This window comes from Lactuca virosa, chromosome 8, assembly GCF_052849685.1.
Source record: "Lactuca virosa cultivar CGN04683 chromosome 8, Lactuca_virosa_CGN04683_v6, whole genome shotgun sequence".
Taxonomy (NCBI): Eukaryota; Viridiplantae; Streptophyta; class Magnoliopsida; order Asterales; family Asteraceae; genus Lactuca; species Lactuca virosa.
This window is the reverse complement of record NC_136433.1, coordinates 82,094,809-82,166,897: the sequence shown is the minus strand read 5'-3', so window position 1 is coordinate 82,166,897 and position 72,089 is coordinate 82,094,809. Positions and strand designations below refer to the sequence as shown.

The 72,089-nt window shown below is 35.7% G+C and overlaps 2 protein-coding genes, 1 non-coding gene and 1 pseudogene across 3 annotated transcripts; 2 read left to right on the top strand and 2 right to left on the bottom strand.

Annotated features, from left to right (window-relative positions):
* Window positions 1–39,408: 39,408 nt before the first annotated feature.
* Window positions 39,409–40,353, bottom strand: LOC145130551 (uncharacterized). The gene has a single exon (XM_079065330.1). The coding sequence runs from the start codon at window positions 40,351–40,353 to the stop codon at window positions 39,409–39,411; it is 945 nt and encodes a 314-aa protein (XP_078921456.1).
* Window positions 40,354–51,538: 11,185 nt separating this feature from the next.
* Window positions 51,539–53,317, top strand: LOC145134051 (uncharacterized). The gene has a single exon (XM_079068974.1). It carries the CDS (start codon window positions 51,920–51,922, stop codon window positions 52,994–52,996), a length of 1,077 nt encoding a protein of 358 aa, XP_078925100.1. The 5' UTR covers window positions 51,539–51,919; the 3' UTR covers window positions 52,997–53,317.
* An 810-nt stretch (window positions 53,318–54,127) lies between these two features.
* On the bottom strand, window positions 54,128–54,199 carry TRNAD-GUC (transfer RNA aspartic acid (anticodon GUC)). Its single transcript has one exon. It is a non-coding gene; the product is annotated as a tRNA-Asp (tRNA).
* Window positions 54,200–58,082: 3,883 nt separating this feature from the next.
* LOC145135159 (18S ribosomal RNA) lies at window positions 58,083–58,419 on the top strand (annotated as a pseudogene).
* The last annotated feature ends 13,670 nt before the right edge of the window (window positions 58,420–72,089 follow it).

The following is a 72,089-nucleotide window of genomic DNA, read 5'->3' as shown; positions in this document are numbered from 1 at the left end:
TCTCTCTCTTTAGCCCTCACTATCATATCCTTCAACGTCTTGCAGCTGGATAGGCTCACAAACTGCCGAATGTCACTCCTCAACGTCTCATGATATCGAGCCTTCTTCATCTCCTCATCCACCACATACTGCGGAACCAAAAGTGCCCTCTCCTGAAACATAATGGTGATCTCAGCCACCGTCTCAGTACTATGGCGGAGATCCTAAAACTCTCGTGCCAACTGCTGTACCTCAATCACCGGTGTGAACTCAGCCCTGAACCTGGTCACAAAATCATCCCAAGTCATCAAATCAACAACATCATCACCCATTGCACGCCCAACCTCCTCCCACCAATCTCGTGCTCTGTTTTCAAAAAGACAGGAGGCAAGCCTTGTTGGATTAGATGTCTAAGCCCATAACTATTATTGGTATGTACTTGACCTGAGAGTAGCATGGTCCATTTGGGTTTCATATCATCAGGACAATTTGTTAGGATGGATTCTTGAGAGAAGGTTATATATGATTTGTTAATATATTATAAGTTATAATATATTAATATGAAATCATATGTTTTAATTAATATTGATAAAGAATTAATTTGGAATTAATTTTGTGATCAAAAGAGACTAATTAAATCTATGAGGACTAATTATGGTAATTAGTTATATTTATATGTGTTGGGATTATGATCCATGTTGGACCAAGTTTATGTATGGATACATAAAGAGTTGGGCCACGTGAACCATGGATCATAAACCCATGGTTATGGATTTGGGTTATGCCCATGACCCTTGGAATCCACCATATAAATAGGTTGCTTCATGACAAAAAAATGTGGACTTCTAGTTCTTAGAGAAACATGGTGGTTTTTGGGTGCATGGATTTCTCTCTCAAGTTCCACCTTTGTTCATGATGTTTTGTGACTTCATTTGAGGCTTACACACTATTGGGGCTAAGCTCTTAAGGCCAAATATATCAAGACTTCAATCTACATAAAAGGTATGTTTCCCTAACTTGTATCTTGTATGGTATATGTCAATTGCATGCTAGTTATAGGCTTAATACCTTGGAAACATCATTGCATGTATAATTAGTGAAAACATAGATCCAAGGTATTTAGGGTTGTATGTGCACCATAGGATGTTGTAGTATACAAAACCCAACAATGGTATGAAAAAATTGAATTTTTTGCTGTCTGGACAGGGGACTCGACGAGTCCATGTGTAAACTCATCCAACTCGTCGAGTTGGTTCTTGCACTCGGTGAGTTGGAGACCCTGACAGCATATATTCGAGTTTTTTTGGCCTGTTTTGGATTAGAATCATTACCACAAAGTGTTTTTGTTCATAAAATTTGATTTTGATGTTATGGTAATGTTTATTCTCATCCAAATAAAGGATAATTGTCAAAGTTTCAAGACTTGTTTTAGTTTATGTGATTAGCTAAGTTCTTGAAAATTGTTGATGTGAATTATCTTTGCTTATGAGTTTGATCTTGTTCATAGAAAAAATTACATGATTATTGTGTTAATTGGTAATTTGATCTTAATGGTTTTTATGAACTCCATAACATGTCCTCAAGTTATGGAAAATGAAGAGTTTTTCATTTAAAAGCACATTAAGTTTCATAGGTTATGAAATTGGAAGAGTCTCTTAATTTTAATGTTTTCATAAAATGACTTTATGTCTTCCATAACTTGTCCTCAAGTTATGGAACTTGAAAATTCTTTCATAAAAACCATAGTAAACTAATAAGTTACGGAAAACAAAAGTTTTTGAATTGTTCAAAAATTTCCCTCAAGTTTTGGAATTTGTAAAGTTACCCCCCATGTATACTTTAATTCCAACCCTTAGAATTAAAACTTTAAAATTTAACCCTTATATTATTATAATATTATAGGTTTAATATATATATATATATATATATATATATATATATATGTGTGTGTGTGTGTATAAGAGTAAGTCAGTCTTACCATTAGTAGGCCTCATTCACGAAACCGGTCTATAAGGATGGGTATAAGGTTACTGCCTATAAAATGACAGTTTAATGGGTATTCATTCTCAGCCACCGCTTCCTTGACTGGTGGAGGGTCGTTAGTCGAACGGGTAAGACAGGACATTTATTCTCTCTTCATTGAAAGTATAATGATAAATATAAAGTAACTAAACTTTATTAAATTCCCAATCTTAGTTACTTTAGGAAAATGTGAATTTGGTGATAACCCATGAAATTGCACTTTGCACCTTGTTAAGTCGTTAGTGGAGCATGTGTGGTTAACCGGAACACTAATCTAGGACTGACAATGTGTGGCAAAGGGTAGCTTGATGTTAATCAAAGATCAATGGAGCATGTGTGGTTATCCGACACATTGATTAGGTGGTTGTAACATTAAGTGTACCAAGTTAATTTGCATGGTTATTCACTCCTTGTTTGTGATCCTCGACATCTCAGTCACAAACTTGAAGGGTACAATCGAGATTTAAACATGCCATTGAATATTTCAATGAATCTCAAAAGATCTAGGAGTTTCAATTCATTTAAAACCTAATGTTAAATTTCGTTTTTCATGGTGGAAATTGGTAAATCGTCATTTACCTACCTTCAAATATTTTGTAGCTTGGATTACGGCATCCCTCTTCCAAGTTATAAAATATTGTGTTGGGTCCTAGCCTTAATATTTCATATTGGGTGTTATATTAAGGACTTAAATCAACTAAACTTGAATTTATCCCTCATAGATGTCTAGTTATGACAACTATGGTCTTCCTTATCCTTTTGGATAAATCTTTCCTAATGAAGATGATATCCCAAATGGCAATCAAGGTGAAAGATTAATCCCTTTGTTGTGCATTAATGGGACTGGAAATCATACTTCACTTCCTCCACCTCCTCCAATTGTTCTCCCTAAGCCACAAGCTCTTGAATAGTTCAAGGTCACTCAATCCCTATTGGCAAGCAGTGTCTATATGTACTCACATCTTGGAGATGAAGTCACATATTGACAAGCTGGGAGATTTGGGTGTCGAAGTCTCAAGGAAGTTGACTGTTGACTGGGTTCTTCAATCACTTTCCGAGTCATATAGTGAGTTCTTTAAAGGACTACTATGTGACAGACCACGACATGACCCTTATCGATCTTACCTATTTATTTTAAGTATCCTTACAATGGGATTTGTGAAAATTGTTGTTTATATGATTCCATTGATAGCAATATTGGAAAATGGATTTGATTCTTCCGTTTGTGGTAGTGTCATAATTTACCAAATAAGGAAAGATTCTCATCATCCAAGTTTCAGTTGGATAGAAACTTGGAATCATGCAACCTGTATTGTATGATGAATGAGAATTTTCATCTTTGGGAAATTAAGACTAATTCCTTGTTCACATGTATATGTGAGTCAAGTGAAGGACTAGGAGATCGGGTACACTTGGTTGTGCGTTGATCAAGTCCACCACAAAAGAACGATAAGGCTATTCGTCATGATTTACTAAAGTTTAATAAATATGGTTGTGCTTACAAGTTTAAGTATAATTCTGAAACATTGGAAAAGTTTCAATGTATGGCAGGACAAATGAGAAGAATCAAATTAGGCAGAAAGATAAAAGTTTCTCCAATCTGAAAAGATGGAAGAGTACTTCAGTATCATGTTTTATAATCATCTTAATGATTATGAAAAACCATATCACAATTAATCCTCTAAGGACATCTTAGTGCATTTGTTTGACTAAGAAGAGGAATCGTGAATTGTTGAAATGGTTAAATCAAAATATGAATCATACTTCGTTCCAAAATTGAGTCTTAGAGTAACACTCCAAGATCGAGCCTTGAGTGACATAATCTTAAGAAGGTTTAAAACACTTATCAAATCTAGAGTAAAATGTTTTCTACTCTTGTACATTTGAAATTGGTGAGTTGTGATGTTTTGGATAAAACAAAGACCAACTAAGGCCAATTGTGTGAAGTGTTTGTCTTGATAAGAATCCGCACTAACTCTTGAATATTTGCTTTGTCAAGGAATGGTTCTTGACAAGAGAATGTTATATGTCAAGAGGTCAGTGGGAGTCTTAAAGATCTTGAAAAGTTTCAAGAACTAATCAAGGGTATTGTTTATCACTTGCACACGACTTGAGGTTTATAACCTAACGTGTTGATATATTCTTGTTTCTGTTCCCATTCCAGTTAAAAGTTGACTATGCATGTGAGTTCTATAAGTTCTCAATTGTTTGCATGACGACTTGGAAGAAATGGTAGGCCCTTGTGCTGCCAGGTGGCAAGAAGTTAAGATTGAACAAGTTCAGTCCATATGAGTTTGGATTTGTCACTAACCTCTTATTGTGGTTATGTTTTTGAAAAATTCACATGGATAGGAACACATACACCATAAAATCTAAGTGTCATAAGGTTTCTCTTCGATTCATGAAAGTGATGGTGAGGAAACGCTTTCATTAAGTAGATTTTAAGGAGATAGAAATTGTGATATTTGCATTCTCAAATTCAATTATGATTACGGCATACCTTTTCATAATTCGAATTGTGAGCAATGGCAAAGGTCTAAACATTTGAGACTATGATTACAGCATCCCTTTTCATAGTTCTAAAAGTTGTTTAGACACACGTGTGAGCTATATGAGGAAAGGTGTATGATTTTGGATAAATGTCAAAGCTAGTGGGAGCATAAGTGTTATGCTGATAAGAATATAATTATCATGTTAGTGGGAGCATGATTATTATGTTAAGTGTTGCAAGTTAGCAATGTTAATAATAGAAAACAAAAGTTTCAATTTGCAAAGTTGCAGGGGTTGAAAAGTTGTTTTGCTATAATTACGGGAGAGGAATTCATACTTCATTTCAATTCTACAAGCTTAGATTGAGATTTTAATCAAATTTAGTCAAGTATATATATGAATGTTATGTTGGAATGGTTCAACATAAGGAAATTCTATATATGGAAATGTTAATTGCGTTCTCAATATTCGATTATGATTACGACATCCCTTTTCATAGTCCGAATTTTGAGAACATGGCTAATAGAAAAATTATAGCAAAAGATGTTGGAATAGTGTCTAAGCCCGTAACTATATTTGGTATGTACTTGACCCGGTTGTGCATGGTCCTTTTGGGTTGCCTTCTCCAAAGCAACTTGACAAGGTAATTTAAGGAGAAAGAGAGAATATTATGGTTTATTAATATATTATAAGAATAATATATTAAAGGAGAAATCATATTTATTTAATTAGTATTAGTCATAAATTAATTATGAATTAATTTGGTGACTAAAAGAGATTAATTAAATAAAGGGGTATAAACTGTCAGATGTATGATAGTTAAGTTTTGGGTTAAGGAAACCTAATGGACTTAAGGGGGAATGAAATTATGATGGGGATCCATCATATTTTCGTCCAAGGCCTTATTCCAGAAGGTTCCTTGGGCTGCTTGGTGGCTAAGCTGTCCATTAGGGTTTAAACTGAAACCCTAGTAGCCTGCAAGTATAAATAAGACCCCTAGGCTATGGAAATCGGCTAGACTTCATTCTAAGAGAACCCTAGGGCCGATTTCTAGCACCTCTCACCCTCTCTCATATTGCCTTCTTGCTTGTGGGGTTTGTGAACCATTAGAGGAGTTACAATTGTGACTCTAAGCTCAAGATCAAGAAGATTACAAAGGATTCAAGCTACTTGAAAGAGGTAAACCACTTAGATCTGTTTTCTTTATGATAATTTCGAATTATATATATGATAGATCTAGTGTTGTAAGTCTTGGATTCAAAGCATGTACAATAGAGAAAGCTAGATCCAAGCATTAGGGTTTGTATGAGCACATAGGATTGTTTCTTATGCATAAAACCCATCAGTGGTATCAGAGCCTTGATTGGTTTTAATTATATGTGATGCTTAACTGTTTTGCTTGCTGAAAATCGAGTTTTTTTTGCCTCTGCCCGACTCAACTCGGCGAGTCAGTATCTGGACTCGGCGAGTTGGCCCCTACTCGGCGAGTTCAGAGCTGACTCGGCGAGTTCGTGCGTCAGGCAGAGGGTATTTCGTGATTTAGTTGCTGTTTTGACTTGGATTTGATGCCTAAATCGTTTTTTGAAGTTAAAATCCGAATTTTATCTTAATTAAATGATTATCCTTGCCAAAACAATAGATAATTTCAAATCTTTTGAATATTGGTTGTTTACATGATAAATATGGATTATTTAAAATTATTTGGTAATTATCTAATGACTAAAATAAGATTAGGTCAAATATAGATAATTATGATATTAATTGTTTAATTTAAATTATTTGTTATTTGATCCCTTATGTTTTGAAAAGTTCAAAACTTGCCCTCAAGTTTTGAAATTTGAATTTTGTGATTAAAAGATTAATTTTGAATAATTTAAATTTCAAACCCTTAGAATTTTACAAGTTTAAAATTCAACCCTATACTATTATATATTATTACAAGCTTAATTAATATATATATATATATATATATATATATATATATATATATATATATATATATATATATGTGTGTGTATAACTTAAAATGCTAGTCTTACCGTTAGTAGGCCTCATTCACGAAGTCAGTCTATAAGGTGGGTATATGGTTGTTGCCTATAAAATGGCGCTTAATGGGTGTACACTCACACCCACCGCTTGCTTGACTGGTGGAGGGTCGTTAGCCGAACGGGTAGGATAGGGCAACCCTCTCCTCATTAAAAGTATAATGAAAAAAAAATACAAAGTAACTACATGTTTTACAAACTCCCAATCTTAGTTACTTTAGGGTAAAATGTGAAAATGATGCTAATCCATGGAATTACACTTCGTACCCTTGTCAAACGTTGGTGGAGCGCGTGTGGTTAACCGGCACATCAATTTGGGGATGACATTGGTAGCAAAGGGTGACTCGATGTTTGTCATAGATCAATGGAGCGTATGTGGTTTACCGGCACATTGATTAGGTGATAGAGACATTGAGTGCACCATGTTGATTCGCATGGTTATTCACAATTTGTTTGCGATCCTCGGTATCCCAGTCGCAAATTTGAATTACATATCGAGATTTAAACATGCCATTGAAAAGTTCAATGAATCTCAAAGATCTAGGAGTTTTCAATACATTCAAAACCTAAATTTCTTTTTCATTTTTCATGGTGAGAATTAGTGAATCGTCATTCACTTACCTTCAAATTATTTACTTTTAGAGTACGGCATCCCTTTCTAAGTTGTAAATAATGTTGTTGGATCCTAGCCCTAATTTCTCATTTGGGTGTTTAATTAGGGATTCATTTCTAATCAAACTTTGTTCCTTTCTTTTTCACTCTGCAAACAAAAACAACAACAACGCTTCTGGGTCATTCTCGTTGATGAACCTGTGTCAGAAAGTGACATTTGATGGGTCAAACTTCAACGAATGGATAAGGTATATTCGCATGATCACACGCTACGAGGACAAAGAATATGTCCTCGATGAAAAGCTTGAAAAGATCATCCCAGATGTTGCTATTCCTGAAGAGCTGGCCGCCTTTGAGGCCCACGAGCGTGATGCTACGAAAGTTCACTGCATCATGCTGGCCACCATGAACCTCGAACTCCAAAAGTCCTATGAGGACATGTATCCGTATGAAATGCATCAGGATTTGCTGGATAGGTATCACCAGAGCGCGAGGCAAGAGCGCTATGAGATCATTACTAACATGCTCATCGCTAAGATGGGGAGTGGAGAATCCCTAACCTCTCATTTGCAGAAAATGCAGAGGTATGTTGATCGTCTTCTCAAACTTAATGTTAAGTTTGATGAGGATTTGGCTATCGACCTAATCCTCCACTCCTTGCCCTCCTGCTACAACCAGTTTAGGATGATTCGTCTACTAGTCTAGACAAAGCATGCTTGTGGCATTGTCGCCTTGGCCATGTCAACAAGAAACGCATAGCCCAACTCCAAAAGGATGGAGTGTTGGAGTCATTCGACCTTAGGGACGATGACACGTGTGAATCTTGTTTACTTGGGAAGATGACCAAGTCACCCTTTACTGGCACTTGTGAAAGGGGTGAGGGTCTATTGGATCTCATACATACCGATGTGTGTGGGCCCTTTAGATCCACCACAAGGGATGCTTGCCGCTTCTACGTGACTTTTACATATGATTATAGCAGATATGGATATATCTACTTAATCAAGCAAAAATCGGAAACCTTTGAAAAGTTCAAAGAATTTAAGAATGAAGTGGAGAATCAGCTGGGCAGGAAAATCAAGATGCTTCGGTCAGACCGAGGAGGTGAGTACCTAAGTCTTGAGTTTCACGACTATCTAAAGGAATGCGGAATTGTTTCGCAATTGACGCCTCCGAGGACGCCACAATTGAATGGTGTGGCTGAGAGACGTAATCGGACCTTGTTGGACATGGTTCGTTCTATGATGAGTCGGACTTCGTTACCAATAGCTTTCTGGGGGTATGCCTTAGAGACTGTCGCCCATATCCTTAACTTAGTTCCCACCAAGAAGGTTACCAAGACTCCTCACGAAATGTGGACAGGGAAGGCTCCCTCGTTGGCACATATAAAGGTTTGGGGTTGCGAGGCTTTCGTAATACGAGAGACTCACGACAAGCTCGAACCTCGTAGTGAGAAGTGTTATTTCATCGGCTATCCGTAGAAGTCTTTTGGCTACCTTTTCTATAGACCGAGTGACAATGTTGTCTTCGTTGCTAGAAGAGGAGTTTTCCGAGAAAGGGAATTGATAAGCCAAGAAGACAGTGGGAGGCAAATTGAACTTGAAGAGATTCAAGATCAAAGCGATGAAGGAACCTCTGACACTGGCACTCAACCTGAGGAGGAAACTCTTGTTGAACCTGTTGACGAGTCCTTACCTCTTCGACGTTCCACTAGGGCTAGTGTTCCACCCCAGTTGTATGGATTTCATATTACTACTGAAGGGGATACATTTATTAGTGATAGTACACTAGTAAATTTGGACGAACCTAGCAGCTACAAGGAAGCCATGGCAGGCCCGGAGTCTGCAAAATGGATAGAGGCGATGGACAGCGAGATTCAGTCCATGTACGACAACCAAGTTTGGAATTTGGTTGATCATGTACCGGGTCGCAAGACAGTCGGGTGCAAGTAGATCTTCAAGAAGAAGACGGACATGGATGGGAAAGTGCATACTTATAAAGTGCGATTGGTTGCGAAGGGCTTTACTCAAACTCCCGGAGTTGACTATGATGAGACCTTCTGACCAGTTGCGAAGATAAAGTCTATTAGGGTAATGCTTGCAATAGCTGCGTTTCATGATTATGAAATATGGCAGATGGACGTGAAAACCGCTTTCCTTAATGGAAAGTTGGCTGAGGATGTTTACATGAATCAGCCAGAGGGTTTTGTCAATGCGAAGCATCCAAATAGAGTATGCAAGCTTGAGAAATCCATTTATGGATTAAAACAAGCGTCTCGCAGATGTAATCTTTGTTTTGACGAGAAGGTTAAAGAGTTTGGATTTCTGCGAAGCGAAGATGAATCTTGTGTATATGTCAAAGCCAGTGGGAGTATAGTGAGCTTCCTCGTATTGTATGTCGACGACATACTACTCATAGGAAACGATGTCCCAACCTTGCAGGAGGTCAAGTCCTAGCTTGGGAAATGTTTCGCTATGAAGGACCTCGGAGAGGCTGCGTATATTCTGGGAATAAGGATAGTAAGAAACAGGGAAAAGAGACTGATAGGACTCAGTCAGGATACATACTTGGACAAGGTACTAAAGCGTTTTAGTATGGAAAATTCCAAGAAAGGGGAGTTGCCAATCCAAAGCAATACCAAGTTGAGTAAGACTCAAAGCCCCAGTACAGAGGCAGAGATAGCTGATATGAGCCGAGTACCTTACGCTTCCGCAGTAGGCTCTATCATGTACGCTATGACTTGTACTCGACCTGATGTGGCCTTCGCTTTGAGCATGGTCAGCAGATATCAGGGGAACCCTGGTAGAGCCCATTGGATTGCGGTTAAGAATATTCTTAAGTACCTGCGGAGGACCAAGGAATGGTTTCTAGTCCTCGGTGGGAGTGATGACTTAAGGGTACGAGGGTACAGTGACGCTAGTTTTCAGACGGATCGGGATAATTTCCGATCGCAGTCGGGCTGGGTCTTTACCCTAAATGGAGGAGCAGTGACTTGGAAAAGTTCCAAGCAGGAGACCGTAGCTGATTCAACATGCGAATCAGAGTACATTGCAGCGAGCGAAGCGTCAAAGGAGGATATATGGTTGAAGAACTTCATTGGAGACCTTGGAGTTATGCAATCCATAAAGGAGCTGATGGAAATTTTCTGTGATAATGAAGGAGCGGTTGCCTTGACCAAGGAACCGAGAGATCATGGTAGATCTCGACATATCGACAGAAAATACCATTTTATCAAACATCAGGTAGAAGAGGGACTCCTTGTTGTGAAGAGGGTATCATCAGAAGAAAACCCAACAGATCCCCTTACGAAGGGACTGAGTAGGGTCAAACACTTGCAGCACGCTAGGAGCATTGGTCTGAAGGATGATATAAGTTTGGATTAGATAGGAAACGTGTAATAGATAGTTTGTACTTGACATTTGATGAATAAATAAAATTGTGTTATTTATGAGTAAAGATACTATCTTGTGTTGGTTATTTATCTATTGTTTCAATTTTGCATGTTTTGACTTCCTGAATGATAGGATTATTCAAACAGTCCACAGTCGGTCATATTTTGGAAGTAGATATGAATGAAGACTGTCATGAATTGTTTGTAGATTGTCTAAAAGGTTTTGGGCATAGCAAAGGTTTGCTGCAAAGTTCATGAGTGCTTATGAATATGATTTGAGCATTGGAATAAACCCGCGTTTGCTGGTATCACTTCGTGGGTTTTTGCCTTAAGTGATCGCAAAGCGATAATATCATATAGTCTTAAAACTTAGAGATATGGTTGTTGTTTGCTAGTTGGTTATGCATTGATGATGTGTAAACGCATCAGTAAATTGATGTTATAAAACGTATTATTGTGCATGATTCAATTAGTGAATAATAGATGCATATGAGTCGAAGTTGATCTGTTCCTTTTATTCTATGAGAATAAAAGTGATATCTTGGCCACTTGATGATTTGGTTTGACTTATGTGCCGGGCCTAGTCGGAGTGAAGTTGATGTGTTCAACTAAATTCTATGTCAAACAAATCGGAAATCGAGAAACAAGTGTTGGACAATAAGCATTGTCAGCATGATATCTAGAATGGAGGATTATATGATCCCTTATCTAAAGGACAAGTTGATCAGAGTTGACAGCGAAATATAAGAGCTACGATTGCTAATCGGATTCTGAAGTCATATGTGGGATATAGTTACTAGACTTATCCAAGTGGGAGACTGTTGGAATAGTGTCTAAGCCCGTAACTATATTTGGTATGTACTTGACCCGGTTGTGCATGGTCCTTTTGGGTTGCCTTCTCCAAAGCAACTTGACAAGGTAATTTAAGGAGAAAGAGAGAATATTATGGTTTATTAATATATTATAAGAAAAATATATTAAAGGAGAAATCATATTTATTTAATTAGTATTAGTCATAAATTAATTATGAATTAATTTGGTGACTAAAAGAGATTAATTAAATAAAGGGGTATAAACTGTCAGATGTATGATAGTTAAGTTTTGGGTTAAGGAAACCTAATGGACTTAAGGGGGAACGAAATTATGATGGGGATCCATCATATTTTCGTCCAAGGCCTTATTCCATAAGGTTCCTTGGGCTGCTTGGTGGCTAAGCTGTCCATTAGGGTTTAAACTGAAACCCTAGTAGCCTGCAAGTATAAATAAGACCCCTAGGCTATGGAAAATGGCTAGACTTCATTCTAAGAGAACCCTAGGGCCGATTTGTAGCACCTCTCACCCTCTCTCATATTGACTTCTTGCTTGTGGGGTTTGTGAACCATTAGAGGAGTTACAATTGTGACTCTAAGCTCAAGATCAAGAACATTACAAAGGATTCAAGCTACTTGAAAGAGGTAAACCACTTAGAGCTGTTTTCTTTATGATAATTTCGAATTATATGATAGATCTAGTGTTGTAAGTCTTGGATTCAAAGCATGTACAATAGAGAAACCTAGATCCAAGCATTAGGGTTTGTATGAGCACATAGGATTGTTTCTTATGCATAAAACCCATCAAAAGACTGGTCTAGGATCATGTATTTATGTGAGACATTATGAATCGTATCCCATATGCTTCGGGTATAGGATCGATTGCATATGCTATAATATTTCTATGTGTTCTGAATTTTCCAAATGCCTAGGGCATTAAGAGGGAAAAAGGACCAGAACTGTATATGACTAAAATGATTAAGCAATTGTCGAGGACAATCTGAGGCTTACCAAAGATTGGTTGCTCATGGACAGTTGGAAGTATAGTGTTAATTTTTAGAAAGACCATATCGACATATTCTGAAAAGAGGCAACTCTTGTTCAGAAGTGATAGTCAAAAATGGGAATATGGAAATGTTTCCATGGGTGGAAGTTGTTTTTCAAATCTGTGTAAGATTAGAAAACTTAATGCAAGAAGGATGTTCAAAGGAATGTACTTTGAATGTGAGACTTCATTTCCATGGAATTTCTCTCCATTGGAATACTTTGTAATGTCTGTTGCCGAGTCTTTGTGACTTTTGTGCATAGTCATTACAAAAGGATCAATGCATATAAGTTTAGAATCTAACAGATTTCAGTAAATGGCAAAGAATCTTGTATTCTTACATTTGCGATAAGGATTTGGAATTGTGAAATGAGTATCATTTGAAATGTTGTCAATTAATCTATTCCACAAACAAAGGACCATAGGTAAACATAGTGTGCATGTTTGGAGCATGGGACAACTATTGTTTTGATTCAAGTATAAAGTTGATTATTCGAAACATTATACAATGAATAATGAGTAATCAATATGGTGATTAAATAAAATGTGTTTTATTTACTCTCACAAGTATTGGGGCCATATAGGATTAGTATTATTCTTGTGTTTCACTTTGCATGTTTTGACTTCCCGAATAACTAGGTTATTTAAACCGTCCACAGTCGATCATACTTTGGAAGTAGGTATTGAGGCAAGACTGTCATGAATGGGTCTGTAGTTTGTCTAGGTGGACTAGACATAGCTGTAGTATTCATGAGTGCTCCTGAAATAAGATTCGAGTATTGGATTAAACCCACGCTCATTTGAATCACTTCATGGATTTTATCACGAGTGATCATGAGACAATAATATCTTATATTCTTCAAACTGAGAGATATGATTTGCAGTCTACAAGTTGGTTACACATTCATAATGTGAAAACGCACCAGTAACTTGGTGTTATAAAACGCATTGTTGTGTGTGATTTGATGAGTAAATAGAACAAGCATATGAGTCGAAGTTTATCCATTCCTTTTACCCTTGGAGGGATAAAAGCGATATCTGTGGGCCCCTCGATGATTTAGTGATGACAAACGTAAGTGCTCGGCCGAGCCTGGACTGATTTGATTTGTTCAATTAGTCGGTCATCATAAATCGGAAATCGGGAAACAACATTTGGATAGAGAGAATTATTATAATCCATGTCTCAGTCCATATGATATCTAGAATAGAGGAATATATGATCCCTTATCTAATGGACATGTCATTTACTAGGTTAGAGTTCGATAACGGATTTTAAGAGCTACGATTGCTAGTCGGGTTTTGGAGTCGTACTTGCAATAATAGTTTTAGACTTATCTAAGTGGGAGATTGTTGGATTAGATGTCTAAGCCCATAACTATTATTGGTATGTACTTGACCCGAGAGTAGCATGGTCCATTTGGGTTGCATATCATTAGGACAATTTGTTAGGATGGATTCTTGAGAGAAGGTTATATATGATTTGTTAATATATTATAAGTTATAATATATTAATATGAGAACATATATATGAAATCATATGTTCTGATTAATATTGATCAAAAATTAATTTGGAATTAATTTTGTGATCAAAATAGACTAATTAAATCTATGGGGACTAATTATGGTAATTAGTTATATTTATATGTGTTGGGCTTAGGATCCATGTTGGACCAATTTTATGCATGGATACATAAAGAGTTGGGCCACATGAACCATGGATCATAAACCCATGGTTATGGATTTGGGTTATACCCATGACCCTTGGAATCCACCATATAAATAGTTTGCTTCATGACAAAAAAAACGTGGACTTCTAGTTCTTAGAGAAACATGGTGGTTTTTGGGTGCATGGATTTCTCTCTCAAGTTCCACCTTTGTTCATGATGTTTTGTGACTTCATTTGAGGCTTACACACTATTGGGGCTAAGCTCTTAAGGCCAAATATATCAAGACTTCAATCTACATAAAAGGTATGTTTCCCTAACTTGTATCCTGTATGGTATATGTCAATTGCATGCTAGTTATAGGCTTAATACCTTGGAAACATCATTGCATGTATAATTAGTGAAAACATAGATCCAATGTATTTAGGGTTGTATGTGCACCATAGGATGTTGTAGTATACAAAACCCAACAAGCCTAACATTTGCCTCATCAGGGCAACTGATGGTGCGGAAGGCATTAGAAACATCCGCTAACCACTTCCAGCTCGCTATCGGGTCCTTCGCCCCGTGATAGTCTGGAGCTCCACATAACCATAACTCCTTGAAGGACAAGGAGCGCGCGCCCATCAAGGCCATCATCTTAGTACGGAAAGAACCCAAACGCTCATGTAGTAACTCTACAATACCCTCCTTGATCGTAGCGAAGATCACCGAGTTTGCTCGAGAATGCAACGCGTAACCTCAGACGTAATGAACTCTCTTGTCTAATAATCCAACTTTCCGGCTCCAGAACCTGAGCCTGAGCCCTCACCAACACCAGAACTGCCAACAGGTCCGCCTCGCAATGTCACCATACTCAAAATAGACCATATAAACCATCAGAATACGTATCATAATATATACATCAGGGGATCATGTAACGCCCGTAGATCCGGGCTAGTCAATTTAGAGACGATAAGCGTCAAAAATGACTTTTTGATAAAAGATTATTTAGAATGAATAATCTTAACTAAGTTGTAGTGGTTGTGTCAAGGTTTCCGAATATATAAAGAATGTCGAAATCCGAGTTATAACGAAGAAGTTACGACCTGTCGAAATTTCGCGACAGAACCGACACGACACAGCGCGACGTAAATAGTGAATTTATGTTAGACCAATATTTAGCCTTAGTGATCTAAACGAAAGTCGTAGAGTTCGTTAAACCGTGAGCGTGCATAAAAAGAAGGTCCAAATCTGACTTCGTATGAGGAAGTTATGATTTTTCGAAGTTTCAGCTCAACAGTATGCAGCCCGAAACTCGAATTTGAGATCGAGTGATTTTTGGTCGAAGCAATCTAAACAAGAATCGAAGATCTCGTTATTAGTAGTGCAACGGTAAAAAGACAGACGAAAACGGACGTCGGATGAAGAAGTTATGAAATTCTAACAGAGTTTTCCTGTCCCGGCCTACTAAAAATAATATAATAAAAATAAAGTCGAAATCAGCCGACGGAGTCTAAATGAAAGTTGTAGAGCATAGTCTCACCCACGCGTGGATATAAAGAACGTCAAAAACGGAGTTCGTATGAGGAAGATATGAATTTCTGAAGTTTTTAAATAATTAAAATATATTTATTTAATTATAAAATCGGATAATACCAAACCCGTGACTCATCCGGTCCTATCCACCCGGTACGCCCAGCGTACATGTCGACGGAGGATTACGCCCAGCGTAATTTGGGGTTACGCCCAGCGTAACTCGGGGTTTCAGCCCCTATAAATAGAAGTCGAAGACAACCGAGTTCTTTGCTCATTTTCTTTCCTTCTCTCTCGTTTTTTTTGCATCGTTTTACGTGCAAGAAATATCCCGAAGACCCGGTATTAATCCTGAGACCCGAAGCAAGTCCCGATCCCCCGAGGATCCCGAGAAGTAAAGTTTTCGAGCCGAAACTCTGCCCGCGTAAAGCCCGGTTTTGGAGAAAACGTCCCGGTTTTATCGGAAAAGATTATTTTAAGAGACGAGGTGTTGTCCGATCATCGTCTTATCAGGTGAGTGTATAGTTACTTTCTTCTAACACATAAATATGAAGTATTTTCTATGAAATACGTGCTATGTGTTATGTATTGTTTGTTTATTTGAGATGGGTGTGGAATGAATGTTTTATACAGGTTTTTAAATGATTTAAATCGTATATGTATTTTATATCTACAAATATGTTGGGTAGAACATGGGTAGATGAAATACCTGGTGACTATGAGACGTAGTGCCTATTGTGTAAACCCTGGTGACTATGAGACGTAGTGTCTATTGTATAAACCCTGGTGACTATGTGACGTAGTGCCTGTTGTATAAACCGTGGAAGCAAATGGATATTGTGCCAATCACTTAGGTAAATCCTTAGGAATGAATGAATGAAGGATAATTGACTCTTAGGGTAAAACTTTAAGATACAGAAGAAGATAATGGGTATGAGTAATTTGGGTTGATTGTCTGATGATTAAATATAATATTATATCTCATTGTGGGTTGAAAACCCTATATGCTCACCAGGCTCCCAAGCCTGACCCACTCAGTTTTCTTTGCATTACAGGTAATGACACAAGAGTATAAGTTGGTGGACTTGACGAGAGATTTTGGATTATAGATCAGTAGTTATAAATAACTGTTGTAAGGTCTATTTTATATTGTTTATGCTTTTAGTCTGTATCGGAACATGACATCCCGAGATTTTGTTATTTAATGAAAATACATTTCTTTAAAGAAATGATTTGATAAATTCTTATCATATTTTGTTTTGGGAACAAATTCCGCAATTCTTTCAATCAAAGGATTACTCTGATTTTATAAAACAAAGCATAAACAAATCGGTCTTTTCTGGCCGTGAAAATGGGGATGTCACAGTTGGTATCAGAGCATTAGTTTAAGCGAACTAGGAATTTGTAGGATTTCTAGACTTAAACTTTGAATGCTAAGCGATGATTGTGAGATGAGTGTCTACCATATTTTAGACACGAGCAGTAGTATATTTTAGGAAAGATGCCTAAAATGCTTTTATGTGCTAAATGCTATATGTTTGCCATATATGATATTGTTTGTTCGGATCTATGAGACCTTATGTGTTTAGGATTCTAAGCGTACGAATACGATATTAGAACTAGCATGTAAACGTTTCGGAGTGATAAGGATGATTTGAATATCTATCGTGAATGAGGATCTAATTTCACCTTACTCGGTGTATAGATCAAAAATGGTGAGAACAAGGAGTGGAGTTGGAAACATGGACGAAAACAAGAATCAAATACCTGTGATAGAGCAAGTAGTTGTTGCAGCAGCAGCACCTGAGCCAATGACTATGGCTGGAGTACAATTGATGATTCAGACGATGCTGGATCGTCAGATGGAGGAAACCAGACGTCTGCTTAGGCAGAATCGCGAAGAACTGTCAATTCAAGTCGAAGAGCCCGAAGTAAATGGAGGGCAGTCTGAAGGAGGAAACTTTAGTGGGATCATTGGTCAAGACGACCCACCGATTGTTAGGCGAAATAACCAGGATAGAGGAAACGATGGAAGAGGATGCAAGTACAAGGACTTCATGGCATCCAAACCCCCATGTCTTTCTGGAAACCCAACGCCGGTACAAGTTATGGACTGGATCTCCGAGATGGAGACGATGTTTGAAAGTTGTGAATGCAGTAACAAGCAGAAGACCGCTCTTGCGATTCCTCTGTTAAAATCAGGAGTATTGAGCTGGTGGAAGCTACTTGCTAGTTCTATGCCTAAGGGGGAAGCTAGCAAGATGTCGTGGGAGGATTTTGTGGTGCAACTAAAGATGCAATACTCCTCTGAGCAGGATCTTCTGTAAATCAACAATGAGTTTCAGAATCTGAAAACAGGAAAATTGAGCGTCACTGAATACGCTACAAGTTTTATGGAGAAGATGAAGCTTATCCCATATCTACTTCCAACAGAACTTTCCAAGGTCAACAAGTTTGCCCACGGATTACCAGCGGACTTTGGTCCAGTGGTCAAGCAAGCAACCACTTTGAAAGCCGCCATCTGGGCTGCTAGGAATGTCGAGACTCAGATAAGAGAGAAAGGTCTGGAGAGAGCTGAAGTTCGAGAGAAAAGGAAGCATGAGGGATCTTCAGTGATCAACAAAGAAAGCAAATTATCGAAATCTGGGGGAAGAGATGAAGCTAAGTGGTGCGAGAAGTGTAAAAAGAAACACTTCGGGAAGTGTAGCGAGGAGATGACTTGCTACAAATGTGGGAAGACAGGGCATTACGCCAACAAGTGTGCATCCAACAAAAAGGTGTGCTACGGGTGTAACGAAGAATGACATGTTTCTAGAGACTGCCCAAAGAAAAACGCACCGCCACAGCCAAGGGCATTCCACATGATCCTCGACGAAGCAAATCAAGGATAAGGATTTTATAGCCAAGGATCAAGTTATGAAGTAGCTGTGCGAATATTAACTTATGATATAGCCTGTTAGAGGCATAGAATAGGGTGAACTTGAATTTTTGTGCAAATCGTTTCAAGTTATAATATAAACCCTGGTTTTGATATCTATGTGATATTTATTGTTTTAATACCTGATGTGTTAAATGATTGTGTGATTTTTGTATAGTGACTTGGTTAGACTGAGAGACAATACTTGGGACGAGTATGAGTAGGTGTGAATGGTAGTAGAGATCTATGCTACCGGAAGCACAGGACTCGCACTTGGATCAGGGAAAGTCGCAAGGTTACCGAGAAACTAGTAATTGATTCTGTTTATTCAAGTAAGTCACTACCATTGTTTCGGTAATGACTAATAAGATGGTTTTTATTCCGAACCTAGTGGTCATATCAATTGCGTCCGACTACGATGAGGTTTTACGTGGTTCCGAGAACCAAGTTCGAAGTAGCATCTGACTGCGGTCAGAAGATTGAAATCAATGCGACCGATAGCATCGCGCTCGTTGTTAAATAGGTTCGTAGCTAGAAATGCTACAAGTTAAGATGTGATTATATCACATTAGAACATGAAGGAAGGTATATTCCATTTCGGAACTTAACTCTAAGAGACTTGAGTCTAAGCGTTGCATCATACGATGAGAGGTCATTAGAACATGACCCATCGGTCTGTTACAATAAATGAAGGAACGTACTTATCCTAAGAAGAAGAAACACTCCTTAATAAGGAATTGCTTTGTAACTCGAAAGTTACGATTGAAAGTCCAACATAGTACGAAGAGCAGGTGCAGGATTTTGCATCAAGGTTATTGCTTAGGATGGAGAGATAACGTATGGAGTCAATATACGAGTCCGATTTCGTTGATGATTCCGGGACGTAATCATCCTAAGGGGGAGATAATTGTAACGCCCGTAGATCCGGGCTAGTTAATTTAGAGACGATAAGCGTCAAAAATGACTTTTTGATAAAAGATTATTTAGACAGAATAATCTTAACTAAGTTGTAGTGGTTGTGTCAAGGTTTCCGAATATATAAAGAATGTCGAAATCCGAGTTATAACGAAGAAGTTATGACCTGTCGAAGTTTCGCGACAGAACCGACACGACACAGCGCGACGTAAATAGTGAATTTATGTTAGACCAATATTTAGCCTTAGTGATCTAAACGAAAGTCGTAGAGTTCGTTAAACCGTGAGCGTGCATAAAAACAAGGTCCAAATCTGACTTCGTATGAGGAAGTTATGATTTTTCGAAGTTTCAGCTCAGCAGTGTGCAGCCCGAAACTCGAATTTGAGATCGAGTGATTTTTGGTCGAAGCAATCTAAACGAGAATCGAAGATCTCGTTATTAGTAGTGCAACGGTAAAAAGACAGACGAAAACGGACGTCAGATGAAGAAGTTATGAAATTCTAACAGAGTTTTCCTGTCCCGGCCTACTAAAAATAATATAATAAAAATAAAGTCGAAATCAGCCGACGGAGTCTAAATGAAAGTTGTAGAGCATAGTCTCACCTACGCGTGGATATAAAGAACGTCAAAAACGGAGTTCGTATGAGGAAGATATGAATTTCTGAAGTTTTTAAATAATTAAAATATATTTATTTAATTATAAAATCGGATAATACCAAACCCGTGACTCATCCGGCCCTATCCACCCGGTACGCCCAGCGTACCTAGATGTACACCCAGCGTACATGTCGACGGAGGATTACGCCTAGCGAAATTTGGGGTTACGCCCAGCGTAACTCGGGGTTTCAGCCCTTATAAATAGAAATCGAAGACAACCGAGTTCTTTGCTCATTTTCTTTCCTTCTCTCTTGTTTTTTTGCATCATTTTACGTGCAAGAAATATCCCGGAGCCCCGGTATTAATCCTGAGACCCGAAGCAAGTCCCGATGCCCCGAGGATCCCGAGAAGTAAAGTTTCCGAGCCGAAACTCTGCCCGCGTAAAGCCCGGTTTTGGAGAAAACGTCCCGGTTTTATCGGAAAAGATTATTTTAAGAGACGAGGTGCTGTCCGATCATCGTCTTATCAGGTGAGTGTATAGTTACTTTCTTCTAACACATAAATATGAAGTATTTTCTATGAAATACGTGCTATGTGTTATGTATTGTTTGTTTATTTGAGATGGGTGTGGAATGGATGTTTTATACAGGTTTTTAAATGATTTAAACCGTATATGTATTTTATATCTACAAATATGTTGGGTAGAACATGGGTAGATGAAATACCTGGTGACTATGAGACGTAGTGCCTATTGTGTAAACCCTGGTGACTATGAGACGTAGTGTCTATTGTATAAACCCTGGCGACTATGTGACGTAGTGCCTGTTGTATAAACCGTGGAAGCAAATGGATATTGTGCCAATCACTTAGGTAAATCCTTAGGAATGAATGAATGAAGGATAATTGACTCTTAGGGTAAAACTTTAAGAAACAGAAGAAGATAATGGGTATGAGTAATTTGGGTTGATTGTCTGATGATTAAATATAATATTATATCTTACTGTGGGTTGAAAACCTTATATGCTCACCAGACTCCCAAGCCTGACCCACTCAGTTTTCTTTGCATTACAGGTAATGGCACAAGAGTATAAGTTGGTGGACTTGACGAGAGATTTTGGATTATAGATCAGTAGTTATAAATAACTGTTGTAAGGTCTATTTTATATTGTTTATGCTTTTAGTCTGTATCGGAACATGACATCCCGAGATTTTGTTATTTAATGAAAATACATTTCTTTAAAGAAATGATTTGATAAATTCTTATCATATTTTGTTTTGGGAACAAATTCCGCAATTCTTTCAATCAAAGGATTACTCTGATTTTATAAAACAAAGCATAAACAAATCGGTCTTTTCTGGCCGTGAAAATGGGGATGTCACAGATCACAAACTCTACAAGCTTCCTGGTTTCATCGTAGCTCTCCTTAAATCGAGTACGGATCCTCTGCTTCCAGTAGTACGGGCCCATACTACCTTCCATATATATTTGTACTTTCCTCAAGGATTGCCTTGACTCTAACAAGTCACTTTATAACCATACAACTTCCCCTCACAGATAAGGCTCCCAACACTAGATCTCATCCTAGGTTTTCTTATGGCAAACTCCACACCACTCTCCGCCATCAGCGTCAGAAGAAACTCCCGCCAACTTCCTGTAACTAGCTCACGTATATAATTACATATTAATAAAACCAAATAATTCTTTGAATGAGAGGTCTCACACTACAACGGTTGAACTCAAACGAGAGCTGCGCAATAGAGTTAAAACCTAACCTTCTAAAATTATTTAGTTCCCATAATATGTAACTCAACATATTCGCTTACTTGTGACCTGAAGCTAGTTAGAACTCCTAGAAAGCACAAAGTGTTGGATTAGGTGTCTAAGCCCATAACTATTTTGGGATGTACTTGACCCGATTATGAGCATGGTCCTTTTGGGTTGCCTTCACTCATGCGACTTGATAGGATGACAATAGGAGAGAGAGTAGAATTTAATATATGAATAATAAATTCATACTTAAAATGGTTTTTTTAATATATTACAAGATTAATATATTATTTGGAAATCATATTATTTAATTAGTATTGATCATAAATTAATTTGGTGATCAAAAGAGACTGATTAAATAAAGGGGACTGATAGTGTAATTATTTGATAGTTCCAATTGGGCTGATGGATTACCTTGGAATAAGGTTGGACGAATTCTATGGGAAGCCCATAAGAAATTTTTCCAAGGGCTATTCTAGAAGGGGGTCCATGGGTTGCTTAAGGCCTAAGCAGTCACATTAGGGTTTCCACCTAAAACCCTAGCAGCCACAAGTATAAATAGACCCCATTACAAGGGATTTTCATCCAAGGCTTGAAGAAACCCTAGAATGGTCGAAATCCTCCTATCTCCTACATCATCCTTTGCATAGAGTGTTTGTGACTCCATTAGAGGTGCAACACTTGGGGCACTAAGCTTTCAAAGGTCAAGGATTAACCTTGTTATTACTACATAACAAGAGATGTAAGATCTAAACCCTAATCATATGTGATTTTCGGATTTGGTATGCTAGTTTTAGGGTTTATGCTTTGGTATTCAATGTTGTATGTTCAATTTAGAAAAACCAAGATCAAAGCAAATAGGGTTGCATGTACACCATAGGAATGATGTTATGATCATAACCCAACAGTGGTATCAGAGCCTAGGTCGTTTTTCTATTGAATAGATGCAAAAGTGAACTGCCAAAGGATCAAAAAGTCGAAGATTTTGCTGTCTGACAGGCTGACTCGACGAGTCCATGTATGGACTCGACGAGTTGCATGAACTCGACGAGTCCAGGGTGCTGTTGCCGGGATTTTCGAATTTTTGGCCAGTTTTTTATTAGGATAACTACCAAAACTCGTTTTTTTTTTGCCTAAATTCGATTTTTTATGATTGGTATGGTTATCCTTATCAAAATTAATGGATTTGGTTAAATATGGATAATATAGGATTATTATGATTCAAATATTTAACCTAGTAAGTTTGAAAAGTTTCAATTTACACCCTTTAGGTTTTATAGTTTAAATTTGAACTTAAAAGTTTTAGTTTTTGAAATTTAAATAGTTAAACCCGGATATTTTGGAAAGTTTCAAAATTTGTCCTCAAGTTTTGGAATTAAAAATTTAATTAAAAGGTATTAATTTTAAAATATTAAATTCTGAAACCCTAGTACTTTGAAAAGTTCAAATTACACCCTTATGGTTTTATTAAATTAATTAAGTGTTTAATTAAAGGAGATAATTGATAAATCCATAATTATATGGTTTAAGTTTAATCAAATTAAAAGTCTAATTTATTAATAGATTAAACCACTTAGTATTTTAAATGTATAAAATACACCCTTATAATATATAAAATTAAATGTCTAATATGTTATATATGTATAAGTAAAAGGTCAGTCTTACCGTTAGTAGGTCTTACCGTTAGTAGGCCTTATTCACGAAGCTGGTCTATAAGGGATGTTTAAGGAAGCGGCCTGTAAAATGACCGCCATTAGGTATCCACTCTTACCCACCGTACTCTTGACTAGTGGAGGGTCATTAGCCGAACGGGTAGGATAGGACACAACCTTCCATTATAAGTCTAATGAAATACGAAGTAACTAAACACTTTTATAAATTCCCAAATCTTAGTTACTTTAGGAAAAATGTGGAGTTGGTGCTAATCCATGAAATTGCACATTGCACCTTGTTGATCGTTAGTGGAGCGTGTGTGGTTATCCGGCACACTAGTATGGGATCAATGAAGGATGGCAATGGGTAGCTCGTAGATTATCATAGATCAATGGAGCGTGTGTGGTTAACCGACACATTGATTAGGTGATAGACATCTTCAAGAGTACCAAGCTAATTTGCATGGTTATCCACACCTTATTTGTGATCCTCGGTATCCCAGTCACAAACTTGAAGGGCATTATCGAGATTAAACATGCCATTGAAAAGTTCAATGAATCTTAAAAGATCTAGGAGTTTCAATTTATTTAAAACCTAATTTTCCTTTTCGTTTTTTATGGTGGAAATTGGTAAATTGTCATTTACCTACCTTCAAATATTCTGCAACTGGATTACGACATCCCTCTTCCGAGTTGTAGAATCTTGTGTTGGGTCCTAGCCTTAATATTTTATTTGGGTGTTATATTAAGGATTGAATCGACTAACTTGAATTTCTCTCATTTTGTAGATGTCGAATTCTAACAACTATGGTTTTCCCAAACCTTTTGGAAAAACCTTTCCAAGTGAAGGTGATGTTCCATGATTGGATCCCGGAAATGGAAATCATGTTTCACTTCCTCCACCTCCTCCAATAATTCTCCCTGACCCACGTGTTCGAAGACTTGAAAAGTTCAAAGTCACTCAAGCCCTATTGGCAAGCAAACACGAAGATGGAAAGTCTGTATGTGCTCATGTCGTGGATATGAAGTTACATATTGATAGATTGGGGATGTTGGGTGTCGATGTCTCAAGGAAGCTGGCTGTTGAATTGGTTCTTCAATCACTTCCTGACTCATATAGTAAGTTCATTAGAGAGTACTATATGATGGACCACGACGTGACCCTCATTGATCTTACCTATTTGCTTAGTGATGCTGAATCAGCAATGATTTGGCGCACTGGTCAAGCAAATTTGTCTGGTAGATCAACCTCCCAAACTTCCATGGATATTGATGATGGAAACATTGGAAGTCCAGAAAAGTCTTCTCTTCCCAATGGAAAGGGATCGGCCACGGTCAAACCGTTTGTAAAGAGAAAGGCTGGATCTGAAATTATCCCATGTGCTGTTCCAAAAGATTCTGTTTGTTTCTACTGCCAAGAGAAGGGGCATTGGATGCGAAGCTACCATATTTACCTGAGGGATCGCAAGGATGGGAGAGTCAAGATGTATGACTCTGCTTCAGGTAAAATCCACTATCTAACTCTATTAAGTTCCTATTTGTAGATTCTTAATACATGATGTGATATGATTACATTTTGATGTTTTGTAGGATCGAAGAAAAGAAAGGGAGCTTAAAGGAAAAGTATGTTGAGTCTGATTGCGAAGAAAAGGATTTCGTTCGCATGGTTCGATGATTGGATTTTTGAGCTGCTGTTTAAGAGTTAGAATAGATTGCTTAGAAATATTTAGTAACATAGTTTTCATTTGTAATTGCGTTGTAAGGACATGTTTTTCCGCAATTTATAAATAAAATAATTTTCTTTTGTCTTATATATATATATATATATATATATATATATATATATATATATATATTACAATGACTTTTGTGAAAATTGATGTTTATATGTTTCTATTGTTAGCAATATTGAAAATGGATGTGATTCTTAGTTATGTTATTTGTGGTAATGTCGAAAATTTACCAAATAAGGAATGATTCTCATCACCTAAGTTTCACTTGGACAAAAACTTGGAATCATACAACTTGTTTTTGTGTGATGAATGAGAACCTTCGTATGTGGGAAATTTAGACTAATTCCTTGTTTACATAAGTATGTGAGTCAAGTGAAGGACTAGGGGATCTAGTACGCATGGTTGTGCACTAGGCCAAGTCCACCACAAAGAACGATAAGAATATTCGTTATAATTTGCTAAAAATTTAGTAAATATGGTTATGCTTACAAGATTAAGTGTAATTCTGAATCGTTGAAAAAGGTTTCAATGTGAAGCAGAACGAATAGGAAGAATCAATTAGGCACAAAGATAAAAGTTTCTCCAATCTGAAAAGAAGGGAGAGTACTTAAGTATCGTGTTTTATGATTAACTTAGTGATTTTGAAACTGTGTCACAAATGATCCTCTATGGACACCTTAGTGCACTAGTATGGCTAAGAAGAGGAATCGGAAATTGTTGAAATGGTTAGATCAAAAGGTGAATCATACTTCGTTCCAAAATCGAGTATTAGAGTCATACTCCAAGATTGTGACTTGAGTGACACATCTTAAGAAGGTTTATAACACTCATCAAATGTGGAGTAGAAATGTTTCTTACTCTCGTACATTTGAAATTGGTAAGTTGTGATGTCTTGAATAAGACAAAGACCAACTCAGACCAATTGTGTAAAGTGTTAGTCTTGATAAGAATCCGCACTAACTCTTGAATATTTGTTTGTCAAGAAATGATTCTTGACAAGAGAGTCTTATATGTCAAGAGGTCAGTGGGAGTCTTAAAGATCTTGAAAAAGATTACAAGAACTTATCAAGAGTTAACCTATTGTTTTACACTAGCACACGACTTGAGGATTGTAACCTATCGTGTTGACATATTCTTGTTTCTTTGTCATTCCAGTTAAGTTGAATATGCGTGTGAGTTCTATGAGTTCTCATTTGATTGCATAAGGCAAATCACCTTGATCAATGGAAAGTACATTGATCTGTAAGGGTGATCTTCTAAAAAAGAAAATTAGAAGACATGGTAGGCCCCTATGCTGCCAGATGGCAAGAAATTAAGATTAGACAAGTTCGGTACATATGAGTTTGGATTTGTAACAAACCTTGTCTTGTGATAATGGTTATGACAAATTCACATTGATAGGAACACATACACTATAAAATCTAAGTGGTAAGGTTTCTCTCCGCTTCATGAAAATGATTGTGAGGAAACTCTTTCACTAGGAAGATTTTAAGGAGATAGCGATTGTGTAAATTGCATTCTCAAAATCGATTATGATTACGACATCCCTCTTGATAGTTCGAATTGTGAGATTTGACGATTAGTCTGAACATTTGGGACTTATTGCTATAAGTTCTAGAATTGTTTAGACACACATAAGAGTTATCTAAGGAAAGGTGTATAAGTGTGAGAGGCTTAGATAAAGCTTATCGAATCATCTCGTATCAAAAATATGAACGGTGGTTAAGAAAGTCAATAAGTATTGATTTCTAGAAGTCCAGCTGATTTCTGAATACATGCCAAAGCTAGTGGGAACATAAGTGTTATGCTGGTAAGGAAATAATAGAGTGTGTAAGCTTGAGAAATCCATATATGGATTGAAACAAGCATCTCGCAGATGGAATCTTTGTTTCGATGAGAAAGTCAAAGAGTTTGGTTTTTCGAGGAGCGAAGATGAGTCATGTGTGTATGTTAAGGCTAGTGGGAGTATAGTTAGCTTTTTGGTATTGTATGTGGATGACATACTGCTCATAGGAAATGACATCCCAACCTTGCAGGAGGTTAAGTCCTGGCTTGGGAAGTGGTTCGCTATGAAGGACCTTGGAGAAGCTGCCTATATCCTAGGGATAAGGATATTAAGAGACAGGAGTAAGAGACTAATTGGACTTAGTCAAAGTACCTACTTGGATAAGGTGCTGAAAAGATTCAGCATGCAAGATTCCAAGAAAGGTGACTTACCGATCCAGAGTAACGCCAAACTGAGTAAGACTCCGAGCCCAAGTACAGAGGCTGAGATAGCTGAGATGAGTCGAGTACCATATGCTTCTGCTGTAGGCTCGATCATGTATGCTATGACTTATACTCGCCCTGATGTGGCCTTTGCTTTGAGCATGGTCAGCAGATATCAGGGGAATCCTGGCAAGGCTCACTGGACTGTGGTGAAGAACATTCTCAAGTACCTGCGGAGGACTAAGGACTGGGTCCCTACCCTTGGTGGGAGTGATGACTTGAGAGTAGTGGGGTATAGTGACGCTAGCTTCCAGACTGATACAGATAATTTATGCTCTCAGTCGGGCTGGGTCTTTACCCTAAACGGAGGAGCAATTACTTGGAAAAGTTCCAAGCAGGAGACAGTAGCTGATTCAACTTGCGAATCAGAGTACTAAGCAGCAAGCGAGGCGGCGAAGGAGGCAATATGGCTGAAGAACTTCATTGGAGACCTTGGAGTTATACCAGCTATAAAGGAGCCTATGAAGATTTTCTGTGACAATGAGAGTGTAGTTGCCTTAGCCAAGGAACCAAGGGATCACGATAGATCCAGACATATCGATAGAAAATACCACTTCATTAGACATCGAATAGAAGAAGGACTCCTCGTGGCAAAGAGGGTATCATCGGATGAGAACCCATCAGATCCCCTCACGAAGCGACTGTGTAGGGTTAAGCATTTACAGCATGCGAGGCGCATTGGGCTGAAGGATGATATTTGGTTTAGTAATTAGATAGCTTTCGAAACTTGTAATAGTTGAAATGTAATTGAAATTTGATGTTTAAATAAAATGTGTTTTTATTTACTAGTGTGGTATTGTCTTGTGTCAATCGTTTACTATTGTTTCATGTTGCATGTTTTGACTTCCAGAATAATTATGTTATGGTATATCATATTATTCAAACTGTCCATAGTCGATCATACTTTGGAAGTAGGTATTGAAATAAGACTGTCATGAATTGGGTTTGTAGATTTGTCTGAATTGTATTAGACATAGCAATTATTGCTGCAACATTCATGAGTGCTCATAAGTTCTGAGTATTGGATTCAACCCATGCTTACTTGTATCACTTCATGGAATTTATCTCGAGTGATCGTGAGACGGTAATATCGAATAAGTCTTCAAACCAAGAGATATGAGTTGTTGACTATGAGTTGGTTGTACATTGATAGTACGAAAACGCATCAGTAACTTGATGTTATAAAATGTGCTGTTGTGTATAATTTGATGATTAGTTAGTACAAACATATGAGTCGAAGTTTATCTGTTCCTTTTAGTCCTTGGAGGATTAAAAGCGATATCTTGGGCCCCTCGATGATTTTGTTTTGACTTATGTGTCGGGCCTGGTCAGAACTAAATTAATGTGTTCGATTAAGTTTTATGTCAAACAAATCGGAAATCGGGAAACAAACTGTTGGACAATAAGTACGAAGTTGTTCCATGTATTTGTCCGCCTGATATCTTGAACAGAGGATTATATGATCACTTATCTAAAATGGCACGACTTAGTTCCACGAGACTTTGAAGGAGCTACGATTTCTGGTCGGATCCTGAAGTCGTACTTACAGCTATAGTTATTATACTTATCCAAGTGGGAGACTGTTAGGTAAGGTGTCTAAGTCCATAACTATATTTGGTATGTACTTGACCCGATTTAGCATGGTCCATTTGGGTTGCATGACATCGGAACAATTTGGATAGACTTTTGTGAGAAGAGGATATTTATGATTTATTAATATATTCTAAGTTCTAATATATTAATATGAAATCATATTATTTAATTAGTATTGATCAAGAATTAGTTTGGAATTAATTTTGTGATCAAAAGAGACTAATTGAATAAATGAGGATTGATTTGGTAAATCATTCATTCTTGTATAGTGGGCTAATGATCCATAGTTTTTCATGATGGGCTAAACCCATGTGGTGACCCATGGATACTCCATGGAGGTTAAATCCCATGGATCATGAGGAATATGGATAGACATGAGTTACATGGTGTAACCCTAATGTGCACACTATATAAAGAAGCCTCATCCAAGCAAAATCGGCACTTAAGTGATTCTAGTGAGGGCTAGCCGATTTTGGTGCATATCAATCTTCTCTCAAGTTATTCCAAGTTGTTGGTGGTGTTGTGTGAACCATTTGAGGCATCACATTTGGGGTGCTAGGCTCACAAGGTCTTAAGGAATCCAAGCAACAAGAAAGGTATGTCATTCTACTAGTTTTTATATTACATATACCCCAATCATATGCTAGTTAGGATGAAACTTTGGAAAAATAAAAGTTTGCATGTATAATAGAGAAAACATAGATCCAAGGTTTCTAGAGTTGCATGTATACCATAGGAGTGTTAGAATGCTTAAAACCCATCAGTTTATCCGTTCCTTTTACCCTAAGAGGGATAAAAGTGATATCTGTGGGCCCCTCGATGATTTAGTGATGACACCCTAAGCGCTTGACCAAGCCTGGACTAAGTTGATGTGTTCAACTGAAGTCTGTTGTTAGGCGTCATAAATCGGAAATCGGTAAACAACACATAGACAGAGAAAATGATTATAATCCATGTCTCATTTCTATACGATATCTAGAATGGAGGATTATATGATCCCTTATCTAAAGGACGCGTTGCTGATAAGATCAGAGTTCGACAACGGCTTTTGAAAGCTACGATTGCTAATCAGGTTCTGAAGTCGTAGTTGCAAAATAGTTATTAGACTTATCCAAGTGGGAGACTGTTGGATTAGGTGTCTAAGCCCATAACTATTTTGGTATGTACTTGACCCGATTATGAGCATGATCCTTTTGGGTTGCCTTCACTCATGCAACTTGATAGGATGACAAGAGGAGAGATAGTAGAATTTATTATATGAATAATAAATTCATACTCAAAATGGTATTATTAATATATTACAAGATTAATATATTATTTGGAAATCATATTATTTAATTAGTATTGATCATAATTTGGTGATCAAAAGAGATTGATTAAATAAAGGGGACTGATATTGTAATTATTTGATAGTCGCAATTGGGCTGATGGATTACCTTGGAATAGGTTGGACGAATTCTATTGGAAGCCCATAAGGAATTCGTCCAAGGGCTATTCTAGAAGGGGGTCCATGGGCTGCTTCAGGCCTAAGCAGTCACATTAGGGTTTCCATCTAAAACCCTAGCAGCCACAAGTATAAATAGACCCCATTACAAGGGATTTTCGTCCAAGGCTTGAAGAAACCCTAGAATGGTCGAAATCCTCCTCTCTCCTACATCATCCTTTGCATAGAGTTTTTGTGACTCCATTAGAGGTGCAACACTTGGGGCACTAAGCTTTCAAAGGTCAAGGATTAACCTTGTTATTACTACATAACAAGAGAGGTAAGATCTAAACCCTAATCATATGTGATTTTCGGATTTGGTATGCTAGTTTTAGGGTTTATGCTTTGGTATTCAATGTTGTATGTTCAATTTAGAAAAACCTAGATCAAAGCAATTAGGGTTGCATGTATACCATAGGAATGATGTTATGCTTATAACCTAACACAAAGCAAGTAGCATTCGGGCATCAAGTAATCAAAACCAAGCATACCCTAATCAGGCTATCCTATCACGGACTAATCAGTACTAGCATGCAAGTCTACTAACTCATACAATGGGCATACAAAGGCATCTCTCTTAGCATTCTATCATGCAAAAACTGATCAAATCCTTAGCAATAACTAGCATGTGATTCACATATTCATGGATCAAATCATATCAGATAACATGTATGGGTATTTTGGGAAAACTTACTTAAGCTCGGCTGATTGCATGCACCACACCCTTTCTTGTCTTAGAAAACTCTTTTCTTAAAATACATTTCTTTTTTGAAAAACTTATCTAAATCCTTAGTTTGAGTTTAGACACACCCGAGAGTATATCCGAATCCATCAAACCAAGGTTCTGATACTAGCTTGAAATGTCCCCGAGCAATATGACCCAAAATTTTCATTTTTAATTTAATAAAACCAGTATTCCAAAAACATTGCTATACAAATCCAGATAAACAAATATATCAATCATCATGACATATCAGAGTAAATCAAGAAAATGCGGAACGAGGTGGTGTGTGCCCTGAAATCATACCGAGCCCTTCCCATTGGAACTGGAAGTACCTGAAACACAAACTAAAAACCGTAAGCATAAAGCTTAGTGAGTTCCCCAAGATACCAGATACCATACATATATAACACATAACGGGCCCCACCCAATGAGTATAACGGGACCTGCCCTAACTCGTATAACGAGCCCCGCCCACTGAGTATAATGGGACACGCCGTAACTCGCATAACAAGCCCCGCCCAATGAGTATAACGGGCCCACCATAACTCGCATAATGGGCCCCGCCCACATACAATTCATATAAACATAACAGATAATAGCATACAGAATAACCATCGGGCCCTGCCCACTAAGCATACAAGCATATACATTTACAAGTGCCACACAAACAACGAGTATTCTACATAACCGATCATAGGTCGACATTGGTGCGTTCGACCTGCTAAACACAGTGAGGAAACTCACCTCGGACTGCTAAATCACGCTGAAAGATCTCTGGTTGTTGGTCCGAAAAATCCCCGAGCTATCAATACCAAATAACATCCAATTAATAATTAGATTCCAACCTATAACTATTAGTCCAAAATTAGGGTAAAAAGACCATTTTACCCTTTACTAGTTTGGTAAAAAACTAAGGCCCAAACTTACAATCCAAAGGCCCAAATCCTAATTAGCCACCCAAGGCCCAAATCATGGCCTAATTTTCCAAATTGGGCTCAATCCCTTCCATGGACCTTAACCCAAGGTCCAACATATTCCCAGCCTAAAAACACAAGAATTCAGATGGCCCAACAAGCCCTAAACATCTAAGCCCAAAGAGAGTGCCTGAAACCGAAGATCCAATTGCGAAGCCCAACTGGCTGAGTACGCGGGGCGTACACGCTTTAGGGCTTGTACGCGGTACATACGAGTTTGTACGCCCATCGTAGTCACCCATTCAGGCAAAACTCATTTCTAACTCTTAATCCATAAAGACTTTACTCCAAAACCTAGATCTGACTTCCTTGAGTTGGTTTATCACGTAAAGTTGCTAACTTTACGTGCATGCGTGGCTTAATGAAGCTCTTAAAGCTAAAAAAGGACTTAGTAAGTGACTTAATGTATCTATGTGACCATAAACCCCATAAAGCTTGGACCTTTATGCTTAAGAACCTCATAAAATGCTTAGATCTAAAAGGACAAGTCCCACAAACGTCTTAACTCATCAACCAAACCAAAAAGGGACCAAAAGCATAAAAATCAAGACATAAAGAGATCTAAGCATTCAAAAGCCAAGGTATGAACTTGATACATCAAAAGGCTTGCAAAATGAGTGATGATTCTAGATCTTTAAGCTTCCCACCAAGCTATGCACCTTCACCCTTCTTCACTCTCTTCAAAATGAGCAAAACAAGCACAAGTTCTTCTCAAAAGCTCAAAAGCACAACAATGGAGGCTAAAGGTCAATTTTAGGGTTTTAGAGCAATGGAGGCTGGTAAAGAGGCCAATCCTAAGGACTTAAGGTCTTTATATAAGGTGCAACACCCTTAAATTAGGGTTTCAATAACATCCGAGTATGCTAAGCGTAACCCTCGTACACCCAGTATACGAGGCCTCGCATCCCAGATCCAGCTCCACCTTAGTACGCCAAGCGTACCATGTGGTATGTGTGACATCCCCTTTTTCACGGTCAGAAAAGACCGATTTGTTTATGCTTTATTTTGAAAATCAGAGTATCTTTTAAAGAAATATGTTGCGGAATTTGTTCCCAGAAAAACATGATAAATACATTATCAAAGCATTTCCGAAGAAATGTATTTTTATTCATTTTCAAAACATTGGGATGTCATCGTCGGTACAGAAACATAAGCATAAACAGAACTTACATTCATTTACACTAGTGATCTACATCTCTTTTAAATCTCTCAGTGTAAAGTAGCTTCATATCGACACCTATGATACAAATAAACTTGAGTGGGTCAGGTTGGGAAACCTGGTGAGTACATAGGGTTTTCAACCCACAATAATATAGTTATTATGTTTAAACATCAAACAGTCAACCTAATTACCCATCCCCGTTATCTTCTTTACTCTTAAGGATCTACCCTAAGAATCAACTATTTTTCATTCATTCATTCCTAAGGATTGTCCTAAGGAATAGGCACAAAGTCCATCATTTCCAATGACACAACTATCAATGTTATCTATTAAGCACAACTGCCAATATTACCATTTAGGCACAGCTGCCAAAATTGTGACATTCTCTATGAGGCATAGCTGCCGATATTATCCTTTAAGCGCAACTGCCAGGGTTGTGATGTTCTCTATTAGGCGCAGCTGCCAATACAATCGTTAGAGCGTAGCTGCTAGGATGTTTAGAGTACATCGTAGATCAAAAACATCTACATGTTGTGGCGCAGCTGCCAATGCTCATCTATAGGGTTCTAAGTCCATTGCTGCCAATGTTCACCTACAGGGCATTATGTCCATACTGCCAATGTTCCTCTATATCAGCTTTCATCCCTCATCATTTATCTACCCATGTTTTACCCAACATATTTTATAAATATAAAATACATATACAGTTTAAATCATTTAAAAATGTATAAAATCGTTCATCCAGCATAGATAGCAAGTATACAGATAATATGCACACATAGCACATCATTTATATAAAATACTTCATATCTATGTGTAAGATGAAAGTAACTATGCACTCACTTGTTAAAGTGACGACTCGATATTCGAGCAGCGCTTCGCTTCTTAACAATATGATTTCCTTCGACGAAACCTAATACTATTCCCACTAGATTTTAGTCTAATATTTATTGCGACTAAATATTAGTCTAGATTCGTCATTAACTCAGAGTCTACTTCATGATCTATCAAGTAAGGATCAGCCAGGCAGGATAGTTGGGAGGCAGGACCATTTCAGCATATAGCTTTTCTGAAATCCAACAACCAATCTCAACGTGACCATTCTAGACACATCTCCCGTAAGTAGATCAATCAGTATAACGACTTTGAATCACTGATAAATCTTATTTATAAGTTCATAATAACGATATTATATTTAAATATAACCTATATTTAAAGTATGGTAGGTTTATTTCACTTACATCGGGTTTTATTAAAAATCAGGCTCCGCTGGAGCAGAGCTTCTGAGTCGAAAAGCTCTTTTCTCAGAGCCTTCGTGCGCTCTGGGGATTTCTTCTAGCGCTAGGGAAGTTTTCTAGGCTTTAGGGGGGTTTAGGGAGTCTAGAGAGAGAAATAAAGGCTTATGGTGTGAAGAAAATATGAAGAGTTCATCTCTTATTTATAGGGGTTTTATCGTAGAGTAGGCCCTAAGTTTCGTTCTTATCTTCCGCATACGAGCTCCGTTTTCTACGTTCTTTATATCCACGCTTTGGTATTTACGAGTACTACAACTTTCATTTAGATCTCGTCGGCTAATTCTCATTCTATTTCAGATTTTCAAAACTGTATTGAATTCGCCGCGCTTGAAGAGTAGAGACTAAGTTTCGTCCATATCTTTAACATACGAGCTCTGTTCTCGATGTTATTTATATCCACATGTTGGTATTTACGAGTAATACAACTTTCATTTAGACCCCGTCAGCAAATTCTGATTCTATCTCAGATTTACAAAACTGTATCGAATTCGCCGCGCTTGAAGAGTAGAGACTAAGCTTCGTCCATATCTTTCGCATACGAGCTCCGTTTTCGACTGTCTTTTTCTCGTTTAACTCCTATTAATGATATCTTCATTTCTCGTTTAGATTATTTTGGTTAAAAATCGACCGATCTAAAATTCGAATTTCCGGGTTGTGCACTGTTATGCTAAATCTTAGAAAAATTGTAACTTCCTTATACGAAGTCAGATTTGAACGTTTTTTATGCATGATCTCGGTTTAACATATACTACGACTTTCGTTTAGATTGCTAAGTCTAGAAAGTATTTTATCGTAAATTCACTTTTTACGATTCTCGGTGTCGTGTCGGTTTTGCCGTAAAACTTCGACGGGTCATAACTTCTTTGTTATAACTCGGATTTCAGCGTTCTTTATATGTACGGAACCCTTGTGACATCTACTATAACTTGGTCAAGATTATTTATTCATAATCTTGTATCAAAAAAAGTTATTTTTGACGTTTATTGTCTCTAAATTGACTAACCCGAATCTGCGGGTGTTACAGTATGCCCCGTGTACTACTCCAGGGACCAAAATGCCAAAATTCAATATAAGAGGGCTAAAAGGTACATACCCCAAATCCAAGTATTACAAAACGGTTATTATAAATTTGAAATAGAAATATATTATTTATTAGCCTAAGTAATCTAAATAAAAATACTAGTAATCGTAAAAGCGAGAGCATGTATATTTAGAACTTCTAAATCTAGCTTATTGTGAGAACGTTATGATTTTTGTAAGTTTCAGTGCAGTGGTGTGTGACACAGAAACTGAAATTAAGATAAGTCGATTATTGGGAAAAACAATCTAAACGAGAATTGAAGATCTCGTCGATATGATTTCGTCAATATAAAGACAGTTGAAAATAGATATCACATGAGAGAGTTATGATTTTTATACAGACTTTAATATTCTAAGTCTGTAAAAACATAACTTTAAAAATAAAGTGAGAATTAGCCGACGGAGTCTAAATAAAATTTTTATTACTCGTCGATAACTATATGTGCATATAAAAAAAGATACGGATTTTTGAAAATCTAAAACTCACGCACGCGTGGTGTGAACAACTTCTAGAAGCAGGCGATGTGGACCACAACAAAGGCGACACGTGGCAGCAAGAGAATTGGCCACGTCACCAGGCGCGACGCACTCCTCCTGAATTCCTATATATGTGCATTTTTTAGACTTTTGCTCACTCATCCCACCACTAAAACCTCTGGATACCTTCCCACACCCTAGCCCCTTTACTTCCTAATTCCCGACTACTTTAGCGAGGCCCTGTGCCATCAGAGAGCTGAGATTTTCCCAATTTTCACTAAGATATTCCTGTAAGTTAAGCTACACTTACTACGCTTAAAGTGTAACTTATATTTATACTCATAGTCGTTGTTATAAATGTATAAATAATATTTATCAGTAATTACGGTCATAGTACTGATTGATCTACTTATATGAGAGGTGTCTAGAATAGGCTTCTTGGCTACGTTGTTGGATTTTAGAAAAGCTATATGCCGAAATGATAATTCATCCTAACTGTCCTGCCTGGTTGATCTTTATTTGATAGAACTATCGGTATTAATTGTGATTAGTGAAAGATCTAGCCTACATTACCAGATTGTCATAACGACTAATAAGTTATAGTATTATAGGTTAATACTTGTTACGCGCTTGCTCGCCAATTGGATTACTCGGATATCTCATAACCATCTGATAAATTGTCCAGGTGAGTTCTTCTCACTATATTTTATACTCCAGTATATATCCATTGTATGTTAAGATATAGTTGCCATGTAGTATGCAATTAGGCAATTAGACTAGCTTAGTTAGTTGTCTGTTATGTGAGATTATTTGATATATGTATGTGTCTCTCTCTCTCTCTCTCTCTCTCTCTATATATATATATATATATATATATATATATATATATATATATATATATATATATATATATATATATATATGCGCAAAAGTTTAACAATGAACCATTTTAAACCATAAAACCAAAGAACCATTATTTTTTCAAGTTTTAGATCTTATTATTCATCGAAAAAAATTCTAAAAATATAGAAATTCATAACTTTTTATCTTCTTTCCATTGATATCAAAATTGATAATTTTTTTTTACTTTTTTTTATTTGTTCAGATTCACATTGTGAATATGCATTATAAATCATTAATTTTGTATAAATTCACTGTATGAATCTGCATAAATTCACAGTGTGAATCTGAACAAATCATTTTTTTTTATCAAATTTGATATCAATGGATGAAAGATAAAAAGTTATAAATATTTATATTTTTAGTTTTTTTTTGATTAAAAATTTGCTCTAAAAGTTAAAAAAAGATTGGCTCTTTGGTTTTAAAGATTTAAAATGGTTCCTTTTTTAACCCAACCATATATATATATATATATATATATATATATATATATATATATATATATATATATATACTAGTTGTGATACCCGTATACTATACAGGTTGATCAAAACAAAATATTAAATACAAATGATTAAACGGCAAGTTTATTTGTTTGAAATAAGTAAAAATTATGAACAAAAAACATTAAAAAAAACATGAAAACTTATATTAAAATTAAGTGTTTAGTTGTCAAACCCGTGTATTAAATGTGCTAATTATAACAAAATGTTAAATATAAAGGTTTAAATTGTAAATTTATTTAAAATTGAAATTGAAGTTTGAAATTCGAAATTTAAAATTTGAAATCAATATAGTTATTATGGTATGTTGAATTTATAGAAACTAAATTAATGATATATTCAAAAATAAAAAATGAAGTAAATGACAAGTGGAAAATAAATATCTCAAAATTATGACAAAATGACATGTAGCGTATTGCATGAGAGAATGACATGTGTCAAAATTATTTTCATTTATTAGGTAGGATATATATATATATATATATATATATATATATATATATATATATATATATATATATATATATATATATACACACACACACACACTCACACAAACACACATTGAGTTGAGGACAGACCAGCCTTGTGCTAAAGACCAATAGACTCGGGCGAACTAGCTTTATGCTAAATGCCAAAGAAAACAGACCAACTACATGTTGAAGGCTAGTGGGGGCGAACCAACTATATGCTGAAGGCCAAAGTGTTGACCAGCTATAAGCTGAAGTCCCTTATATGTATGCATTGAATATATGTTGTGGTATGTGGTATCTTGGGAGAACTCACTAAAACTTGGTTCACCGTTGTTGAATAACTGCTTTTCAGATTGTTCTTCGGGTCGAGGAAAGATTCACGCATAATTGTACCTGCATCGAAGGCATTAATAATATTTTAAGACTTCTGCTAAAACTCTCTTTTATAATTAAATATGCAACAATAGGTTTTGTAATATAACGTAAGAGTTATGTTTTGAATAAATAAAAATGAAAATTTTGTTTGAAAAATCACGACCTTACATTTTATTTTTAAAATCATGCTTATATTCATCCACATATATAATATACCGACTACAATATCGATTGTTTTTTACTTTTTATTTAAAACCCAACATACACCGAAAAAAAATCCCGTTTTGTGATTTTGGAAATGTTTTAGTTCTGTTTTTTTTTTTTTGTTTGGTTTTTAGATATCGGACTTGCTTGGGTTCAGTTTATAGGAGTTTGTACCAAATTATACAATGAATTCAAATCACACATCTTAACTGTCCAAACGCTTCATACCAAATTATAAAATGAATTCAAGATGACTTGACCATAAAAAAATATAAAAATTCAAGAAAATAAGTAATCAATTGACAATAGGATACAAAAAACATGAAAATATGGAAATTCAAAGCTATTATACTTGAGACTCATTGCTTAAACGAACCCAAATGTTTTTTAGAACGACAAACTGGAATTAAAAACAAAATACCATGGAGCTAGAAAAAGTTAAACGTTTACAGTAAGACCCCCAAGTCATTTTACATTTCTTCCTCCTATTACAAACCTAGAAATGCGATCTACCTATAATAATGTCATCAAGGATACAATCATACAAATTACAGTCTTTAAAAGATACAAACAAACTTTACATGGATGCTTATTATTTTAATAGGATATTCAGCATGTCTTTACAAATTCTATACCAAGTACACAAACTTCTGCACTTGTATATGTATACATGTATAAAACAAAACCATATGAGCAAAATAAACATCTACAGGACCGAAAAACCAGGCTATAATCTTTGATCATCAAGCTCCAACAACAGTGTCATCGGAAGAAGGCAAGTTGATGTAATGATTATTAAACCCATAACCAATCTCAAGCTCCAATTCACCATGGAAAGCCTTGCAGTACATATAGAACACAGTGTTGGCAGCAGTGTTCATAACCAAACACAACATCAGGAAGATGGAACCAAACATCGTAAGCAAGACAAAGCTCAGGGTCTCCCTACGGAACGCACAAAAATATACAGTATATGAAAATGACCACGCCATACCCCCATTACAGATCAAATTATACAATAACAATGACAATGAAACCGATCTCATCCCCTTCACTAAATACCAACTCCTCATCAAAGCTGCAAACCCCCATTTAGATTCTGCAACAACGACCATGAAAACCAAACACCAGTTCATGTGGAAATAGATTATTATACCGATTATTGTCGCGATGGAAAACCACATGAAGTAAATCGAGTTGTAGTCGATTACAAGTATCCCTAGGCTTTTCCCCAGCATAACAATCATTCCAACAAACAGGAGGAAAGTTAGCGAGATCAAAAGTAGAACAAGGTGAGCTATGATGGCGGTGGAAACGAGTGGGAAGAAGATGAAGGTTAAGGATTTAAGGGATGTGAAGAAATTGACCGGCGTACCTATGAAAACATTGTATGTACTGTAGCCAATCGTGCCTATGGCACAGAGAGTGAGGAGATAGACGATTAGGATGTAGAGAAGATGACATGTTACAAGAGTCTGATTATTTGCGAGAGAATTGTGGAAGAGATCGACGGTGAAGAAGCTGCCGGAGAGGTGGAGGTGGAGAGTAGGGGTGATGACGAGAGAGAAGGCGAGAGGGAGGAAGAAGATGTATAAAGCGATGAAGTCGGTGTTGTTAGCTTTCACGATCCTCTTTGTCTCGGAGAGTATGGTGCGAAGGTTCACGGTTTGCACCTGTGTTATTTTCATGGAAGTGGCAGATCACAATGGTGGAAATCAGGAAATGGTGGTGGCGGCGGTGGCAGAGAGAATTATATATGAACCATGATCATTATCGCGTCGTCGGAGTTGCTTTCTTAAGTCAAATGTGGGTCCGTTGTTTGTGGAAAATTAAGTGCATTAAAAAATCAGACTTTTCCACACGTATAAGAAATCGTCTATGTTCATTTATTTTTCTTCCTACAATTAGATGTATAAAATTGGACTTTTCTAGAATTGTACGTGTATTCATTCACATATATAATAAAATTATACTAGGTGTGAAATCTTGTACTACACAGATTAATTAAAAAAATTATATATGAAGATATAAACTTTAAATATTTTTTTTAAAGAAAACATTAAATATCAAAGTGTAAATATTAAGTATTTTTTAAAATAAAATTTCAAAATATATATACAAACAAAATGATGAATAAATAAATAATTCAATTTATATTAATAAAACAAACTACAGAAAAATAATTATATTTTGACCATATAATATTTTTTTTAGTTTCTCAATAAAAAGCAACAAAGTTTGATTATTTTTTTTTATATAAACCATTTTGCCTAAAATGACAATGAACTTTAAAAAAACATGTCAATTTTGAATTATATATATTGAAGGAAACATATTAAAATTTGAAAATATAAGAAAACAAATTAATGACACATTAATTACTTTCTATAACCTAAAAATTAGATAGTTAATTAAGAAAATAAAAAATTAACACAAAATAACAAATGAAAATTAATTTCTAAAAATTAACCACAAAATTACATGTCTCCAAATGCATAAGAAAATGACAAGTGGCAAAAAGTTCTTTATTTATTAGGCTAAGGGGAGTGGTAACACTCTTAACACCTTGTCACATCATTATTTTGAGTGTCACATCATTTTTCTTTCTTAGCAACTAACTCTTAACATTTGGTAGGGAGTGGTGGTGTGTTAAATTAATAGGGTTTATTTTGAAGAAAAAAAGAGAGATAAAAATAACAATAGCTATGAACCAATCATAATCAATCATTACATCTTCTCTCTCTTCTTTCCGCTCGCTATTTGCTTGACGACTAGTTCTTAACACCTCCCTTGGCAAATCCAAAGGAGTGGTGTTTGATATCTTAGCATCTTATTTGGCGAGAGGGATGGCGAGTACACTCCCTCAAGCCTTAGGGAGGATTTTCTATACTTATGTATTTTTACCCCCAAAATTCACTATATAAAATTGGACTTCTCTAAAATCGTACCTATATCTATTCACATGTCCAATAAATTGTCTATTATTATGTAATTTTTTCCCAAAACTCAATAAATAAAATTGAAAATTTCTAATATCGTTCACCTATATTTATTTATGTTCACATTCATGTCATCGTGTGTATAACAAATCGTCTACTCTATGCTTATGTAATTTTTTTCCCAAAACTTCTGTATATCGAATTTGCCAATTTTAGAATGGTACCTATATTCATCTATATCTAATAAATCGTTTCTTTTTATGTATTTTTTCCCACCAAAATTTAATATACGAAAGTGTACATTAAAAAAAAATCATGCCTATATTCACGCACCTATATAATAAATAGTCTATGGATCCATGCTTATGAAAAATAATTTATGAGGTAATGAATTTTAGATTTTGTTTATATTTACTCGTTTTCCTTTTTTGTATACCATTATGTTCATTTATTTATTGTGTTAAAAAAATATCAATATGAACGACTATTGCAGGCCGTGACAAGTCTAAAATAGAAAAAACATGTGGTTCCTAAACTAGTTCATTTGTGCCGGGGGTTCAACCAGAAAAATAATTGCTTCAACATGTATAATCATTAGTGGTGAAATGATTGAGCCCAAATCGGTCATTCCATAATTTATTTATATGTTTGACTAAAATCAACTTAGACTTTGAGTAAGCCGGTCTAAACCAATGCTCTTTATTGTGTGAAAGTGTGAAAGAATAATCATCAATTTACAATGAAACCCCCCCCCCCCCCTACCACTTTCTTTTTGGAGTTGGTGTGAGACTCTTTCATGCCACAAAATATGATGACTTCTATTGTCTATAGTTTATATATTTTTTTCATTCGTTTTTTTTTCCAAACACCATAAGGTAGGCCCTTCAAAATATTTAAGACATGTCCTAAATATTTAATGTAACGCCCGCGTTTCCCGCTAGATAAAGTTATAGTCTATAATCGCTTTGGTCAACCATTGTAATCTTATGTGAATGAATAACAAATGATTATTCATATATTTATATGCTTATGTGTTCTATAGAATATTAAATGTATTTAATAATAAAATATATAAGATTTAAAATATGCGTTGAAGATAAAACATTACTTAGGACAAATAATCTAAACCAATTGTAGTATACGTATAAGGATTCCGGAGATATAAGGAGCGTTCAAATCCGACTTCATACCAAGAAGTTATGCTTCATCGAAATTTCGCGATTTAACCGGTACGACTCTACGTCTCGTAGAAAAGTAGATTTTCGATAAATTACTTTTTAGCCTTATTGATCTAAACAAAAATCGTAGTATTCGTTTAACCGAGAGCGTGCATATAGAGAGTGTAAATCTGACTTCGTGAAAGAAAGTTGTGATTTTTCTAAGATTCGGCTTAGAAGTATTCTGTGAGATGGCGTAAAAGCATTAATCGGACCAAGGTAAGGTGGTATGAGAGGTATATATGGGAATGACGTTTGAGTTTTGCATTTGTTTGTAAATTCATCATCCGACCAACATTTTTCAGATTCAATAGATCCTTCACTGTCATGTTTTTTCACAAAAATCTATTGGTGCTCCTTAATTAACTAAATTATTTTCTAGAACAATAGTAAGAGCCATCATTTTATCTATTTCACTAGGCGAATGCGCGCGCGTTGCGCATAAATACATATATAGTTGAAATCTTTACAAATATATATTTTTTTAAAATATAACAATAACGTTGTTGTTAAATTTGATATAATAATTCATATACTAAATTGATATAATATATTGATTATTTTGAATTGTATGATAATATATACATCTATTATAACTGCATAATCCCAACCGTTTGAATGACTTTTGTCCGCGAGTTACTAATGAATAAAATTAAATATAATATATGGTTTAATGTTATTTATACTTGTTGTTATTGTTAATTAATTTTTTAAAATTTATTTGCTTAACATTTTAATTTCTATTATTATAATTATTTAAAACATCAAATATTGTTTTTTGATTTTAAAGGTAGCAATATAATCATTTATATAGAGTTATTTTTAACTATTGTTATTGTAAGTTATTTAAAGCTACTTATTTGAAAATTTTTAACGATTATAAAAATATTGTTAGGAAGTATTTTAGTTAAATTGAGATTATAATTTAGTTTTTGCATTTAGCACTACAATTTATCACTTTTAATTATTCACAAAATATTCATTGATGTTTTTATGTAGAACTGAAATTTATATTTAAGTTGACACTGTAATGTTATATTTAAATTAACAATTTAAGTATTTTGTCCAAACTGTTCAAAAGTTGTAGCTTTAAACTAATAATGGTTTACATACAACAACATATTAAATCTAATAAATTAACTATAATATGTTAAAAGTTAAAGATATAACTTTATAAGTAGAAGTAAATATATTATTTTAATATTGAAATTTAATTTATTTATGATTAAATTTTAGGTTTGATATTTATTTAACCTTATTAACCAACTTATAATCATTATTAGAAAAACACTATAATTTATTTATTTATAATCACTTCAAATGAATGTGGTGATAGGAAAAATGCTTCCTTTATAATATAACTAGGCGAATGCCCGCGCGTTGCGCAGAAACACCTATATAGTTGAAATCTTTACAAATCAACTATGTTTTTTTTAAATATAACAATACGTTGTTATTAAATTTGATATAATAATTCGTATACTAAATTGATATAATATATTGATTATTTTAAATAATATGATAGTGTATACATCTATTATAACTGCATAATCTCAACTGTTTGAATGATTTCTACTCGCGAGTTACTCATGAATAAAATTAAATATAATATATGGTTTAATGTTATTTATTGTTGTTGTTATTGTTAATTAATTTTTTTAAATTTATTTGCTTAACTTTTTAATTTCTATCATTATAATTATTTAAAACATCAAACATTGTTTTTTGATTTTAAAGGTAACATTATAACCATTTATATAGAGTTATTTTTAAATATTGTTATTGTAAGTTATTTTAAGCTACTTATTTGAAAACTTTTAACGATTATGAAATTATCTATAGGAAATATTTTAGTTAAATTGATATTATAATTTTGTTTTTGCATTTAGCACTACAACTTATCACTTTTAACTATTCACAAAATAATCGTTGGGTTTTTTAAGTGGAACTGAAAATTATATTTAAGTTGACACTCTAATGTTATATTTAAATTAACAATTTAAGTATTTTTTCAACACTGTTCAAAAGTTGTAGCTTTAAACTGATACTGGTTTACATACAACCACATATTAAAATTAATAAATCAACTATAATATGTTAAAAGTTAAAGACATAACTTTATAAATAGAAGTAAAAATATTATTATAATATTGAAATTTAGTTTATTTATGATTACACTTTAGGTTTGATATTTATTTTACCTTATTAACCAACTTCTAATCATTATTAGAAAGACACTACAATTTATCACTTTTAGCTATTTACAAAATATTCTTTGGGTTGTTTAAGTTAAACTAAAATTTATATTTAAGTGGATCCTATAATGTTATATTTAAAATTTATAATTTAAGTATTTTATACAAATTGTTCAAAAGTTGTAGCTTAAAATAATAATGGTTTAAATCCAACAATATATTAAAACTAATAAATTAAGTATAATATATTAAAAGTTAAAAAAACATAACTTTATAAGTAGAAGTAAATATATTCTTTTAATATTGAAATTTTGTTTATATATAATTGCACTTTAGGTTTAATATTTGTTTAATCTTATTAACCAACTTATAATCATTATTAGAAAGAATTGAAAAGTCATGGGAGTTTCAAATGAATGTGGTGAAAGGAAATTCATGCGCATTGCGCATTGAAGATTAAAAATATATTGTTAAAATATTCAAAAATATATGTTTAAAATGGTTATGTAATTGACATTAACTTTGAGATAATATTTTTACACTAATTTATATATATATATATATATATATATATATATATATATATATATATATATATAATCTCAATTATTTTGAACACTAATATTCATTGACATCAACCCACATTTCCTCATTAATAGAATTAAATATAATTATCTATTTAGTATTATTTTTAACAATTATTATTATTGATTAATTATACTTTTACTTATGCGATCATTTTCTAATTTAAATAATGATGTTCATTTAAAATACAATTTATTTATAGCTACATGTAATTTATAATTTGATGTTATTATCATTTAAAATTGTTATTCATTAATTTTAAACCACTTATTATTAATAATAAGTTAAAGAAGACTTTTAAGAAACACTTAATATTATTATTAAAATGTGAAACATACACTAAATTATAAAGTGATAAGATAGACAATTTGCATTTCAAAAGAGACTTGCATTGATAAATGTAACATATCCATGTAATTTGATTTTATTATTTATAATTATTGCTTATTAATTTTAAAATCACTTGTTATTATTAATAAGTGAAAGAAACTTTTCAAAAGCACTTATTATTATAATTAAAATGTTAAACATATACTAAAATATAAAATGATAAGATTGACAATTTGCATTTTAAAAAAGGCTTACATGGATAATATGACATATCCATGATTTTTAATTAATTATTGTTTTGAAGCAACATGAACATACAAGCATGTATACAATAGTTAATTAAATATTATATATATCACATTCCATAACATATGATCGATAACATGAATCTAATCTAATTTACATTAAAATTTCAACCACAACATACAATGATTTTCTTAAAAGAATACTTAAATCAAGAATACATAAAAGAATTAGTATATAACAAACTTACAAATTAAAAACTTCAACATAATATCATGGCTTAAAAAATTATTCAAAGCCCTCAAACCAACACAAAAAACTTTAAACTTGTTTTCTTTGTGAATTTTGTATGTGATTTGTATTTGTGTGTCTACTTAAAAAGCTTGACCTTTTTATAGTAGAGTATCCATTAATTTTTTATTAAATATATTATAGAAGTTATAAAATCTTTGAATTGTTAATCATTATTAAGAGACTTTTGAGTGGTATTCATTAAAATAGGAGGTTTCAAATGCATGAGGTGTTTGCAAATTTTTATGGGGGTTTCAAATGCATGAGGTTCAAGGAAAAATGCTAGCTTTATAAGTATGTATGATATGATATGATGATTACATGTACATTCATCATCATCTTCAATGCCATAATCAACACCATAATCAACATTATGTGGTAAACCATTTTATTTAGTTCTTAGTGGACCATTATATACAATGTTTTCAAGAACAGAAGAAATTATATGTAAACCCACTAAATTGTTGCTTCCTCTTTCACTGGAATGGTTTCTGCTGGATCATATTCTTCCATTTTAGAGGTTTTGATCATTAGTTTATCGCCGCCAACATTTAATTGATTCACCACTATTTTTTCTTGAACATCACCAACCATCACCAAAACACATATACACAACAATGTCTTATTAGCACTAACATTTTTCATATGTCTTACATCATTCTCATAAACTACATCCATAACATACCTATATTCTAGATGTTAGAATTACAACTTAATAATACTATTATCTATATGATCTGTCTTCACTTTAATCAATTTTATCAACCCCACATAATTAATATCTATTGGAATATATATATATATATATATATATATATATATATATATATATATATATATATATATATATATATATATATATGCATGCGCACATTGAAGTATGTAATTAATGACCTAACATATGCGTTTTCTTTATCTACTGTTTTTCCAAGACTCTCCCATACAAACAATACCAAAGAGTTCGTTCATATTTTTTGTAAATCATAGATGAATTTTATTTGAATTTTTTTCAAACGATTTTTTTTAATTCTACCATTTTATATGAGAAAAAAAGTCATAATTACTACCGTACAGATTATGATTTATCATTATTTTTTTGTACTTTTGTATTGAGTCCGTAGTACGAATATATTGATTTCACATATAAGCTTTTGTAGATTCGTTCTTCATTAATGAGTTCGCAGAGAAGCTTCTGTGGATTGGAAAACAAAAATATGAAAATTGGTATATATATATATATATATATATAAAAGTAGGTTAATGCGAAAACATAAATATCTTGCGAAAACACGAAAACATATTTTATCTTATAAAAATCAAACACATGTACTATAAAAAATAAATTTATTAGCACTAAATTAAAGATAATAAGTTTACATTGGATTGTGTTATGATAATATAGATTTAAAAACGTTTTTAATAATTACTTTTTTTTCACGTCCTTAACCATTTTTAAATTCACTTTTTCATAATAAAAATGTCAAAAATCATACTTTGCTAATATGAAACAATTTCTCATCTATTATTTATTATTGATTATCATCATGTATTTCAAAGTTTGGATGAATTATTGTCCAAAATATAATGTTGAGGTGGCACAATCTCATAGATTTTTCTTGTTTTTGCGTTTTCGCAAATTATTTGCTTTTTCGCATGAACCCTCCCCTATATATATATATATATATATATATATATATATATATATATATGAAGCGAGGGATTCATCCATACCATCGGTCAAGTTTGGAAGACCACGACTGATCCTGAAAGGGAATGAACGGAAAAAATAGCATGTCGTATCAATTAAGAGTTTTGAGAATAATTTATTCCGGCTCGGTACAAAACATTCTTTAAATTAGTGAAAGGGAGCAAACCGAAGTCAATTTCAAGTTGGGTCGAATTAATAAATGGATAGGGCCCCGCGGCTTCAATTAATTTCTTTTGGATTATAGGGAAAGAAAAAGCAACTCAAATACATAATTTAATTATATTTAATTTATTAAAAAAAACACTATTTTTAAATTGATTTTTTTATTATTAAGAAAATAATTAACTTGTAACGCTACTATATTACATTCTCCCACATTTTTATTCTTGACATATTACTTCATGAATCTTTACAATATATTCACACCCACATTAAAATTAGTTTTTCGGTGAGTTTACCTGCAACTGAAGTCTTCAGTTCAAAAGAACCAGAGGAAGAACAAAACTATTTAAAAGAGAATAACTGCATGTCTCCTAAATCGATTGTAGGAAATGAAATACATTGTTTAGCGATCGATTAGGAATATGCAATCACCTGATTTTGCTAATCGAATATACAAAATATGAATTGGAAAATAATATGGTCGTGAATAAAGAGATCGATTATAAGAATGAATGTAAATATGTGTTTTATTAATTTAGTTATAATCTAGTTTAAATATAAATTTTTAAAATTTTTAAATATATCAATTATGATTAAATTCAATATTTGGGTATATATATGAGTTTATAGTTTTTATAAGGATATACATGTAATTTAAAGTTTTACAAAGATATAAACGTAATTATTAAAGTTTATAAGGATATAAATAGAGGCAGACACATGATTTCATAGTAGAGGTTGCACGAGAAATTGAAGGCTTGCACAATAGTAGAAAAAAATTCGAAAAACTTCGAAAATTTTTACAATGCGTCTGAAAAAGTCATGGGTTGCAAGGGCCATTGTGTGTCATATACTAAAACCACCACTGGATATAAACAAAATTCCAACTTAAATATATGTGGAGTTCCTAGAGGGCATGCCAAAAATATGAAATTGATGGTTATTTTTGAAAAATAAACCATTTTTGTTAATTTTTAGAAATAAGATAAAAAAATAGTTATATTTGTCAAAATCTATCCTAATAAATGAAAATGATTTTGCCACATGTCTTCTTCTCATTACATTTGACACATGTCATTTTTCTAAGATTTTTTGATTTTATTTTTTCCACTTGTCATTTTCTTATTTTTCATTTTCTTAAAATTTAAAATCCACTTTTTAGTAGGATTAATATATGGTAGATACATTAATTCTATTAATCTTGAGAATAAATATTCTAGCCATTTCTTTTCTTAGTAAGGTTTATATTAGGGGTGTGCACCAAACCACACAAACCGCATAAACCGCCCGCACCGCACCACACCGCACCACATAATACAGTTTAAAACTTTTGCGGTGCGGTTTGCAGTTTGTTATATCGTTAAACCGCACTATGCGGTGCAGTTTGTGGTTTTCAATTACAAAGTTGCGGTTTAAACCGCACCGCATATATATATATATATATATATATATATATATATATATATATAAGAAAGTGTATTTTTTTCATCACTAGGATTAATAAAATAGTAATAATTGTTTGATTACAAGTTCGTAACAGTTAGAATGTTGGTATGGATAAATATGGATATGTTAATTAGCCTTAAATTAGTGAATATAGTCATATAATAGGAATTAGTTAACAAACGTATTACAGAAAGCAACTTGTTTTTGAGTTTTTTGCAAAACATTTCTAGTTTCTAGTTTTATATCTCAAAAGATCAAAAGGTTTTTTAGATTTTTCAAAAGTTATAAAATGTAGCAACTCATCAAACCGTAAAACCGCACTTAAACCGCACAAACCGCCCACAACAAACCGCACCGCATAACGCGGTTTTGAACTTCTACGGTGCGGTTTGCGGTTTCAAAAAAACTCAAACCGCATATGCGGTGCGGTTTGCGGTTTCGACTTTAAACCGCACCAAACCGCACCACGCACACCCCTAGCTTATATATGGTACGTACTTAATCCACATTTAGAGATTAGTATTATGCATTTTTAAATCATGTATTTAGGTAAATGTTTTTTTTATTTCAATATAAATTTATATTTACCTATATATACATATATCTTCCTATATTTTTCTAAATATATTTAAGAAAATACCAAAGTATTTTATCTATATATAATATCTTTTTTTATACGTTATATGACAATTAAGTAGTATATATATTTTATATTTTATACATGTAATATATATAGAAACAATGAATAAAATGTGAACTTACATTTTACTAAACTCAAGTCTAGTAAAATGTGTAATGATTAACAATATTTTTATATAGCTACACATTTAAATTTATAATGTCTCCATTTTAATAATTGAACTTTTAAATTTTGATAACATTTTTTCAACATAATTTTATTTTTGGATTTATTATTGTTTAAAGATAAAAACATAATATAGATTCTAACGAACCTAAAGACAAACACATACATATAAAATTATAGTTAGATAAAAAAAATTCAATGTTATGTCCACCATATCAATATGTCAATGGTTTTTTTATTAGTATACATATAAACTATTTACTTATTATCATTACGTTTGTATTTATTTTGAAAGTTTACTTTAAAAAAATGTTTAATGTTTACACATTAATTTTCAACATCATTCTTTAAAATATATCAATGTTTTTTTATTAGTATATATTGAATTACTTACTTTATTCATTATTATATCATTTTTATTTATGTAAAAATATTATTTTTAAAAATACATAATGTTTAAACTTTATATTAACTTTTATTTTTAATAAATCCGTGTACTATACGGGTCTTACATCTAGTCTACTATAATAAATGGAAATTTATTTTGCCACATGTCAATCTCTCATGTTTTTGACACTTGTCATTTTTTAATAATTTTGAAATAAATAATATCCACATGTAAATTTTTGATTTTTTAAAATTTTTTAAATTAAAAAGTCATATAATATTTATATTTATACTATATGTAAGTATAAATGTAATAAATGTGATACTAAATTGCAATTAATATGTTTTTTTATTTCTTATTTCAAAATTTTATTTTAAAAAATAGTTATTGTTTACATTTTGATATTTAATTTTTTTTAATCAACTCATATAATTCACGGGTTTTACACATAGTTTTTAAATATTAAAAAACATATTAACCATTTTGCAATTTACAAAGTACACACCCTAAAATTTAAAAAAAACCTTGTCACATACCATAAAAATTAAAGTACACATTCCATTACACACGAGAACCTAGGCAAGCCCAAACACACACGAAAGTCAAAGACACCGACGCGCATCTCCTTCCTTCGTTCCCAATCATTCTTCAAATCGACACACATCTCTCTCTTCATGACCTTTCCAATCTCACTCTATCGATCTTCATGAGATACACCCCCTTCTCACGTGATTCCACCTTCTCGTCTTCACAGTTCCCAGATCGGTCCTCACCAAAATCCATCGATAAACACTCCCTCTACACACATATTTATCCACACAGATCATTCCCATCAGGTATGCCACAAAACCCAGATGCAATCAGCTTGATTTAAACCTTCATTACCATGCGATTCATTTTTCTGTGTTGAGTTTTCACAAATTGGGTCTCTTTTTTGGTTCAATCATGGAACCCCCACAAGGACCAAGCCCTAGGCTCAGCACAATCGCAGTACACAAAGAAACCCCAGATCTTCAACCCTTCGAACAAGACTTACCCAACAATGTTACTCGATCAGATCACGTCTTTCAATCAACTAGTGCTTTAGAAATCTTGAGAGAAACAGTAAGGATTCTAAGGTATAATCTCAGTGGGTTCATGGTAATTGGGGCGTTACTAATCTGTCCTGTTTCAGCTGTTCTTTTATCAAATGTCTTAGTCGATCCATCCATCGTCAAAAGACTTGCTATCAGATTCTTGTTAGTTTCAAAATCAAGTGGCCTTCCTCTAAGACCTTTCGTCGAACACTCTTGCCAAAAATTCTCGGAAATGGCCATCTCAACCACAATGTGTTTCCCTTTATACGTCACATTGTTATTGATTTCAAAAGCGGCTGTTGTCTACTCTGTCGATTGCACTTACTCACGAAAAATGTTCGATTCCTCCAAATTCTATCTCATCTTACGGAAGATCTGGAAACGAATCGTCTCCACATACTTGTTAGTATGCACTGTAATAGTCGGCTGCTTAACTTCATTTCTCGTTCTACTCATTGGCGTCAGCAGCTTACTCTCTGTAATCGGATTCTCCCCAAATCTAATCGCCTACTCTGCTATCATATTCGGGTTATTTTTCTCAGTGTTCTTCGCAAACGCCATCATCATTTGCGATCTTTCCATGGTGATTTCAGTATTGGAAGACATTTCAGGGTCTGAAGCGATACTAAGATCTACTGTTCTAATCAGGGGTCAAACTCAAGTTGGATTGATGATATTTCTTGGATCCACAATCGGAATGGCTTTTATTGAGGGATTATTTGAGCATCGTGTGAAAACTTTAAGCTATGGAGATGGGTCTTCGAGGATATGGGAAGGACCACTTTTAGTTATCATGTATAGTTTTGTGGTGCTCATTAATTTTATGATGAGTACTGTTTTCTACTTCAGTTGCAAGTCTTACAGTTTGGAAAATGGTTCAAGTGTAGAATGTCAATCGGTTTTAGAGGCATTGACTGTTTCACCTGTAGGTGGGGTTGATCAATAGTTTATTGGGAGAAAAAAAGTTAGTGAAATGTATGATTAAGGGGAGAATATATAAATGGGGTATTGAATTTATAGCTTTATGAATTGGTTAATGGAGGTGGATGAAGTTGTTAGCATGGAAAAGCTTGGAAATTTATGATCTTTGATGAGAAAATGTCCCTTTTGGGGTGTTTTTGTTTTGGATTAGAGTTAGATACATTGTTTCTTGATTGTTGTGGTATGACAGATGATGCAAATTTACTCATAGTTGTATTGAACTTGATGTACAATCTGTTGTGGAGTTGAGGCCATAAATTAATAGAAAGAAAGATGATTTTTGCTACTTTTTTGAAGAATTTTTGGTTTGTGTTTGATATTGTAATCTAGCATGTATAAGTTAGGATGCTAAAAGTCTTATCCTTGGAATGGTCTCTAATGTGGCATTTTTTATATGAGACTCTGGACGAGGGTATTTTTGTCTTTTGCATAGATGAGATATCGAGAGTAAGTCAATGTCCCTTCTTTTACAATTTTTGTCTTTTTAATATCGGTTTCAGTCCAAACCAGAACCTTTTAGACCATGCTGTATTAAGGAGATTGAGTATGTAGGTATATGTGCTTTGCGTGTATCTTTTAATGCTGCATACACTCAATCAAAGATGCCCGTTATCATTTTCTGACCAATGAGATGTGAATTGTCCAAAATACCCTTCTGGGATTATGAAGGTGAACCCGATACAAAAGTGCTGGACAAAGCAACATAAGATGTTAGTAATTATTATGTCACCCATCTTTCTTTTAACCCGTTAAAAACTTAAATGCACTATTCTTCTATAGTAATTATTATATCCATCTATTATCATAATATATAGTTCAATACATATAGTTATTATTATTTTTTTTTGGATTATTTAAGCTTATAATTCTAGTTACATGATTTCTAAAGAAATAAAGATTTGATATGCACAAACTTAGAGCATCAATAATGGAGTTTTATGCAGACTGGTGTTCATTGTCAATAACGTTTATGGGGGTTTCAAACGAAATTAAAAAAAAAAAAAAAAAAAAAAAAAAAAAGGAAAACTAAGTTTATTTTGGACTGAATCATGAACATCTCTATGTTTTAATTGTCTAATGCGTAGAAATTAAAAAACGCCGTTGCCGGGGATCGAACCCGGGTCACCCGCGTGACAGGCGGGAATACTTACCACTATACTACAACGACTTACTTGTTTAACTTGAATTACAGATATGTCATCATAGTTAGTTGCTTAATTCACTTTGACATTGATCACTTTTGTTTCATTGTATACCTTCATTTCCCTCCTTAATATATACGTTATTTGTAACTCGAAGACTCATATTTTGTAGTGATTAAATATCATAAGGTAAATAATACATATTGTGACTTTTTTTTGTACATGAACAAAGGGAAAGTATATATAGTTAAATAAGGTACACTGATTGTTTTATATCTATTTCTTTAAACTTTAAATAACCAAAACGTGAGTTAAATAACACAATTATTCGGGTTTTCAAGTATTATATTTTGTGAGTAGTGGTGTACTTACCCACCGTACCTATGTTTCTAAGGATAAAGCCAAAGTTCCGTAGCTCATACCCCTTCATAATGAAACAACATGAATATCTCTTGTGATCTTTGGTTGATTACCTTGAGTCTTGAGATATCCTCTCCATCTGGATTTAACTTTTAACTTGAATGTCCACACTATCTTATGAGAAATCATTTTAGGAAACTAATAACAATTCGTGGTGACTCTATATATCATATTGACTTACAACGGGCATATTCATGTGAATCATTAGACCTTATCAACAAAGAAGGATCCGTAATCCTTAGATTGGTGGCATTTGTGGTATTTGAAAAAAGACAACTTAAGACACTTGAGAAATTGTTGGGGTCCACATTACATTAAACAAAATTAAATTAAAATATCACATTACATTAAAAAAAATTACATTAATTAAAATAAAAATAACAATAAAAATAAAAAACCTAAAATTACCAAACATAACTAAAATAAAATACACCATATTCCTATTTTGGGTTCGAACGGACTCTTCATCGCGAGAAAAACTCCAAATCTTCGCCTTCGAGGTCGTCCGCTTTTATTTTCAAGATTTCCATATCGGTTTTTGTTTGAAGCGTCGCTTGTGCCTCTTGAAATGACGTTTGTGCTTCAATCATTTTTTTCCACCCGATTCATTATCTCAGCATTATTCTGTTGAACTTGCACATATCGATCAAATTTGTCTCCAAAATTATCCATAATACTAGATTCCGTAGACGTCGAGCCAATATTTTTTTATTGCTTTACTTCTTCCATCAGGCCGACGAAGTGGTTGTTCATTTTCAAGATCGAGCGGATCATTGTTGATGTCGATGTGTGTTCGCCCGTCCGATTGTCGGGAAGTTGCATCAGGGTTTCTTGAACGCTTTGAACCAGAAGAGGTTTGTGAAGTTCTTTCCGTTTGTTGTATCCACTTTGGAGCGTCTTTCAATTTTAGCCACACTTTCACATACGGAAAAACTATGCAGGTCGACGTTGTTTTTTCAAATTGTACCAAGGTCGCCTTGAAGACATCAAAATCGTTTGACCTGCTTTTGCGTATGTTTTGTAGGTTGTTGTATATTCCTCTAAATTCCGTGCATTTTAGTCGAATATGGCGCCACTTGGAGCTAATTTGATCGGGATTTCAAGATTCACTTCCCGTTAAAGCGTAAAACACGCTTCTAACTTTCTTCCAAAAACAATTGAAGGTTTGATTATCTCCTTCAATTGGGTCTTGGGAAACCGAAACCCACGCCTCTGCTAGCTTTTCTTCTTCCACTTCTGTCCATGTCATCCTTTCTTGGGTAGTAGTGGGTCGCGCCGGTTTTTTTCCTTTCTTCTTTTTTGGTTGTTGTGGTGTTGGCGATGGTTGCGTTTCTGAAATGAAATCCAACCAAGGAGGTGGTTGTGATTGTTACGGTTGTGAAGGTGGTGGTTGTGACGATTGTGGATTAAATAGTTGTTGGAATTGTTGTTGAAAGGCCAGGAAAGGTTGGTATTGTTGTTGGAAAAGTGGTGTTTGTTGGATAAGGGAACCTGTTTGATGTAAATTGAAAAAACCACCTTGAGGTGATTCCATGGACGGAAATTGGCGATGGGTGGTACCTAACGCAAAAACGTTATCAGATTTGCGATTTCTAAAGTTTAGGGGGGGGGGTATTTTGGTTGGGATCCATTTTTGATGGTTGTGAAAATGTTGTGCGTATTTTGTGTATATAGAAAGAAAAGAATGATGTAAGAAGTGAGGGATAAAAGTTTGGTATTTATAGGTAAAATTGTTATGTAAATTTGTTTTTTTTTTAATTAGTTTTTTTCAAAATTCAGCCGTTGGAATGGCTAGTCAAATGGTCAAACAAAGGGAAACCCTCATTGAGCATTGTGACTTGTGGTCCGCATAAAAAACCACCAAGAAATAGAGCAACCATGGCCAGCCGGGGTGGTGTGCATGGTCATGGTTCGTTGCCACCTCAATCACGGACTGGCTCGTGGCTTGTATACCGTATGGTCTAACACCAAAGTCGTTATAGACTCCTGGTTTGAATAGTATTCGTGAATAATATATATATATATATATATATATATATATATATATATATATATATATATATATATATATATTGTTGTTGTTGTTGTTGTTGATATTGTAGGTGAATGTTGAAGATTGGTGTATAAACGATTTATAGATCCAAATATCAATGAAAGCAAAAAATTAATATTTGAAATTTTGTAATCCTAAAAATCATGGATAAAAATAAAATAAACATCTATGCAACAATAAACTGTTTAAATTACTAATCAAAAGTGAAGACTTCATTGTCAAATACAAACAATCTCTATGGTTGATCCAATAGAGCAAACCCGGTAAGCCTCTATCTAATAAACACCACACCGTATTCTTTCTTCCATGACTTAAAGTCGACGATTAGGGAAGGATACTAAGAGAGTAATCGCAACTATGTAGCTTCTATTTTGATATTGAAAATCATATTTTGAGATTGCCAGTGATCATCCTTTTTGTAGTGAATTAGAAAGTTATTTTTATCGGAATTCTAGTTATCTGAATAATGGATCTAATAGTAATAATCCCGACCACATTCATTACATGGATGATACTCAATATACTTGGAATAATCACATTAATAGTTGCATTGACAGTTATCTTCAGTCCCAAATCTGTATTGATAGTTACATTGTATGTGGTAATGAAAATTGTAGTAACAATTACATTTCTAGTTCCATTTGTAGTAAAAGTGGAAATAGTAGTCAAAATGAGGATATTGGAACGAGTGATCAAATTATATCAAAAAGTTCTACTCATATGGGTGTAACTGAACAATACCAGCATTTGTGGGTTTAATGCAAAAATTATTATGGATTAAATTATAAGAAGTTTTTTAAACCAAAGATGCATCTTTGTGAACAATGTGGATATCATTTGAAAATGAGTAGTTTAGATAAAATCAAACATTTGATCGATCCGGGCACATGGGGGCCTATGGATGAAGACATGGTCTCTCTGGATCACATTAAATTTCATTCGGAGGAGGAGCCTAATAAAAATCGTATCGATTCTTATCAAAGAAAGACAGGATTAACCAAGGCTGTTTAAAATAGGCAGTCGGCAACTAAACGGTATTACCGTAGCAATTGGGGTTATGAATTTTCAGTTTATGGGAGGTAGTATGGGATCCATAGTCGGGATATAACTCAGCGGCAGAGTGTAACCTTGACGTGGTGGAAGTCATCAGTTCGAGCCTGATTATCCCTAAACCCAATGTGAGTTTTGATATTTTGATTTGCTACCCTGCCGTGATTGAATGAGAATGGATAAGAGGATCGTGGGATTGACGTGAGGGGGCAGGAATGGCTATATTTCTAAGAGCTAACTTCGGGCGAATATGAAGCACATGGATACAAGTTAGGCCTTGGAATGAAATACAGTTCCGAATCCGCTTTGTCTACGAATAAGGAAGCTATAAGTAATGCAACCATGAATCTCAAGGAGAGTTCAATCATGGCTCAGGATGAACGCTGGCGGCATGCTTAACACATGCAAATCGGATGGGAAATGGTGTTTCTACTGGCGGATGAGTGAGTAACACGTAAGAACCTGCCCTTGGGAGGGGAACAACAGCTGGAAATTGCTGCTAATACCTCGTAGGCTGAGGACAAAAAGGAGGAATCCGACCGAGCAGGGGGGGTTACGTCTGATTAGCTAGTTGGTGAGGTAATAGCTTATCAAGGTGATGATCAGTATCTCGTCTGAGAGAATGATCAGCCACACTAGGACTGAGACACAACCCGGACTCCTACGGGAGGAACCAGTTGGGAATTTTCCGCAATGGGCAAAAGCCTGACACAACAACGCCGCGTAGAGGTAGAAGGCCCACGAGTCATGAACTTCTTTTCCCGGAGAATAAGCAATGACGGTATCTGGGGGATAAGCATTGGCTAGTGGAATTTGTCACACCCCAAAACCGGAACGGCGGAATCGTTCGGGGGTGGAGGATGTCATGTACAGTATCACAACAATGCATAGTAGTAAACAAGCAACAACATCATCCATTGCATTAATAATATAATTTCATACAAGTGTGTTATGTCAAGTTATATAGACACCAAAAAATATGAATCAAAATAAAAGATGAGTCTTGAACGAGCTCCATCTTCTCAAAACCTGGCTCCGGTACCTGTCTACTGGTGACCTGAGAATACAAGTTATTTTGAAAGAGTTTATCAGCTTTAAAGCTGGTGAGATCATAAGTATATTAGTGTCTGTATTTGTATGAAAGTGTTTGTAAGTCTATAATTGTATAAGGTGTAAAAGTTTGTAATTGTTTGAACTCCCCTAGAAAACCCTATGTTTCCTACTAAAAGTAGCCTTCTACCAAGGCATCTAGTATCTGTGTGTGTCTCTTGTAAGAGTGTGTATTTTCCCAAATCTGACTATCATTAACCAAAAATATAGTTTTTACATTATTGTTTATTGTGTGAAGATCACAAAGTGAATGTAATGGGAAAATGAAATAGTACTGTAGTGTTGTATTAAGTAACTACTGCTGTACTAACTACCTTAAACCAATTGTTATTTAAAGTACCATATGATCGGCCTGTACCCTGCTACCGAGTATAGAACGCGACAATGTGATCGGCCTGTACTCATACGCTCCCCACTTAAGGAGATTCTGGATACAAAACGGTCATGACAAGTAGTGCCATGCCCCGTTACGTGGCTCACATAACTGTAGTAATGTTCTAGTATATGTATGTGCTAGCTGTATTGTGTGTTCTCTCCCTGTCTAGCATGTATCTATGTTTTCTCTGTATAATATTGTTTGTTTCTCATCATAGTATTTTCTATCTGTATGTTATGTTCTCTCTGTATAGTATTGACTCATGTATGAACTGACTCTTTGTATGTTTCACTGTTCTAGTAATAGTATTAGTATATCCCTAAACTATACCTATTATGCTTACTAGTAATGTTGTTTGAATGTATGAACATGTGTGCATACCTTTGCTACCCAAAGGTATTGAACTGAATGAAAGAAGGAACTTTTATACCTATATACATATACATAATATATAACTAGGATTCAAACGACCTTCGGACAAATAACCTGAATACCCTAAGTCCACAACCAAACAAGGAACAGGAAGTAAGGTGAGCTATCAGTCTTAAGTCCTTTCAATCCTACTTATATAACTATATCTATATAAGTACACATTTAACAGAATATAAGTACCAAACAAGGAACATGAAGTAAGGTGAGCTAGCATTCCTACTTCATGTTTAAGCCTTAGGAAGTGATTAGGGCACCATTTCACCCCGTTGTGGAGTTTACGGTCCTTGGACCATTTCTCCTTGGGTTTACGGCCGTAAACCCAAATGGTTTATGGTCTTTTTGATGTTTTAAGTCCTAAGCACATCAAGGATGGTATCTAGACTAGTATCCAAGGCTTGGTAAGGGACTAGGGCACACTTTGGCCCCTTCATTAGGGTTTACGGTCCAAGAACATCTTGGACCGTAAACACCTTTGATCTTGTGTTTCCTTATGTTTTCTAGATGATTAAGAAGTGTAGCAAGTCTTATAACACACTAGGGCAAGAGTACTTACTATGTAGAAGCTTGAAAAGGTGTTAGAAGTCCAAGAACACTAGTGTGTGTTCTTGGTGTTCTTGGTGAAACTTGAAGATCTACACATATGGAATGATTTCACGGATGGAATCATGTAAGATCACTAGATTAAGTAAGATATCAACTTTTTAGGGTAAGAAACACTTACAAAGTTGAAGATCAAGAAGGAAAATTGGATGGTACTTGAGAGGATTTGAGTTTTGGATCTTGAAAATGTGAAAAAGTGGTAAATATGACTAAGTGCATATTTATACCCCCTTAGGGTTTACGGCCGTAAACACCTTGTTTAGGCCGTAAACTCCAAACTCTTGGAGTTTTAGGACATTATTGTTGCACAATAAACCCTAGGGCATCCTCTCTCCTGTTATCTCCTGAAGTACTAGGCTTTAGAACACTCAAACTGACTCTACACAGCTCAAAAGTTAGCAGAAACTGTTCTGACTTCTATTGAAGTGAATGGTTGTACAGAATAGAAATTTCGGGTTGTCACATCATCCCCCTGTTAGAAGGAATTTCATCCCGAAATTAGAGTTTAATCAAATAAGTAGTTACTAATAACTAAGTAAAAAGACGAGGATATTTCAGTTTCATCTGATCCTCTCGCTCCCAAGTCAATTCAGGTCCTCGCTTGGCGTTCCAGCGAACCTTCACTATCGGGATACGGCTTTGTTTTGTTTGCTTGACCTCCCGGTTCATGATCTCTAAAGGTTCTTCCACGAAGTTGAGGCTCTCGTTGATCTCGATCTCGTCGAGTGGGATTACAAGAGTCTCGTCGGACAGACACTCTTTCAAGTTTGAGACATGGAAAGTAGAATGTACGTTACTGAGTTCGCGTGGTAAGTTAAGTTTGTAAGCTACAGGGTCGATTCTTGCGAGAATCTCGAAAGGCCCTATGTATCTTGGATTTAGCTTTCCACGCTTTCCAAAGCGTATTAAGCCCTTCCAGGGTGAGACCTTCAATTGAACACGGTCGCCCACCTGGAATTCCAACGGTTTCCTTCGTTTATCAGCGTAGCTTTTCTGTCGGTCTCTAGAGGCTTTCAATCGTTCACGAATCTGAACGATCTTCTCTGTCGTTTCCCGAATGATCTCCGGACCCGTGAGAGTGCTTTCAGGAACTCGTCCTCTAGCTAACTGGGTATCACCCACCTCAGCCCAACACATAGGGGATCTGCACTTTCGGCCATAGAGGGCCTCGAATGGAGCAGCCTTTATGCTCGTGTGATAACTGTTGTTGTAGGAAAATTCGACAAGGGGTAAATGAGTATCCCATGCTTTCCCAAAGTCGATTACACAGGCTCGCAACATATCTTCCAAGGTTTGGATAGTCCTCTCACTCTGTCCGTCGGTCTGTGGATGGTAGGTTGTACTCATGTCCAGCCTAGTTCCTAGGGAACTTTGTAGCGACTGCCAGAACCTTGAAGTGAATCTACTATCTCTGTCCGAGATAATGGATATGGGAACACCGGGCAGTCGTACAATCTCCCGTATGTAAGTTCTTGTAAGCTTCTCCATCTTGTCTGTTTCTTTGATAGGCAGGAAGTGTGCGGACTTGGTCAATCTGTCGACGATGACCCATATGGTATCAAGTCCACCCGTTGTCTTGGGCAACTTGGTTATGAAGTCCATAGTGATCCGCTCCCACTTCCATTCAGGTATATCCGGTTGCTGGAGTAATCCTGACGGTTTCTGGTATTCGACCTTGACCTTGGCGCAAGTAAGGCATTTACTCACAAAGGTAGCAATCTCTGCTTTCATGTTAGGCCACCAGTATAGCTTTTTAAGATCCAGATACATCTTATCTGAACCTGGGTGGATGGAATAACGAGTGTTGTGTGCCTCGGTCATGACCAAGTCTCTGAAACCACCGAGTTTCGGGGTCCAGATCCGATCCATGAGATAATAAGCTCCGCCACCCTTAACCTCAAAGTTCTTATCCATCCCTCTCAGGGATTCACCCGCCACATTTTCAGGTTTCAAAGCGTCGAGCTGAGCCTCCTTAATTTGTGTGGACAAGTGTGAATGGATAGTTATAGTCAAAGATTTGACTTTACGACCAGAATATTCTTTCCGACTTAGGGCGTCAGCTACTACGTTGGCTTTACCTGGATGATAACGAATTTAGCATTTATAGTCACTGAGTAGCTCGACCCACTGTCATTGTCTCATGTTGAGCTCTTTCTGGTCGAATATATGTTGTAGGCTTTTGTGGTCTGTAAAGATAGTGCTTTTTGTACCGTACAAGTAGTGTCTCCAGATCTTCAGAGCAAACACAACTGCTCCTAGCTCAAGATCGTGGGTAGTGTAGTTGACCTCGTGTGTCTTTAGCTGTCTCGAGGCATAGGCGATGACCTTACCTCGTTGCATCAGAACACAGCCGAGCCCTTGATTTGACGCATCGCAATAGACAACGAAGTCTTCTATCCCTTCGGGGAGGGATAGTATTGGCGCGGTGCACAAGGCTCGCTTGAGCGTTTGGAACGCTCTCTCCTGCTTCTCTTCCCAGTCAAAGGCCAAGCCTTTCTGGGTCAGTGTTGTAAGAGGTTTCGCGATGCGGGAGAAGTTCTGAATGAACTTGCGATAGTAGCCAGCGAGGCCTAGAAATTGACGAATTTCTGTAGGCGTCTTTGGTGCTGACCAGCTCTCAATGGCTTTGATTTTGGAAGGGTCCACGTGTATTCCCTCTTTGCTAACCACGTGCCCTAAGAATTCGACTCTTCAGATCCAAAATTCGCATTTCGAGAACTTCGCATAGAGCTTCTCCGAACGTAGTGTTTCTAAGACTAGTCGCAGATGTTGACTATGTTCCTCCTTACTACGAGAGTAGATGAGTATGTCATCGATGAAGACGATGACGAACTGATCCAAGTAAGGACGACACACCCTATTCATTAAATCCATGAATACTGCGGGCGCGTTTGTTAATCCGAACGGCATCACTACGAATTCGTAGTGCCCATAACGAGTTCGGAAGGCTGTCTTCGGAACATCCTCCCCTAGCACTCGTAGTTGGTGATATCCGGATCTTAAGTCGATTTTTGAAAAGAAGTTCGCCCCTTGAAGTTGGTCAAATAAATCGTCAATACGAGGCAGAAGGTAACGATTTTTGACGGTCAGTTTGTTGAGCTCCCTGTAGTCGATGCACATACGAAACGATCCGTCTTTCTTCTTGACGAACAAGACTGGAGCTCCCCAGGATGAGAAGCTTGGTCTTATAAAGCCCTTGCTGAGCAGTTCGTTAAGTTGACAGGATAGTTCTTGCATCTCTGCAGGTGCTAGACGATAGGACGATTTGGCTACGGGGGTAGCCCCTGGAACTAAGTCGATTCTGAACTCGACTTGACGTTGCGGAGGTAATCCTAGGAGTTCTTCTGGAAAGATGTCGGGAAAGTCGCGTACTACTGGAATGTTCTGAATGTTTTTCGTTTCTTGGCTCACATCGACCACATGAGCAAGGAATGCACGACATTCCTTTCGCAAGAATTTCTGAGCTTGAATGCTCGAGATGATACGAAGGTTCGTGCCGGGTTTGTCGCCATAAACTACTAGAGTTTCGCCAGACGGCAAATTAAGGCGAACAACCTTTTCATAACACATGATGTCGGCACGATGAAGACTCAACCAATCCATGCCGATAATGACGTCGAAACTTTTAATTGAGACTGGCATGAGGTCGATCGAAAAAGTATGGCTATCTAGTGTTAGGGTACACCCTATGAATATACTGCTAGTGCTCTCCGTCTTTCCATTAGCCATTTCTACAGTGAACGGTTCTTTAAGTGTTCGTGATTTTTGCTTAAGTAAATGAGCAAATTTTTGGTTCACGAAACTCCTCTCCGCTCCACTATCAAACAGTATGCATGCATAAGAGTTATCGAGGAGAAACGTACCAGTGACCACTGTGGGGTCGGAAACCGCTTCCTCGTGGCCTATGGCCAGAACTCTTCCCACTCTTCCGGCATTCCTTGCCTTAGGACAGTCCCTCTTGTAGTGGCCCACCTCGCCACAACTGTAGCAAGCTTGGCCCACTCCTACGCCGGGGACTTGGTTGAGTGGCCTCGCCGGAGCTTTGCAGAAACGGGCGGTGTGCCCCTTCCTGTTGCAGTTTGAACACTGCATTTCCCGACAGGCTCCTGTGTGGTGGAAGTTGCATTTGTTGCACTTAGGCAAGCTTCCAACGTACTGCTTTACCGGAGCAGCAGCAGTGGCAGGCGCTATCGCAGCATGAACTGCCACGACCCGCTGCTTTTTGGCAGCCTTCTTCTTCTTCTTCTTGTCATCCCGGAGCTTCCGCTTGGAATCAGCGGTTTTGGAAGGTTCCGAGATGGCCAGGGTTGTTGTTGCGGCCGGGGTACGAACCCCATGGTCTATAAGCCGCTGTGCCAATCATTTGGAACTATCGAATGTAGTGGGGTTTGAAGCCAAAACATTTCCCTGGAATGGAGGCACCAGCCCCCATATAAATCTCTCTATATTCTTCCCCTTTGTATGAACCATGTTGGGACAGAGGGCCACCAGTTCACAGAACCTGGCGGTGTAGGAGACTATGTCGGAGCCCTTCATGGTTAGGCTCCACAGTTCCTCCTCTAGTTTTTGGATTTCTCCCCTCGGGCAGTACTCCTCAATCATGAGGTCTCTCAAAGTTTCCCAGCCCATAGCATTAGCCACCACAAGAGATAGTGACTTGACATGGCTATTCCACCATGTAAGGGCTTTGTCTTCAAAGGTGCAAGCAGCGAACTTGACCTTGATCCCTTCTGGACAGGAGCAGATTTCGAAAACCGATTCGGTCTTCTCGAACCATTGCGAGAGGGCAATGACTCCGCCAGTCCCTCTAAATGACTTGGGCTTGCAGTTAGTGAAGTCCTTATAGGAGCACTCTCTCAAGCGCACAGGGGCTTCACGAAGAGTAGATTGAACAGGGGTTCCTCCTCCAGTGGAACCAGATGAATGATATTGAGCCATGGCTGTAGCCACAGCCGCAGCTACAACAGCATTTAATGCTGTCGTATCGATTTGAGGAGCAGGTGGTGTTGCAGTTATCGGAGGATCGCGTCTTGTTGATCGACGTGGAGGCATCTTTTAACTATAAGTTTAGAAAGATGAAGACATTGATAAGAATTTAATAGGAAAATTGATGAGAATGACTCATGGACTAACTCTCCATAGCCCAACAACACAATTGAATAGCACGATTGAAGGATGATCTAGTGCTAGCAGATGATAGCAATTGGATATTGATTTCCATAAGATTAGGTATCTGTCAATAATACTGGTATTACAGATGTAACAAGTTCGGAAAACATAACCTAGAAGTAGGTCTTACATCAACCAAGATGGGAAAATTTTGACAGAACTACGACCTAATCAAGACCTAACAGGTCTAAGATTTACAAAGATAGGAAATTAGACTAGAGTTTTTACACAAACTAGGTTATATCCAAAAGAAAAGTCGATGAGACTCTAACGACGACGAAAACTACTAGAGTGAGTTCTTGAATCCGACAGAAGACGTTCTATGTCCCTCATACGCCTTTCATATCTTACTTGCTGAGCTCGAAGTTCCCTGACTTTAGCTTGGGTTTCAGCAAGTTCCCTCTGCAGAACTGCATTGCGGACCTGAGTCCTTTCATGAGCAGACTCTAGTTGGCGAATGCGGACCGTGTTAACGCCAGAGTTGGTGTCAATCTCTATGAATCGGTCGATAGTCGCTCGACCTTGTTCCGTGTTCCGAGAAATCCTACGAACCATGATGGGTAGGACCCTGTCAGCTGAACCTCCCTCGGCGAGGTTGTAGAAGCTTCTGTATCCATTGTAGGGAATGGGTTGACCCTGTTCCTGACTCCATCTATTCAATTTTGTGGCCCACAGAGGTGTGGGTCCTTGAAATGCTGGACGAGGGTTTGGGTTTGGGCCTTGAGCAGCCGGGGGTAGGTTGTTGACTTCTGGCTCTGAGTCAGAACCATCAGAAAAACCTTCAGCTTCGTGATCATCCAAAGGGATTGGGTGATCATCTTCTGGCTCTTCTCCCAGCCATCCTGCATTGCCGTTGTTGAGGTAGTACGGGTCTTCGGGAAGATGGAATCCAGCCATGATATCTACGCGAGAAAATGGATAAAGAAATAACTAAATAGACGAACTAATTAGATATTTATAAGATGATCTTTATCAGTTATTTCAACATTTGCGTAGTGCATACCAGTCATATGTAACCAAGACAGGATAGACCTTCGAATAAGTGACCCTAACTCTAAGCCCACAACCAAACAAGGAACATGAAGTAAAGCAAAGATCACAGATTCTAAGTCTATGATATCCTAGATACATATAACCTTAGTGTATCCACTCAGTAACTATTGACATACTAATAAAGACCTTTAGTTCTCAGATAAGTAATTAATAGTAACACAAAATACTCCTATAGTATTTTAAGTTTATGTTCTGTTCTACTGTTCTCGTTGTAGTAGTGTTGGTAAGTTTTTAGACTTGTTGCAACCTCACAACCACACTTAGGCACATGCTAATCACTCATCGGATAATATAGTTGATCAGGCTATATCTTCCCAGGGTTGACCATATGTCTCTAAGTCTACTTGTGCTGCCCAACAATCGTAATACTTTTGTTCTGTCCTAGTGACACTGATTTTAGTATGAATGCAGGTATGTATACTTAGTTAAATATTTTATTATTTAAAAGTATAAACTCTTTATCAGAGTATTTTAATCCCGCTGTGTTTATAGTTCGTATATATTTTACGGGTTGATACACGCGATTCACTATAAACAGTGCTCTGATACCAATCTGTCACACCCCAAAACCGGAACGGCGGAATCGTTCGGGGGTGGAGGACGTCATGTATAGTATCATAACAATGCATACTAGTAAACAAGCAATAACATCACCCATTGCATTAATAATATAATTTCATACAAGTGTGTTCTGTCAAGTTATATAGACACCAAAAAATATAAATCAAAATAAAAGATGAGTCTTGAACGAGCTCCATCTTCTCAAAACCTGGCTCCGGTACCTGTCTACTGGTGACCTGAGAATACAAGTTATTTTGAAAGATTTTATCAGCTTTAAAGCTAGTGAGATCATAAGTATATTAGTGTCTGTATTTGTATGAAAGTGTTTGTAAGTCTGTAATTGTATAAGGTGTAAAAGTTTGTAATTGTTTGAACTCCCCTAGAAAACCCTATGTTTCCTAATAAAAGTAGCCTTCTACCAAGGCATCTAGTATCTGTGTGTGTCTCTTGTAAGAGTGTGTATTTTCCCAAATCTGACTATCATTAACCAAAAATATAGTTTTTACATTATTGTTTATTGTGTGAAGATCATAAAGTGAATGTAATGGGAAAATGAAATAGTACTGTAGTGTTGTATTAAGTAACTACTGCTGTACTAACTACCTTAAACCAATTGTTATTTAAAGTACCATGTGATCGACCTGTACCCTGCTGCCGACTATAGAACGCGACAATGTAAGATGTCGGAAGAAATGACGTTTGGCACCCGTAGACTTGCAAGTCCCATTGTAGCGAGCAACGAGGTGTAGGATAGTCAATCCAGTATAGATCTATACACAAACTCATACGCTCCCCACTTAAGGAGATTCTGGATACAAAACGGTCATGACAGGTAGTGCCATGCCCCGTTACGTGGCTCACATAACTGTAGTAATGTTCTAGTATATGTATGTGATAGCTGTATTGTGTGTTCTCTCCCTGTCTAGCATGTATGTATGTTCTCTCTGTATAGTATTGTTTGTTTCTCATCATAGTATTTTCTATCTGTATGTTATGTTCTCTCTGTATAGTATTGACTCATGTATGAACTGACTCTTTGTATGTTTCACTGTTCTAGTAATAGTATTAGTATATCCCTAAACTATACCTATTATAGCTTACTAGTAATGTTGTTTGAATGTATGAACATGTGTGCATACCTTTGCTACCCAAAGGTATTGAACTGAATGAAAGAAGGAACTTTTATACCTATATACATATACATAATATATAACTAGGATTCAAACGACCTTCGGACAAATAATCTGAATACCCTAAGTCCACAACCAAACAAGGAACAGGAAGTAAGGTGAGCTATCAGTCTTAAGTCCTTTCAATCCTACTTATATAACTATATCTATATAAGTACACATTTAACAGAATATAAGTTTAAAAGGGTTTAATAAAAGTATTTGATATGTGAAAGAGTTTGTAAAATAGTTTGAAGTAAAACAGTTTGATAACACAGTTTGAAAAGTAAGAAATCCACTTGTTTGGTAGTTATTAATCACATGTGATTGATATAATAACTATAATAGTTCAACTTGTATCCCCCCATAAAAACATTTAAAATCATTTAAAAGGTTGATTAAGGGTATGAACTCACCTGTAGTGAGTGGTTTGGATGAACGGATAGTATAGGATGCTAAGTGTCAAGTGAAGTGTTGAACACACACAAGGATCCTAGTTAACATATAATCACACATATATGTATCCAATTAGTCATTTAGTAACTAATTAACCAAGTTAAGACATCCTAATACATGTAAAACACTTGATTTAAGTTTTATAAGTACTAAGGATTGCATCTAAGGGTTGTAGGACTTGGCTATTGAGTTTGGGGTCCAAGGGTAAACTCTTTTGGAGTTTACGGTTTTGGGACCAACTCTCATTGAGTTTACGGTCGTAAACCCATGAGTTTACGGCCGTAAACTCATGGTACTTTTACCGTTTTGTGTTTTGAAGCTTTAAAGGTCATTAGAAGCATTCCTACTTCATGTTTAAGCCTTAGGAAGTGATTAGGGCACCATTTCACCCCGTTGTGGAGTTTACGGTCCTTGGACCATTTCTCCTTGGGTTTACGGCCGTAAACCCAAATGGTTTATGGTCTTTTTGATGTTTTAAGTCCTAAGCACATCAAGGATGGTATCTAGACTAGTATCCAAGGCTTGGTAAGGGACTAGGGCACACTTTGGCCCCTTCATTAGGGTTTACGGTCCAAGAACATCTTGGACCGTAAACACCTTTGATCTTGTGTTTCCTTATGTTTTCTAGATGATTAAGAAGTGTAGCAAGTCTTATAACACACTAGGGCAAGAGTACTCACTATGTAGAAGCTTGAAAAGGTGTTAGAAGTCCAAGAACACTAGTGTGTGTTCTTGGTGTTCTTGGTGAAACTTGAAGATCTACACATATGGAATGATTTCACGGATGGAATCATGTAAGATCACTAGATTAAGTAAGATATCAACTTTTTAGGGTAAGAAACACTTACAAAGTTGAAGATCAAGAAGGAAAATCGGATGGTACTTGAGAGGATTTGAGTTTTGGATCTTGAAAATGTGAAAAAGTGGTAAATATGACTAAGTGTCATATTTATACCCCCTTAGGGTTTACGGCCATAAACACCTTGTTTAGGCCGTAAACTCCAAACTCTTGGAGTTTTAGGACATTATTGTTGCACAATAAACCCTAGGGCATCCTCTCTCATGTTATCTCCTGAAGTACTAGGCTTTAGAACACTCAAACTGACTCTACACAGCTCAAAAGTTAGCAGAAACTGTTCTGACTTCTATTGAAGTGAATGGTTGTACAGAATAGAAATTTCGGGTTGTCACAGAATTGATCGTGCCACTTATGTTGTGATGTCCTCTATGATGCTCACGATTATTCACGAATGCTCAGAAGTTGAAGATGATCAAGGATTATTTCTTGATATTCCACCATGATGGTTGATGAGCCATGGTGATCTTGTTGTGCCACTCTTGCATCATGATGCTCCATTATGTTTGTTGTTGATGTTGATGCAATGTATATCGATGATGAATGTTCTAAAAGCTACCGCATGGTGGATTGTGATTATTTGACACCATTTATGGTCCTATGGGCCCATAGGCTTAGACCATTAGGGTTTTAGGTCTGTTCCCTTCATTATATATATGGATGCCTGCTAGTCATTTGTTTGTGTCTTTTGTATCCTTAGTGAGTAGTTTGAATCTCTACTAGTTGTACTTGTAATAATTGTTTGAGAACTCTATGAATAAGAATAATCCTTTCCTACCCATGGAGGTAGGTCACCTTGACCAAACCACGTAAATTCTGTGTCTTTGTGTAATTTTGGTTTCGTGTGTTATCCACATTACTTCCCAGCAAGGGTCATCAAAGCTTGGCAAGTGGTTTCGTATATGTTGTAATTCCGTACAAGTATCGCTTGGTTTCCCTAACACGGGCTTTTGTACAACCTTTTAGGGTGCTTAGTGGTCTCTGGGAGAGTTTCTTCCTCAATTCATTATTTCCAATAACTTGGATTTGAGTTGGGTCATTCTTGTAGTTGTTTAAGTACATATATTGAAGTTTGCATGCTTTAGTATACGTGTTTGGTCTAGGATATTGAATATGGTGTTACAATCTGAATTTTATGTGATGTTTGGGTTGTGAAATCATGATGTTTTGCAGTAAAAAAAACTAAGTAGGGGATATTTATATGCTAGACTCCTTATTATGTTGAATTTTTACATGAAAAGAATGGATAGGTTCATGCTAGAAGTGAGGATTGTATTTAATGTTAAAATGAGAAGTTGTGAATGATATAATTATGATATAATATGGCTAATTTGGAATTAGGAAATGCATGCTAGTGGAGTATGTTGTTAAAAGATGTATTTTGTTACATGTTCTTTTATAATATGACATGTGGTGTATTATGACTTGAATGAATAATTAAAATGCAAGAATGAATACATAATGTGGAATGGTGAGGTGTGTGTATGACCCATGCAAATGAATTAATTAATTATTAGTTAATTAAAAAGGGAAATACATATAATAGGGGTAAAAGGGTGGTAACCTGAACTTATGTGCGTACCCTATCTGGATATTGTGGTGGAAGAATATCGTTGTACAAGAGCTTAAGCCAAGGTGATGTCGAGTGGTTTTCTAGATAACCATTTCGAAACATGGTATTGGTGCACAACGTTGTACGGGGACTGAAGTGATGTTGGCTACTCGGAGATGCTAGATCAAGCATCATGTTTGGTTGGGGTATATGTGTGGAAATACCAATTACACCACCCTCGAAGGATAATGCATCGTACCTGTACATGGAAAGTCAGAGTAGTGAACTTGGAGAACCAGAGACAATGTTTTGGGTGGGAGTCAAGCCTCACTTGGCGCACTGGGTCGTCAGGTCATGTTAGCAGCGAACATGATCATTCTTTGGGGATTAACGGTGTTATAGACCCTAGTTAGCGGGGGGCATAATAAGTAATAATTGCGAAGAAAATCATATAACAATTACTACAGTGAAAATGTCAAGATTAATATATACACTATATACTGATAATAATAAACGATGTATGTTGATTGGTATGAACGGAATGCATGACTAGACATGTGACTAATTGTGTTGTATGAAGTATGTTTGTTTCTATACCTTTTGTACTTGAGATTAACTCACTATGTTGATGCTGATACTTGTTTCTTTGCTTGTTGCTTTCGCATTGCATGAGTACATGTAGCTTGATTGATGGCTTGGTGAAGATGGGGACTTTGGGTAGTTATATTTTAGATGTTACCTTAGTATGATACCATCTTGGATATATATGTTTTAAGTTTTCATTTGATTATGGTTTTCGCAAACTTATACATTGATGTGGGTTGTTTTTGGATTTTTTTAGTAATGTTGATGATATTTTGAAATAAACGAAAAATAAGACTTTTGTTGCATTATTCTGTTAATTGATGTTTTTTAAAAAATGAGGTGAAACATCACGTCGTTACAAATAATACAATATGTAGTCTGACATGGGTATGTTAAATTTAAACTTATATATACATGTATGTAAAACACAATTGGTCCTCCTTATCATGTTGGATTTGTGCGGTCGCCCACGTC

Coding starts and splice junctions, on each gene's coding strand:
- LOC145130551 (XM_079065330.1), bottom strand. CDS start 40,353: ATGAAAATAACACAGGTGCAAACCGTGAACCTTCGCACCATACTCTCC.
- LOC145134051 (XM_079068974.1), top strand. CDS start 51,920: ATGGAACCCCCACAAGGACCAAGCCCTAGGCTCAGCACAATCGCAGTA.